This window comes from Zingiber officinale, chromosome 5B, assembly GCF_018446385.1.
Source record: "Zingiber officinale cultivar Zhangliang chromosome 5B, Zo_v1.1, whole genome shotgun sequence".
Taxonomy (NCBI): Eukaryota; Viridiplantae; Streptophyta; class Magnoliopsida; order Zingiberales; family Zingiberaceae; genus Zingiber; species Zingiber officinale.
Genome location: NC_055995.1, coordinates 114,992,714 through 115,064,802, shown reverse-complemented (window position 1 = coordinate 115,064,802; position 72,089 = coordinate 114,992,714). Strand labels below are relative to the sequence as shown.

Sequence of the window (72,089 nt, the reverse complement as noted above, 5' to 3'; positions counted from 1 at the left end):
AGAGTTTCCCAACATGATAAATAATAAACTTCTAGAAGAATTTCATGTACCTGAAAATTTTGATAATCATGATATCTTAATTAATTATGTCATGACTAGGAAAGATGAAATCAATGTGAAACCGACGTCAATGATAAATTTGCCTATGCTACAGCAGTTGTAATAATGAATGAAAATGAGGATCATGAACCAAAGTCTGTTCATGAATGTCGATGTAGAGAAAATTGGTCAAAATGGAAAAACGCAATTCAAGCAAAGTTAGATTCATTGGCAAAACGTAAAGTTTTTGGATTCGTAATACACACACACCTGAAGTTATGCAACCAGTGGGGTATAAATGAGTATTTGTGCCAAACAAAATGAAAAAATTGAAATTGTGTGATATAAGACACGATTTGTCGCATAAGATTTTTCCCAAAGACTGGGTATTGATTATAAGAAGACATATTCTCCTGTGGTAGATGCAACAACTTTTCATTATTTGCTTAATCTAGCAACAAATGAACAACTTGATATGCGTCTATTGGATGTCATGATCTTATTTACATGGTTCATTTAATACTGATATTTAAATGAGAATATCTAAAGGATTTAAATTACCCAAAGGACATGATTCTAATTCGTGAAAACTTTATTCGATTAAATTATGTAGATCTCTTTATGGTTTGAAGCAAGCTAGACGCATGAGGTGTAATTGACTTTATAAGTACCCCGTGTTGATTTTGATGTGATCAACCAAGTGAAGTTAGGTCCTGTTGTATTTGATCCTTATATCTAAGCATGTAGGAACTTAAGAGCACAAGAAGTCGAGCGAAAGACGCAGTTAGCGAGAATGATGACACAGGAAAGAGTCGACGAGCTCGGTGCGTCCGAGGGACGAGATGCTACGAAAAAGTACGCTGACGGACGAGAAGAAGTGTTGGTGCGGTTAGCACTAATGGTCTAACTCAAGTTTTGATGAATGACAAAGTAAATTAAGTTAGGTTTATTGTGATCTAACAATCTAATTAAGTGTACAGGAGAAGTCCAGATAGGTCGACGAGCTGACTGAATATCTGGCAAGAAATCCAACAAGGTTAACCGGCTGACCGGATAGCTAACACGAAGTTTAGCTAGGTCGACGGGCCGACCGGATAGCTGGCATGAAGTCCATCTAGGTCAATGGGCCAATTGGATAGCTGGCACGAAGTCCGAACAGGTCGACGGGCTGATCAGATGTCTGGCAAAGCAGTAAGTTAAAGTAAGTCACTGGAGGGGAGTGACTTGGTGAGGACGCGTTTTCCGTTTGAGGGAACTGTAAGCATCGATCCAACTTAAATCCATTTTGGAAATCTAAATTTAGATCATGACTAGATTCTAGTCTCGAGGAGACCGAATCTAATTACTACTATGTTTTCAATATATTTGTGTTAACTTTTGTTTTGCAGGGTAGTGTAATATTTATTGCCTCGGACTAATCTTTTTCTTACAGGAAAAAGCTTTTGCTGGAAAAAGTGGTTCGAGCGCCCGGAAGGGATCTAGCGTCTGGAGTTGGTTCGGGCACCCGGAACGGGTCCGGGTGCCCGGAACGGGTCCGGGCCTCCGGAATGCAAAAGTTTATCTCGTCACAAACGTGGAGCGCGCTGATTGGCTGAGCCGACGTCATGGTCCAGACGCCCAGAAAGGATCCAGGCGCCCAGAGCTACCTATGTAAGGAGTTCTTCACCTGGAGCAAATATACACAACTTCCTTCTACGATTGCTCTGTTGCGCATTGCTCCTGCGAAGCTCCTCCGACAACTTGCAACTCAATTTCATTTTCCTTGTTGTCGGTATTCTTTTCATAATCCTTATACTAAATTGTGTAATACTTTTGCAAATTATTAGTGTTTGCCCAACGAAAAGTACTCTCACGTGCGGGCCTTAGAGTAGAAGTTGACGAAAACTCCGAACCAAGTAAAATTGATTTTGTTAGCATTGTGTTTATTTTTCTATTTTCACTGCTTACTCGATAACAAATTTTTGACGATCGCTATTCACCCCCCCCCCAAGCGAACTTTATGATCCAACAAGTGGTATAAGAGCAGGTACCGCTCTGATTTGGTGCAATCACCAATCAGGCAAAAGGGGTGAGATTTTTTTTATTTTCTTATGTTTTTTCGATTTTAACTTTTTCGACATAATCCAAATTTGTATAGTTGCCTCTTTGGAAAATTCTTTTTCGTAGAAAATTAAACTAAACTAGCGCAACACCAATTCAGTCTTAATTTTTTTCTGACTTCGGTGCTTCTGACTTGCAGAAGATCAACTCCACTAACAAACCAAAAAATGTGACCTGCTTCGGATGCAATAAGAAGGGTCACTACAAGAACGAGTGCCCAAAGCTGAAAAATGACAAAAATAAAACAACTAAGAAGAAAGCACTTAAGGCAACATGGGATTAATCATCAGATGAATCGAATGCTAAAGATCAGAAGCACCGAAGCTACCTCGCACTGATGGCCCACGAATCAGAATCAGAGAACGAATCGGAAGATGGGTTTGAACTCGAATCAAGCCACGAGTCCGTACTCGTTTCTGAAGGTTTCGATGAGGTATGCCTTAATTTAAGAAAAAAGTTTTTTAAAAGTCATCACATGTTTAAATCGAAAATTAACTGAAAATGAAAATCAAAATAAAATGCTCCTTGAGGAAAACCAACAACTTAAGGAACAAATTGAAAATCCAAAACAAGTTGTAAAGCTTGAGGAGGAAAACTCAATATTAAAAATTGAAATCAATAAACTTAAAGGGCTGTTAGAAAACTTTACAGCTAGATCAAAAAACTTGGATTTAATCAATCCTCTCTATGATCAGGTAAGGTCCTACGTAGCGAGGACTTAATTTGCCCTTCTTGCCAAATCTCATCACTCCCTTCATAGGAGCAACCTTGAGAAAGACTGAATCTCCTACTTGGAATTCCAATGGCCTACGACGTGTGTCAGCATAACTCTTTTGTCTACTCTGGGCAGTCTCAATTCTCTGTCTGATCTTCTGAATAGCCTAAGTAGTCTCATCTATCAGCTCTGTCTGAATATCCAGTTCCACTTCCATTTCTTTTCTTTCACCTGCTTCTTGCCAGCAAATGGGTGATCTGCACTTCCTGTCATACAACGCCTCATAAGGTGTCATCTTGATAGTGGCCTGATAGCTATTGTTGTAGGCAAACTCAGCTAAGCATAGGTACTTGCATTAACTTCCCTTGAAATCTAGTGCACAAACTCTGAGCATATCTTCTAGAATCTGATTTACTCGCTCTGTCTGTCCATCAGTCTGAGGATGGAAGGCTATGCTGAACTTGAGTTTGGTGCCTAGTGCATTCTGAACACACTCCCAAAAGTGTGAGGTGAAGCGCCCATCTCTATCAGAAACAATAGATTTAGGAACTCCATGAAGTCTGATCACCTCCTTAACATATAGCTGTGCCAACTGCTCTATAGAGTGAGACGCCTTGATGACTAGAAAATGAGCAGACTTGGTCAATCTGTCCACTATCACCCATATCGCATCATATCCATTTGTGGTTCTTGGGAGACCCGTTATGAAGTCCATGGATATGTCTTCCCACTTCCACTCTGGGATTGGGAGAGGCTGTAGAACTCCTCCTGGTCTCTGGTGTTATGCTTTGACCCTCTGACATGTCAGGCAGGTACTGATATATTTAGCAACATCTCTTTTGAGTCCAGACCACCAGAACCTCTGTTTCACGTCTTGGTACATCTTAGTAGAACCAGGATGCATGGAGTAAGGTGTACTATGAGCTTCCTCCAGGATTTTCTTTCTCAGTTCTCATTATTGGGGACACAAAGGCGACTCCCCTGATAAAGAATTCCACTGTCTCATACTCAAAACTCCGAATTATCTTCTTCTGAAATCCCTTGCTTGATTTTCTGGATATCTGGATCTTCACTTTGATTTCTCTGTATATCCTCGAGCAGGGTTGACTCTAAGGTCAATGCAGAGAGTTGCCCATAAATAATTTCCATTCCAAAGTCTGACAACTCCTTCTGTAGTGGTAGGGCTAATGATGACAAAGACATCAGGGATGCACTGGATTTTCTGCTTAGTGCATCTGCCACTTTATTAGCTTTGCCTGGGTGGTAGAGGATTTCACAATCATAATCTTTAACCAACTCTAGCCACCTGCGTTGTCTCATGTTTAAATCTTTCTGGATGAAGAAGTACTTTAAGCTCTGATGATCTGTGAAGATTCTGCACTGAACTCCATACAAGTGGTGTCGCCAGAGTTTCAGCGCAAAGACCACAGCTGCCAGCTCAAGATCATGAGTGGGGTAGTTCTTCTCGTAGTCTTTGAGTTGCCTGGAAGCATAAGCTATAACTTTTCCTTCTTGCAAGAGTACATCTCCTAGGCCCATCTTGGAAGCATCACTGTAGATGTCAAAGTTTTTGTCACTTTCTGGAACAGTCAGAATGGGACCACTGGTCAGTCTCTTCTTCAACTCTTGGAAACTCTGCTCACATTTATCTGACCATTCAAACTTCTCTTCTTTTTTTTTCTGGTCAGGGCTGTAAGTGGAGAGGTTATTCTGGAAAAGTCCTCCACGAATTTTCTGTAGTACCCGGCTAAACCAAGGAAACTTCTGATCTCCTTGATGTTCTTGGGTCTACTCCAGTTGTTGACCGCTTCTATTTTGGCTGGATCTACTTGAATACCTTCTTTAGAAATTATGTGACCTAGAAATGCCATCTGATCTAACCAGAACTCGCACTTTAAGAATTTAGCATACAGCTGCTTCTGCTGTAGGGTCTGCAGTACTATTCTCAAGTGCGTGTCATGCTCCTCTGGGGTCCTTGAATAGACTAGAATGTCGTCGATGAATACGATGACAAATTTGTCAAGGTATTCTCTGAACACTCTGTTCATTAAGTCCATGAAGACCGCTGGTGCATTAGTCACACCAAAAGGCATGACTACAAACTCGTAGTGTCCGTATCTGGTCCTGAAAGCCGTTCTGGGTATATCCCTTTCTTTCACTTTCAGCTGATGGTACCCAGAGCGCAGGTCTATCTTTGAGAATACTGTCGCCCCTCTCAACTGATCAAATAGATCGTCGATCCTGAGAAGGGGGTACTTGTTCTTGATTGTCACTTGATTCAGAGCTCTATAATCTTTGCACATCCGCATAGATCCGTCCTTCTTCTTGACAAACAACACAGGAGCTCCCCATGGTGAATGACTAGGGTGGATGAAGCATTTGTCAAGTAGCTCCTGAAGTTGCTCTTGTTGTAGAATCAAAAAGAATTTAGATATCTCCACAATTGCATGATATTGTCCACTTTGGGCCTAGACCCTCATGGCTTTGCTCTTGGGCTCTCCCCAAAAGGTCTCATGCCAATGGAGATATCTTTTCTCTTATAAACCCATGATCTTTCCCATGTGTTTCCAATATGGGACTATGTTTGCAACCTTGCAACCCCAACAATCCCCCCCTCAAACAAAGGACCATAGGCTTCCCACGTCCGATCCTCGACCCACCAGGTCTTCCTGCCCCTCGGTCCACCCGACCTACTAGGACTTCCTTGCCTAGTCGCAACTAGGACTTCCTGCCTGGTGTCTGGTCCTCTTGATCCGAACATAGGAGCCCCCACTTTCTTTATTCGAGGTCAATATTGTACCCACATGGCTCAATCAGACCATAGCTCTTGTGCACAGTCGGCGGTTAAACCTTCTGGCAGTCCGGGCTCTGATACCACTTGTAGGACCGTTAGATTCGATAGAGGGGGGGGTGAATATCGATTCAAAAGCTTAGAGTATAAACGCAACGGAAAAGTAAAATAGACACAAATGTTTTTTTACTTCGTTCGGAGCCTGTGACGACTCCTACTCGAAGGCCCGTGGTCCTTGACCACTTTCGTTGGGCAATCACTAACAATTCGAATATAGTTACAAAAATGAACACAAGAACTGCTGGTGAAAATAAAGCAATACCGACAAGGAAATTAAGAAATCGAAGGAGCACTTTATCGGAGCTTTGTTGGCGTCGCACTGAACGTCGAGCAGCAAGACCAGCAGTAGAAGAGTTCTCAGATTGATTGTTCATCTGAAGCTCCTGCCTGGAGCTTCTTTTATATGTTACTCCGGGCGCCTGGATCCCTTCCGGGCGCCTAGAATGTGACGTAACTGCACAAACCGTGATGCTCCACATGGCGACGACTCGGCTGGATATAATTTGCCTTCCGGGCGTCCGGATCCCTTCCGAGCGCCCGGACCTCCGGGCGCCCGGACCACCTTGTTCCAGAAAACTCCCTTTTCCTGCAAAACAAAGTTAGTCCGAGGCAATATATACCCTGCAACATAGATTATTAGCACATTTATAATAGTATGAATTAGCACAAGTTAGTATGACTTAGATTCCGTCTTTCCGAGACTGGAATCTAGTCACGATCTCGACTTAGATATCCGAAATGGATCTAAGCCGGATCGACGCCTAATGTTCCCTTCCCGGGAACGCGTCCTCGCAGTCACTCCCCTCCAGTGACTTACCTCACTTACCTGCCAGACGTCCGGTCAGCCCGTCGACCCGTCTGGACTTCTCGCCAAGCGTCCGGTCAGCCCGTCGACCCGCTTGGACTTCTCGCCAGCTATCCGATCAGCCCGTCGACCTAGCTGGACTTCTCGCCAAGCGTCCGGTCAGCCCGTCGACCCGCTTGGACTTCTCGCCAGCTATCCGGTCAGCCCGTCGACCTAGCTGGACTTCGTGCCAGACATCCGGTCAGCCCGTCGACCTGTCTGGACTTCTCCTGCACACTTGATCAAAGTGTCAGACAACAACAAAACTAACTTAACCTATTTGTCATTCATCAAAACCTGGGTTAAATCGTTAGTGCTAACCGCACCAACACTAAACATAGGTGATAGTCGTTTCATTTACTTATAGCCTTATACTTGAAATTAATCTTTAACTTTCTTCTTCTCTTTCTTGGGCCCAAGCTTAGTACCATCTCATGCGCGCTCTCTAATAGAGACTGAGGTAGCGAGCCTCCAGTCCTATGAGGGTAAAGACCTCGGTCTTACCAGGGCCAAGACCTCGGAATTGGTCACCTGGATTTGTTTAACGACAACCTCGGAAGTCGGGTACTAGCCTCTTACTTTAATTTACTTGTTATCTTTTCTAACTAGACCTTGGTCTTTTTCTTACTTGTAGTTACCCATAATCCTCAAAAGGTTTAATAGGGCACATAATTATTCCACTAAAATACATGGCTATTCATCTTATTAAAATAGTAAAAATAAATAACTATATGCTTCAAATTAAAGAGCTATTAAAAGCTATCTAGCACATATATGTACATGTATCAAAACAAGAAACTAGAAACTAAATTATAATTCAATACTGCTCATGCTATTCGAATACTGCAAGTGTATCTAACAAGTAGAGAATTGCAACTAATTGAGCATGCTATAAAAATAAAGCAAGCAAATCAAACTACAAGATAAGCTTAATAGTTGTTCATGTTCAAGAAGTTCAAGAAACTAACACTACATACTTTAAATGAAGGTTGTTCTTGCCTTTCTGAGTAGCAAGAAAAATGCTAAACCCATTCTAACTAAATAAAGGGATGTTCTTGCCCTTCTGAGTAGCAAGGAAAATGCTAAACTCATCCTAACTAAATAAAGGGTTGTTCTTGCCCTTTGAGTAGCAAGGAAAATGCTAAACTCATTCTAACTAAATAAAAGGAAAACAAGTCTGAACTCTCTAAGCATGCTGCAATAAACATAAATCAAGGAAAGCAAATATGAACTCTCTAAGCATGCTATAATAGACATAAATCAAAGGAAGGTAAGTCTGAACTCTCTAAGCATGCTATAAATTAGAGCAAAGCTGTGAAATTCTAAAACTGAATTGCATGTTGAAATGCAAAGGAAACTAAGCAACTGAAATGCAAGGAAACCAAACACTGGAATGCTAGATAAGGTAGCAAAATAAGCTAACTCCGAATCCTTATAACAAGGTTGTTCTTGCCCTTAAAATAGCAACAAACGATCTATCCAACATACTAGTGTACCAAGTTGTGCATGCTCATTAAGTAGCAAGGAAAGCTAAACTGTGCATGGTTGTTCATGTTCATGGAGGTAGCAAGCAAAAATCAGAACTGCGTACTAATAATTAAGGGTTGTTTGTGCCCATTTGCACGGCCCAATGGAAGGACAAGCTTGCTGGAATTTATGGGCAGCAGGTAAACATACAAGAATACACCATTGAAGTGCTAAAGGCATGCTTAAAGAATAACTAGGTGCTAGAATTAGGGGTTGTCTAGATTATCACAATTGAAGCATATCAATCACAAAATTCAAAATTCTCATGCTAATCGAATAACAAGGAAACTAACATTGCATACTTGACTAAGGAGTTGTTCATGCTTATTAACTACACGGCTAAATCCCTAGCAACCACTCTGCACAGTGAAATCCGAAACAAAGGAGCATGCTGTAGATGGTAAGAAAAACCCTAGCATGGCAATTCGGCACAGCAACTCAACCTTAGAAATTCGGCTAGATAAACAAAGCAAAGAAAGGAAAAGCTCTAACATACAATACTACTCGGCATAGCAAAATCCGAAACAAAGGGAAACGGAAACCCTAAATTCGGAGCAACTCCTACCACAGGTGAGTAGTACTTACCCCTTGTTTGCTTGGACTTACAACCGAGAAGGAGATCTAGGGTTCGGATGAGCCCCCAACCGAAGGAGGAAGGAGGTTCTAGGTGAAGATCTCGGTGGCTCTTTGGTGTTTTCGAGCTCCCTTCGTCGAGGTAACCACGCACGGGTGAAGATCGGCCGGAAATAGCCTTTCGTCGGCGCCGGAGGGAGGAAACCCTAGCCTCTAGCTGCGATTTCGTCCGAGAAGAGGAACGGCGCCGTCAGGAGAGAAGGGTGAGGAAAGGGAATTAGGGCTCGGGAATAAGTGAGCTCCCTTTTGTAACTAGGGCTTCATTATAGCTTAACTATATTTCGATGTAGGTTTAATTAAGAAACATTCGGCTGGTCTGTTGGTTAAGCGAATCTCTGCTTAACTCGAGGTTTCCGGTTTAAACCTCGGCTTGGATATTTTTTGTCAAAACTTCTTTCGTTTTGTAAAAATATCAAACGACCTCCAAAAATTACGTAAAAATACCCTAAAAAATTCCTAAAAATCTCTAGAATATTTTAAAAGCATTTTCAAATATTTTTAAGGACATTTAGAACTCGAAATAGGGAAAGTTGGGTTGTTACAATTGGCACCTCCAAAAGTAACCTACTCGGCAGGATAATTAAGATTAGAGTAAAAAGGGACAAAAGTTTAATTTGACCTACGGTGCTGGTGAAGTTTTGGATGATAGTAGGTTAGGGAAGCTCTATCTATGCATGTCTAGAAAGATATGACTTCAACCTAGTGTATTTGACTTAGTGGAACTAACTGAAGCTACCCCTTACGGATCCTAACTAGTTAACCAAGGTTTTGTGCTAAGTTCAGTAGATGAGACCATTTGGAAAACTTTGAAGGTATGGTTACTCTAATAATGTTCAGGTGAGTCACCATAGCCCAGAATTTTATCCAAAAAATACCTGTTTGTTGAGCTCAAAGCTAAACCTGAATCTAACAAAAAGTAAAACCAAATTCTGAAATTGAACCTAACTCATCTCACAAAAATTATAGGATTCCCTGATTAGAAACACAGATCGAGTGAGATAACTAAGAAATTAAATTAAAGTTAAATTAAAAATAAAAATAAAAATAAAATTAAAATTAAAATTAAATTAAAAATTAAACTTTAAAAATAAACTAAAAATTAAATTTAACAAATTAAATTAAAAATTAAACTAAAAAAATAAATTAAAAATTAAACATAAAAACTTAAATTTAAAATTAAACTTAAAAAATTAAATTAAACTTTAAAAATAAATTAAAAATTAAACTTAAAAAATTAAATTAAAAATTAAACTAAAAAAATAAATTAAAAATTAAACTATAAAATTAAATTTAAAATATTTAATTAAAAATTAAAATAAAAAATAAATTAAAAATTAAACTTAAATAATTAAATTAAAAATTAAACTTAAACTTAAAAATAAAAAATTAAAAATAAAACTTAAAAATTAAAATTAAAAAATTAAAATTAAAAAATTAAATTAAAATTTAAACTTAAAAATTAAATTAAAAAATTTAACTTAAAATTTAACTCAAAATATAACTAATCTTAACTCCTACTTATTGTAGGAAACCAAGTGGATATTAGACAGTGATTGCTCCAAATATATGATTGGGGATCACACTAAATTTACTCAATTAACCAACAAAAGTTTAGGAATAGTTGCGTTTGGAAACAATGACAAACTCAAGATAATTAGGATAGGTAATATTGAACTCAAAACTGATTTCATTATTAAGAAAGTATTACTTGTTGAAAAACTCAAGTACAATCTTCTTAGTATAAATCAATTGTGTGATTCTAGATATAAGGTTAGATTTCTTTCTACTGAATGTTTAATTAAACACTTAGATAACCTTATTATAAGCCTAAAAGGGTTTAGAAAAGATAATATCTATGCAATTAACCTAACCTCTTCTTCACTTAAGTGTTATTTAACACAAAAAGAAGAAACCTAGTTATGGTATAGAATAATGTCACACACAAACTTCAGAAATCTAAGTAAATTAAATGGATTAGTTAGAGGATTACCAAAATTACCTAACTTAGACTCAACAATCTGTAATACTTGTCAACAAGGAAAACAAACAAAATCTACCCACAAATCAATTAATCAACTGCAAACAAATTTAATATTAGAACTATTGCACTTAGACCTATTTGATTCCCATGCGGTCAAATCTATAAATGGAAGTCTATACTGCCTAGTAGTAATAAATGACTACTCTAGGTTCACCTGGGTAAAATTCTTAAAAAATAAAGATGAAATTTTTGAAATTTTTACAAATTTTTGCAAATAAGTTGAAAATGAAAAAGACCTAAAAATTAAAAGAATTAGAAGTGACAATGGAGATGAATTTAAAAAACATAACTTTAACCAATTCTGCCTTGAAAACAGTTACCATCACAAATTTTCATGTCCTAAAACACCTCAACGAAATAGAATAATAGAAAGAAAGAACAGAACCCTACTTGAAGCCTCTAGGACAATGCTAAATGAGTAAACCTACCAAAATATTTTTGGGCAGAAGCTGTTAGCACAACTTGCTATGTACAAAATTAAATCACAGTAAATAAAACTCATAATAAAACTTTATTTGAAATATATTATAATAAACAACCTAATATTGAATACTTTAAAGTATTTGGATGTCCAGCCTACATACTAAATACAAGAGAACACCTAGGAAAATTTGCATCAAAAATAGAAAATAGGATCTTTGTAGGATACTCATTAAACAGTAGAGGTTATAGAATATACAATAAAGTTACATTAAGAATTGAAGAAACCCCAAATGTAAAATTTGAAGAGTCCAACCAAAACTTAAAACAAATCCAGATTCAACCAATTGATTTTGTTCAAAGTAATACTGGTCAAGGGGAAGCCAGTGAAAATCTAAGTCAAGAAGAAGAAGATCAACCTCAAACGAATGAACCAACAAGAACCATAAGAGTCAACCCAAATCATCCAATTGACCAAATAATTGGTGGCCTAGACCTAAGAGTTCAAACTAGGTCATCCTTTAGAAACTTAAGTCAAATATCCCTAATCTCAAAAATTGAACCCAAAATAATAGCTGAATCTTTACTTAACCTAGACTGGATCATAGCTATGCAAGAAGAGTTAACCCAATTTGAGAGAAACGAAGTCTGGGACTTAGTACCACCACCTAAAAACAAGAAGATAATAGAAATAAAATGAGTATTTAGAAACAAATTAAGTGAAAATGGAGAGATTATTAGAAACAAGGCTAGACTAATTGCTAAAGGATTTAATCAAGTAGAGGGACTTGACTATGATGAAACATATGCCCCAATAACCAGACTAGAGTCCATAAGAATGCTACTTAGCTATGCAGCCCATAAAGGCTAATAAAAGAGGAAGTTTATATAGGTCAGCCACCTAGGTTTGAAAGTTTAGATCATCCTGACCATGTATTTAAACCTTAAAAGGCCTTATATGGTCTAAAACAAGTACCTAGAGTATGATATGAAAGGTTAACCTCTTACCTAATTTCCAAAGGATTCAACCAAGGATAAATTGACCCAACTCTATTTGTCAAATCAATCAACCAAGATATTTTTATAGCTCAAGTATACGTAGATAATATAATCTTTGGGTCAACTAATTCAGACTTTTTACAAGAATTTATAACCCTAATGGAACAAGAATTTGAAATGAGCCTGGTAGGTAAACTAACTTACTTTTTAGGGTTACAAATTAAACAAACAAATGAAAACAACTACATTTATCAACAAAAATATATTAAGAAATTACTTAAAAAATTTGGAATGGAAAACACTAAAGAAATAAAGACACCTATGACAACTAACACAACCTTAGATGATGACTCAAATGGAAAATCAGTTGACCTAAAATACTATAGGAGTGTCATAGATAACCTTCTGTACTTAACTGTAAGTTGACTTGATATTTTATTTATAGTTAGTATGTGTGCTAGATACCAAACCTATGCTAAAGAATCACATTTGACTAACGTCAAAAGAATCTTTAGATATCTCAAAGGAACATCAAATGTAGGAATCTGGTATTCTAGAACACTCAATTTTGAACTCATAGGTTACTCTGACTCAGACTATGCTGGTTGTAAACTGGACCATAAAAATACAAGTGGTGGGTGTCAGCTACTTGACCCATCACTTGTCAGCTGATTTAGTAGGAAGCAATACTGTGTTGTCTTATCTACTACTAAGGCAGAATATATAGCTATAGGAGAATGTGTTGCCTAGTTATTATGGATGATGCACACTTTAAAATACTTTAATTTAAACTTTACAAATACAAAAGTACTAATTGATAATGTCAGTTCAATTTATTTAATCAAAAATCCTATGCATCATTCAAGAACTAAACACATCGAAATTAGACATCACTTTATCAGGGATCACGTCACTAAAGGTAACATTGAACTCAAATACATTGAGTCCAAATCAAACATAGCTGATATATTCACTAAACCCCTCCCTGAAAGTGAATTTAGTAACTTGCATCGATAATTAGGAATGTGCTTAATAGACTAGAACTCTTAATTTCAAAATTGTTTTCAAAAAAAATCTTTAACAATTCTAGGGTAAACTTTTTTATTTTTTATTCTCAAAACTTCCCTTATTTTTATAATTTTCAAAATTATTTTTAGCCTTAGTCTAGATCAAACCCTTAGAAAGCATGCTCCTATAGGTCTAGAACTTGAGCATCTCACCAACACCCTAGGACTACCTTGTTTGTATATTGTTAAACTTAGAAAGGGGTGAGATTCAAAGGCAGATTGCCTAGACTTAATATTCTTATATCAGTGCATCAATACAAGTCTGGGCATTAAAAACTAAACTAATAGTAATCAGGTTAAGTTTTTCAGCTTAATTAAACACTAACTGGATAAATTAACTTAACCTGACTAACCAAGTGACTACTATCTTCTGATAGTTAGTAAGTAACAAATAGTTAGAAAGTTAAAGATACTTTTTAGTTATTTATTTTGAATTAATGTCAGGTTCAGGGGGAGGATTAATAACTTTAAATATTTAAAATATTTTTAAAAAATGCTTCATTTTTTTTTGGCATTTTCAAAGTTGTAAAATTTTAACCTTACAAACTTCAAAAGTGTTTTAAAAGATGATTTTTAAAGAATTAGTTTGACAACTATTTATTTTTTTTAAATATCGATTTAAAACGGCAGTTTTGAAAACTTCAGTTTTACCATTTCATTCATTTTTGAAAACATTCCTTATATCTTTTTCAAAGTTTTAATTTTTGGTTTCTCAAATTATTTTCAAAATATTTCTTGTTCTTATTTTCAAAATTTTCAATTTTTTTTCTAACCTTAAAGTTATTTATGTAAAAACCTTTTCTTTTGAAAACCTTATGAAAAATTAGTAAATTCTAAAAATAATTTCAAATTTTCTAATATTTAAAGTTATCAAGTTTTTTGGAAAGCTTATATTTTGAAAACTTAGTAGATTTTAAAAGTTAATTAACTTAAAGCTTATTTCGACTTTTATCACTTTATAAGATATCTTCAAAAATTTCTTCAAGTTAATTAACTTATTTTCTAAGTTAAACTCCCCAAGTAATCCTGAAAATTTTGCTATTGTCAAATTTTTTTTACTTACTTAGCAAATTTTTCATGACTTGTCTACTTTTATTTTTTTTATGAATGTCAAAGGGGGAGGGTTAGGTGATTTAAGTTAGCAAAATACCAAAGATATAACATTAAAACAAGACTAACATAAAAACCATATCATTTTTGCATATTATTTTTTTCCCTAACTTAGCTTATCATTGCATCAAAAAGGGGAAGATTGTTGGTGCAGTTAGCACTAACGGTCTAACTCAAGTTTTGATGAATGACAAAGTAAGTTAAGTTAGGTTTGTTGTGATCTAAAGATCTAACTAAGTGTGCAGGAGAAGTCCAAATAGGTCGATGGGCTGACTGGATATCTGGCAAGAAATCCAGCTAGGTCGACGAGCTGACCGGATAGCTAGCACGAAGTTCAGATAGGTCGACGGGCTGACCAGATGTCTGGCAAAGTGGTAAGTTAATGTAAGTCACTGGAGGGGAGTGACTTGGTGAGGACGCATTCTCCGTTTGAGGGAACTGTAGGCGTCGATCCAACTTAAATTCATTTTGAAAATCTAAGTTGAGATTGTGACTAGATTCTGGTCTCGAGGAGACAAAATCTAATTGTTGGAGCAATCTGGGTACCCTAGGTTTTGATGTTTAGGTAAAAATTTAAGTTAGATTTATTGTTGTATTTGATATGCATTGTGAGTGTGTAGGATATAGGTAAAAAAAGGAAAGTCCAAGTATGATCTTGGCAAAGGAGGAAAGTCCAAAGATGAGTCTTGGCGGTGTAAGTCCAAACATGTAGTCTTGGAAACATAAGTCCAAGTGTGACTTGGCAATGGATGAAGTCCCGGAGGCACGACCTATTGGCAAAGGAAGATCCAACAATAATGACAAGGTCGATGGAAGCTCCAAAAGGCAAGACATGAAGGATGGGAAAACATCCGAGGGACGCAAGGCTGATGGAGGAGGCTAGAAGGCTAGGTCTAGGTTGGTCGGGCGAGAATGAGTGCTGAGTGAATGTACTCGGGGGTTAAATCCTAGGATTAGGGTTTTACTGTAGCAGTACTGTAGCAGTACTGTAGCAGTCAACTGATGTTTTCATCAATCAACTGGTAGCCGACAGTTGGCTTGTAATGGTCCAATTTCACTTAGGACTAGTCGACTGGTGATGGGAAACACAGCTAGGTGTTTCCTCTCGAGCTCTGTTTAATAGAACTCGGGATGCTTGGCCAAGATTGAAAAAATTAGTGGTGGTTAACCCTAATTAGAGTCTCTAAGTGCCCAAGTGATCAAGTGTGCTTGTACGAGGTTGTGGCGAGGTTTCTCCACCAACAAGGAGCTACATGAGCTAGCTGAAAGTTCTCCGGGGAATCATCCACCGATGGATCGAGATCATCCACCTTATGGACAGCCATGGAGTAGGAACTTTATCTCCGAACCACGTTAAATCAATGTGTTAGGTTTGCTTTCTATTATTAGTATTTGTTTTTGTATTCTGCTGTGCGTACTAACTATTGTAGGAAGCGACGTTTTGGGTGAGACCCTATTCACCCCCCCCCCCCCCCATTTAGCAGATGTCAAGGTCCCAACAAGTGGTATTAGAGCGAGGTTAGATCTTGTTGGACTAATTGCCAAGATAGCGGCTAGAGGAAGAAGATGGAGTCGGAGAGACCTCTCGAATGGGATATCTGAATCCCACCTCCATACGAGTGCGAGGACTCTGACTATTGGAGGAAGTGCATGGAGATGTGGTTCCAAATGAATTGGAACCAATGGATTATGTTGGAGGAACCATTTAAAGCTCCAACGGATAAAAAGGAAAAGCGTCTCCGACCTTGATATTGGACCGAGGAGCAAAGGAAGCAATAGGAGACGGACAAGGAGGTAACTAGAATTTTAGTTAATTTATTACCTCCTAATGTGATATTGAATGTAGGTGAATACGAGAATGTAAGCAAACTTTGGAAAAAGGTAATTGCACTTCATGAGAGTTCTACACAAATCCAAGAAGAGGAGGAGCCGAAGGAGAGAGGCACATTGGTCCAAGAAGAGAAGGACCAATTGGATATTGACACGGGTTCAACATCCGAGGAGGAGAAGGAAGATGAGGAGGTATCTGTTAGGATCTTGGATGGCTAGAGGGGGGTGAATAGCCTCTTCAAAAGCTAAAACTTAAAGATAAAACTCACACGAGTGGTTAGCGCAGCGGAAAACAAGTTAAGAACAGAATAAGAATAAGAGAAGAAACAAAGCAAACCACAGTGACTCAAGTGTTTACGAGGTTCGGGGATAACTTGCCCCTACTCCTCGGTGTCCGTAAGGTGGACAAGCCGATCTTCGGTAGATCAACCCCGGTGAACACCCGGCTATGAACTTTCTCCTTCTCGGTGGAGTGACCTCTCAACAAAATCTCAACAGGTATGTAGAATATAGCACAAGACTTACTGAGCTTGGTGACTTAGGAGAATGAAAATTAAGCTTACAGTCACGCGAAGGTCAGTGAAACAGAGAGCAAGTCGAGACAGCCGCTTCTCAGCCCCGAGCGTCAAAGCTTTTGCACCGATCGACAGAGGTTTTTTTTCTTCCAAAAAAAGCTTCTTCTTAACCCTCTCTTCAACCAGCCTTTTATGTCTCTGCCATCTCTGCCTTTTGCCCGCAACGGATCCCTGCCAAACTGCAGCAAATCTCTGCATCCAGCCATAGCATCGCCAATCACGCTTCTTTCTCATCTGATCATCTGAGCTCACACCAATGGAATTCTGGTCTTCACTGGTGTCTCTGAGCTCCACCCAATCACCATGAGTTGAGCTGATCGATGCCAGATCACCGCCAGATCGCAGCCACGACTTTGCTGCTTTAACAGGTTTACAGTGGAACATAGCAAAAGTCTCTCTGGTATCCTCTACTAATGAAGCTCAATTTGAAATCAACCAATTGCAAATTACCAGTAACCTGCACCTCAAAATCTTGCAGCAGATGGTTAGAAATATTTAGGCAAAAGCAACTTTGAATCAGAAAGAATCAGAGAAAGTGCATGCAAAACAGACTATAGTATGGATCGGTCTGCAGACCGATCCATACGTTCAAATCTCTTTTTCGATCGTTACTGATCGGTCTGCGGACCGATCAGGAACTAACCTGATCGGTCCTCAGACCGATCAGATGTCGCGCGCACAAGCCTGATCGGTCTCCGGACCGATCAGGCATCAATCTGACCGGTCCCGAGACCGGTCAGTATCGATACAGTAGCATACTGAGTATTCGCAGTATGCTACTGAGTTCTCACTGATCGGTCGGCGGACCGATCAGTAACAACACAGTATGCTACTGAGTGTTTACTGATCGGTCCGTAGACCGATCAGGGCACACTTAGTGTCACTGGATCGGTCTGCCGACCGATCACCCGTGCCACTTGTGCCACTGGATCGGTCATCAGACCGATCCAAGGCTGTGATTTAAGAGGCAAGCTTCCAAGCTTGCTACCCTTAATCCTGACAGTCCAGAGACCGAGCTACCGAGCTCTTCTCCGACTATACATGCCAAGTTTCCATACTTGACTTTTCAATACCGTATGTCCGATCACCCTTGATCCATCTCGATTTTCCCTTCACTCACCAGACTTTCCAATTGCCTGGTTTCACTCACCAGACTTTCCAATTGCCTGGTTTCACTCACCAGACTTTCCAATTGCTGGCTTCACTCACCAGACTTTCCAATTGCCCGCTTCACTCACGTGACTTCTCCACTGCGGCTTCACTCACGGGACTTCTCCAATTGCCTGGCTTCACTCACCAGGACTTCTCCCGTGCCAAGCTCCTTGCTCGGACTTTTCCCAATCAGATTAATCAGGTCAACCAAGTCAACCCTGATTTGTCTGAGTTAATTCAATATCTGATTGAAACTTAAATCAGTGTCAACATCAAAACAACATCCAGGTCAGACTGTATCAACAATCTCCCCCTTTTTGTTGTTTGACAACACGATTTAAGTTTAGATCAGAAATGCTTTCATATCCATAATTTTAGGGAAATCGGGACCTCCCCCTAAGACGGATATATCTCAAATATCTTCTCCCCCTTTTTCATATTGAGTTTACAATTCGTCTCTAAACTTCAAATACTCTCTCCCCCTTTGTCAAACACCGAAAAGGTATATATAAAAAAAAAAAAATATGAGGACTGACAAACACCTTCCCCTTAAACCCATATCATAATCCACAAAAAGAAGTAAGATATGATAGAACTCAAGCAATGTCATATACATAGCATGAAAAAGATATCATAGGAGTACAAAACGCATGAAAATAAACATAATGTCTAAAATAGCAACCATCCAGGACAGGCAATCAACATCGTATCTAGAACAAAGTAGCACAATCAACAATCAATCACATAATCAAAATCAACTCGCATCCTCATCATGAGGAGCAGTGTCATCAGCAACAGGATAAGAGAATCCCTGAGGGGGCACGCCGCTGCCTGAAGATGGATCGTCTGTAGAAGGCTGAGGTGGTGGGTGGCTGGCCATCCATCCCATAAACGCCTGATGAGTAGCCAGCTGATGTCTCTGTAGGGTCTCAAAGCGTCGGTCAATGTGGAGACGTAGACCAACGAACTCAGCAGCCACCATCTCCTCGTGGCGATCAAATCGGTCCTCCAACTCCGCGATCTGCCAGCGCAGATCAGGGTCCGCCTCGCCAATGTCAGCAGGAGGAGCAGCTGCAACCTGTCGTGGTAACTCACCTAAAGCTCTCCCATCCTTCCACTGAACCTCCCCATTTCGCCCTATGATTCCAGACTTGGAAAATGCTCGTTTCCCAAGTCGGCAATCCTGCCTGATCATTTTGATTATTCTACCCTTAGAGACATCAACTCAAGGGTCTCAAGCCAATCAGTAATTATATGCCCATAAGGCATATAAATAGTGAAGCCGCTAGGCTGAGAATATGATATGATCGAGGAGTAGATGCTTGACATGATATCAAAATCGAGACGCCGACGCAAACCATAAAGCATAAGACAATGATATGGTCGGATCTCAGATAGTGGTTTAGATGTGATAGGTAGAAGACAGTTCGTGACAATTTTAAAAAGAATGTAGTCTTGAGGAGATAATCTCAAGGCTGCAAAAGTAGGGAAGTCAACATCTAGCTCATCTAGCCCTAGTCTAGGCTGTCTGAAGAAGTACTCATAGATTTCGTCAGATGAGATATCAAACGGTGGAGGTAACTCTTCTGGTAAGTCAGGAAATATCGAAAAGACATCACCGGAACACCTCCGACAATCGAGATACTCAAAGAAAGATGAGATACTGAAATCAAGAGTCCGCCTAGCAACTCTTGTTTTAAAACCTTGATCATTAGTCTCATGAAGGTTATTATAGAACTCAGAGACCAAGTCATAGTTGATATCCCGTTCCAAGTAGACTAGAGTATCGAGTTTGTAGTATGCTAAGATTTCGGACACTTGTGGGCAAAATTCGTCCATGAATTTTCTATCCACGGACCTACAAGGGAGTAATTTGAATGTCCTTTGTTGAAAAGCTTCCTCAGTCCGGCGGTTTGGGAATCTACTGGAACTAGCCGGTTGGGGTCGGGAAGAAGCAGCAGGAGTTTTGGATTTGGATGTCTTGGTTGGTTCCTTAGAGGTTCCCTCACCATCAGTGGGTTTCTTCCTAAGGGGACACAATGGGGTGAAATGGGGAGCACCGGAGCCACCGACAATTAAGAACCGAGACAACAAAACAACAAATTCAGTGAGAAACATAATGCTGCCAAATTCTAGAAAGGTAAGAAGTTACCTTGGTGCCATTTGAACCTTAGTATAGGGCGAGTGCTGGAGCTTCGGCGTGCAAAGAGAAGAGAAGGAGTGAACTGGTGGGAAGAGTCGGCTAGGGTTCGTGTGAATGAGGGAAAGAAGAATCGGGGGTTTTAAGGGTTAAGATGGGTGTACAGTGAAGAAAAGATCGGACGGTTGTCCGATCAGAAGGTTTCGGAAGCCCACAGATCGGTCACCAGACCGATCAGGGAACCTCCTGATCGGTCAGTAGACCGATCAGGGAGTGCGAAGCTGATCGATCCTCGGACCGATCAGGGAACTACCTGATCGGTCCGTAGACCGATCAGAGATCGATCAGTAAGCCCAAGTTACAGACTTAACCAATGGAACCACTGATCGGTCTATGGACCGATCAGAAGAACCCTATGCGTATCAGATTATCCTGATCGGTCCCTGGACCGATCAGTGAGCCGCACAAACATACCCTGATCGGTCCCTGGACCGATCAGATTACAGACAGTAAGGTTGGGAAGTTTTTGGATCGGTCTGTCGACCGATCCATCTTCTCCTGATCGGGCTGTAGCCCGATCAGTGTCTGATACTGAAATTTTCAGTGATTTCAGTAACCGAAATCCTTAGATATGTTTGATAGGTCGTAGAAGTTTCTCCAGTAAAACTGTCAAACTCAATATCTAGAACCCTGAGAATCTACAATCATAACTATGTCCTAACGATGGGCTCTTATGGTGTGAATTTGTTTATAATTTGAGACTTTCATATTCGACTACAAACACTGAGATTTCAGACAAGTTTCAAGTTTGTCAAAATAGACAACTTGTCCTAATTTGCAATCAAGGCATGAAAGCTGAAATTCTTGATTCTTGTTATGTTTAGTTTCAAGTTTGTCAAAATATATCCAATTTGTTATTATTTCCTTTAATAACCTAGCGTTTTATCAATCAAGGTCATGACATGAACCAAGCAACAATACCAATCAACACATCAACCATCAACCATGATTAGAGAATTTCTAGGCAAATGTCCAACCAAGATTCCTTGGTTGGAATATATGAGTAAGATCTAGGAACCAAATACACATGAATTGTGTAATGGTGTTCCCCAAACTCAATTAATGTCTCTTCAACCTAAATATTCAAGGGATGCATGATACATTTTGAATAATTTGGTTGATCCTAGCATCTCACCCCATTTCTAGCAAACAAAAACATTTTGTTAAACCTTATAGTGTATGTGAGATGTTCCCAAGTTGCCCAAATTTTTGTCCCAATTACTCTTGTCATTTTAATAGTCCTTATTGATTATGGTGAAACTCTAATGACCTAAGGAGCCAAACACATTCCCAACTCCCTCCTTAAATGACTAAATTCATTTTCCGGAAGGGGTTTGGTGAAAATATCAGCTAGGTTTGACTTTGACTCAACATATGTGAGTGCAATGTCTCCCCTAGCTACATGATCTCTTATGAAGTGATGACGCACTTCAATGTGTTTAGTCCTCGAATGATGGACTGGATTTTTAGTTAGGTTGATCGTGCTAATGTTGTCACATAGCACTTGTACACCCTTATAAGAAAGTCCATAATCCTCTAGGGTGTGTATCATCCACAACAATTGTGATACACTCTCTCCCATGGCAATATATTCAGCCTCGGTCGTGGAGAGAGCAACACAATGTTGCTTCCGACTTGACCAACTAACTAAAGATGACCCTAAAAATTGGCAACCCCCACTCGTACTTTTCCGATCCAATTTGCACCCAGCATAATCGGAATCGGTATAACCTATCAAGTCAAAAGACTCGGTACGAGGATACCAAAGACCTACTCTTATTGTGCCCTTAAGATATCTCAAAATTCTTTTAACTGCAATTAAATGAGATTCCTTTGCACACTTGATACCTAGCGTACATGCCCACAGCAAAAAGTATATCCGGTCTCTGGTGTGAGATATAGAAGACTACCGATCATGCTTCTATATTGCGTTAGATCAACTGGTTTTCCACTCATCATTGTCAAGGCGAGTGTTTGTCGCCATTGGAGTGGACACTTCCTTAGAGTCACTCATATTGAATTTTCTGAGCATCTCTTGAGTGTATTTTGCTTGATGGACATAAATATCATCTCTAGTTTGTTTGATTTCGAGTCCAAGGAAGAAAGTCAATTCTCCCACTAGACTCATCTCAAACTCACTCTCCATGTGAGTGATGAACTCATTTAAATAGCCCTTGTTGTTTGAGCCACAAATTATGTCATCGACATATACTTGGGCTACAAAAATATTTTCACCATCTCTACGTAGAAATAGTGTTGGGTCTATTTGTCCTCTAACAAAGCCCTTCTCTAGTAGATATGTTGACAACCTTTCGTACCAAGCTCGTGGTGCTTGTTTAAGCCCATAAAGTGCTTTCTTGAGCTTGTACACGTGATTTGGAGATTCGGTATTCACAAATCCCGGTGGTTGTTCAACATAAACTTCTTCCTTAATGAGACCATTTAAGAAGGCCGATTTTACATCCATTTGATAGAGCTTGAAACCTCTATGTGCAGCAAAAGCTAGCATTAAGCGAATGGACTCTAATCGGGCCACTGGAGCATATGTCTCATCATAATCAAGGCCTTCAACTTGACTATAGCCCTTGGCTACAAGTCTTGCCTTGTTTCTAACTACATCTCCCTTTTGGTTCAATTTGTTCTTGAAGACCCATTTGGTTCCAATAATGGTGGTCTTCTTAGGTCTGGGAACCAAGTCCCATACTTGGCTCCTTTCAAATTGACCTAATTCGTCTTGCATAGCTATGATCCACTCAGGATCATGCAATGCCTCATCAATTAATCTAGGTTCAATTTCTGAGATCAAAGCGACCTCATTGGACTCATTTCTAAAGAATGACCTAGTCCTAACCCCTTGATGGATGTCTCCCACAATCTGGTCTTGGGGGTGACTAGTGTCTAACCTAGACTGCCTTGGTGCTGATGGTGCCTCATGAGTGGTCTCACTTGGCACAGACAAGGACTCAATATCAGGCAATGGATCCACCTGAGTTCTTTGTTGTCCTTGCTCATCATTATCAGAGTCAATTTCGACTCTTTCGATGTTTTGGTCATTCAAACTTAGCCTTCTAAGTTTGAATTGAATTTGTTCTACATCCCTTGATTGATCATTTAAATTAGGGATTTCTTCAAAAGCTACATCAGAGGACTCTTCAATCAATTTAGTCCTACTGTTGTAGACTCGATAGGCTTTGCTGGTGAGTGAATACCCGACCAGTATCCCTTCATCAGCCTTAGCCGTGAACTTCCCAAGATGATCCTTTGTGTTTAAGATAAACACCTTACAACCAAACACCCTAAGATGTTTAATTGTAGGTGGTTTCCCAAACCAAAGTTCATGAGGGGTCTTTCCTAAAAATCTGTGTATTAGGACTCGATTTTGCACATAGCAAGCTGTACTCACAGCTTCGGCCCATAAGTAGCTCGGCAAAGAGTACTCATTGAGCATGCTTCGTGCAGCTTCCTGTAGGACTCGGTTCTTTCTCTCCACAACCCCATTTTGCTGTGGGGTCCTCGGAGTAGAGAACTCATGTCTATAACCCTTCTCTTGACAAAACTCTAAAAACCTATGGTTTTGGAATTCACCACCATGATCACTCCTGATGGTTTTAATTGTGGTTGATTTTTCATTTTCCGTTCTTCTACAAAAAGAAATGAAAATATCTATGGTTTGGTCCTTATGTTTCAAAAAGAAGGTCCAAGTATATCTAGTGAAATCATCAATAATCACAAGACAATATCTACTTCCATTCAAAGATATTACACTACTGCAATCAAATAGGTCCATGTGCAATAAGTCTAACGGAGTAGAAGTACTTACAATGCTTTTACCTTTATGAACCGCTTTTGTTTGCTTACCCTTTTGACATGCATCACATAGTTTGTTCTTTTGATATTTGATGCTTGGTAAGCCTCGCACTAATCCTTTGTTTGCTAGCTTCCGGATGTTCTTCATGTTTACATGTGCCAACCTTCTATGCCATAGCCAAGACTCTTCTTCTTTTGACATGAAACACTTAATCAAAGCATTAGTAGCACTTTTAAATGATACTTGATAAATATTGTCTACCCTTGTGCCTACTAGTACTGTGTCAAGTGTGTCAATGTGTTTAACCAAACATTGACTTGAATGAAATTCAATTGTGTAACCGTATCACACAATTGACCGACACTTAGGAGATTAAAAGTCATTCCCTTGACTAGAAGGACATTCTTGATATGAAGACATTCGGATATATGAATGTCTCCAACTCCTATTACCTTAAGACTACCATTGTTACCAAAGGACACATTACCTCTACTTTTGTTTTGAAGAGAAGCAAATAGAGATTTGTCCCCGGTCATGTGCTTGGAGCATCCACTATCAACAAACCAAGTTGATAGGTGCTCCCCCTCGATCAATGCCTACAAGATACGAAAGATAGATGTTTTAGGTACCCAAATCTTGGGACCTAATGCATCTACAAGAAGTGACCTAGGAACCCATGCTTTGGTCATACCCTTCCTAGTTCCATGAACCCTAGAATCATTTGATCTATGGTATTGGGTCCTAGACACTAATGAGATAAAACTCGATTCTTTGGGTTGATAACCTATCCCGGCTTTGTTGTAGACTGCCCTTTGGGCATTTAAGATCATGTCTAATGTCTTAGAGCTAGTTGAGAATTTCTCAAGCATTTTCTTGAGCTTCTCAACCTCACTCTTCAAAGCCTTGTTCTCATCTTCAAGAAGCTCTAGATGGAGGTCATCAACCTCATCTTCCCTAAGAGCCTTTAGCATTTCTACTTCTTCTTTTAACAATTTATTTTCTGTTTTCGACTTTTTAAGCAATGTAGATAAATGAGTAATAGTCTTATAACATTTTTCTACATGAGAAGAGGTTACCTCTTCATCATCCGAGGATGATGAGGCCGCGTTTGAAGCATCACTTGAGTTGCCATCGCTTCCGGAGTCCTCCCTTGCCATGAGTGCTAAATGGCGAGTGCTCTTCTCCTTCTTCTCTTCTTCCTCGGATGAGCTTGAAGATGACTCATCCCAAGTGGCCTTAAGGGCCTTCTTCTTTTTGCTTCTTTCTTCTTTCTTCTTGGCTCGTTCTTCCTTCTTCTTGGCTCGTTCTTCCTTCTTGAGCTTAGGACACTCACTTCGGTAGTGCCCTTTCTTACTACATTCATAGCACGTAACGTTAGATTTATCAATGTTCGGATCATTAGGTTTACCTTTGTATCTTCGGCTTCTTCTCATGATCCTCCTCACGAAATTCGCCATTTCGCTTGATGACGATGATTCGCCTTCGTCATCGGACTCGGAGGAAGAGGTGGATGAGGAGATCTCCTTTTCTTTCTTCTTTTCCTTCTTTCTTCTCCCATCCTTGCTCCTTTCTCCTGCAACAAGAGCAATACCTTTCTCCTTTTGGCCTTTGTTAGCAAGTTCATGTAATTCCATTTCACAGAAAAATTCATCTAACTTGACAATTGAAAGATCCTTGGATACCTTGTAGGCATCTACCATAGATGACCACAAGGCATTCCTAGGAAAAGCTTTAAGTGCATACCTTACAAGATCGCGGTTTTCTACATTTTCATCTATGGAATGGAGACCGTTAATGATCTCTTTAAACCTACCATGAAGTTCACTTACATTCTCATTTTCCTTCATGGTGAGGTTCTGGAGTTGGTTGAGGAACAAGTCTCTCTTGGCAATTCGAGAGTCCCGAGTTCCTTCTTGAAGCTCAATGAGCTTGTTCCATAGATCTCTTGCACTAGTAAAAGGACCTACCTTGACTAGTTGGTCCTTGGCGATTCCACATTGCAAGGTGACCATGGCCTTGGCATCGGCTTGTGCTTTGCGGAGTTGTTCGGTAGACCACCTTGACGATTCGAGCTCCTTACCTTCCTCATCTCTTGGTGGTGTGTAGCCTTCCTTGACTGAGAACCACATGGCAATGTCCGTCTTTAGGTAATACTCCATGCGTCCCTTCCAGTACTGGAAATCTGCCCCTTCAAAGTAAGGTGGTCGATTTGTGCTAAAACCTTCCCTCATGGCCATCTCTTTGCTCTTAGGTTGTTAAGCCGGATGAAGAGCTCCAAGCTCTGATACCACTTGTTAGGATCTTGGATGGCTAGAGGGGGGTGAATAGCCTCTTCAAAAGCTAAAACTTAAAGATAAAACTCACACGAGTGGTTAGCGCAGCGGAAAACAAGTTAAGAACAGAATAAGAATAAGAGAAGAAACAAAGCAAACCACAGTGACTCAAGTGTTTACGAGGTTCGGGGATAACTTGCCCCTACTCCTCGGTGTCCGTAAGGTGGACAAGCCGATCTTCGGTAGATCAACCCCGGTGAACACCCGGCTATGAACTTTCTCCTTCTCGGTGGAGTGACCTCTCAACAAAATCTCAACAGGTATGTAGAATATAGCACAAGACTTACTGAGCTTGGTGACTTAGGAGAATGAAAATTAAGCTTACAGTCACGCGAAGGTCAGTGAAACAGAGAGCAAGTCGAGACAGCCGCTTCTCAGCCCCGAGCGTCAAAGCTTTTGCACCGATCGACAGAGGTTTTTTTTTCTTCCAAAAAAAACTTCTACTTAACCCTCTCTTCAACCAGCCTTTTATGTCTCTGCCATCTCTGCCTTTCGCCCGCAACGGATCCCTGCCAAACTGCAGCAAATCTCTGCATCCAGCCATAGCATCGCCAATCACGCTTCTTTCTCATCTGATCATCTGAGCTCACACCAATGGAATTCTGGTCTTCACTGGTGTCTCTGAGCTCCACCCAATCACCATGAGTTGAGCTGATCGATGCCAGATCACCGCCAGATCGCAGCCACGACTTTTAATAGGTTTACAGTGGAACATAGCAAAAGTCTCTCTGGTATCCTCTACTAATGAAGCTCAATTTGAAATCAACCAATTGCAAATTACCAGTAACCTGCACCTCAAAATCTTGCAGCAGATGGTTAGAAATATTTAGGCAAAAGCAACTTTGAATCAGAAAGAATCAGAGAAAGTGCATGCAAAACAGACTATAGTATGGATCGGTCTGCAGACCGATCCATACGTTCAAATCTCTTTTTCGATCGTTACTGATCGGTCTGCGGACCGATCAGGAACTAACCTGATCGGTCCTCGGACCGATCAGCAGCCCTGATCGGTCTCGGACCGATCAGATCAATCGACCGGTCCCGAGACCGGTCAGTATCGATACAGTAGCATACTGAGTATTCGCATAGGAGTCTCTCGATCGGTCGGCGGACCGATCTACTGACACACATGCGAACAGTGGCTAGATCGGTCTGCAGACCGATCCAGCTGCTCACTGATCGGTCGGCCGACGATCACCCGTGCCACTTGTGCCACTGGATCGGTCATCAGACCGATCCAAGGCTGTGATTTAAGAGGCAAGCTTCCAAGCTTGCTACCCTTAATCCTGACAGTCCAGAGACCGAGCTACCGAGCTCTTCTCCGACTATACATGCCAAGTTTCCATACTTGGACTTCCCAATACCAGATGTCCGATCACCCTTGATCCATTTGGATTTTCCCTTGCCTGGCTTCACTCACCAGGACTTTCCAATTGCCTGGTTTCACTCACCAGGACTTTCCAATTGCCTGGCTTCACTCACCAGGACTTTCCAATTGCCTGGCTTCACTCACCAGGACTTCTCCAATTGCCTGGCTTCACTCACCAGGACTTCTCCCGTGCCAAGCTCCTTGCTCGGACTTTTCCCAATCAGATTAATCAGGTCAACCAAGTCAACCCTGATTTGTCTGAGTTAATTCAATATCTGATTGAAACTTAAATCAGTGTCAACATCAAAACAACATCCAGGTCAGACTGTATCAACAGTATCATCCCCATCTTCAAGGGAGGAAAAAGTGGAACCATCCACATCTTCAAGTGAAGAAGAAGAGCAATCCAAGGAAGAGGAGATCTTGGAGGCTCAACCCTCCACCTCAAATACCAAGAAGAGTGCAAATGATCACATCAAATGCTTTGAGTGTGATAAGATGTGTCACTACAAGAGTAGGTGTCCTTCGCTCAAGAAGGTAAAGGAGGTAATCCCAAAATCAAGTAAAGTTACTTTAAGAACTAATGTGGGTTGTAGGGATGGAGTCATGGAGAAGAAGCATATTCGATGCTTCACATGTGATGAGTGGGGTCACTACCACACAAAGTGCCCAAGAAAAGGAGAGCTCAAGAAATTGGCGCACTTAAAGAAGTGGGAGAAGAAGAGAGCTTCAAGGGTAAGGGAGGTAAACCCTAACTTGAATTCAAGTTCAAATTCAAATTCCTCCATGCATGTTAGAAATAATATGAATTATTTTCCCATGCATATTTATGGTTTTAGATATAATGATAGGAATAGGGTTAATGTAGGTGATAACCCTAGGAAATCATTTTCAAATGATAGACCTAAAAGGAAACAACCTATCTTGCCTAAGGAGAAGAAGGTGGTTGAAAACCTAGGCATTAATCCCAATAAGGGGAGACACATGCCTAGGAAGGGTAGGTCAAGGAATGTCCATGATGGACATGTTGATTCTAGGGTTAGAACCCTAGAATGGGAAAATCAAGCCTTGAAGGCAAAGCTTGAGGAAATGGAGAAAGTCCTAGAGAGGTTCATTATTGGACCTAAAAGACTTAACATGTATTTGGGTGGTAAAAGATCCAAAAATATTAAATTGGGTCCCTCCAAGACTAAAAGGAGGTCAAGTGCTAAGGTGACACATGACATTGGTAAGGGAGAAGTGACCCAGGACAAGGGAAAGTCATCCAAGGCCAATAAGAAGGAATATACTAGGGTGGCATATAATTACGACAAGAATAAGGCGTCCAAGGTTAAGGACAAGAAGAAATTAACCAAAGACAAGATGTCTAAAGTTAAGAAGGTGAGTTTTGTAGGCCAAGTATCACCTGAGGTGCACCGAAGTGGCCTAGCCATAGTGGATTAGTCACCTAGAGAGGTGGCTAAGACTAAGAGCTCTAGGGAGAGCTCAAAGAGTCTTTGGAATATATGGTAAATGAATCTCAAGTGAACCATGCTTGGGACTCAAAATGAGTCATCAAATATGTCAAAGTGGTTTAGAGATAGACTTAAGTCTCAAATCCAAGAAATTGACACAATTGGGTTGAGTATCATGCATGAAAATATGAAAAAGGTTTCATATTGCATGAAAATTAGATTTGGATGTATATATGCCTTATAAATTAATGTTAGGGATGCATTATGGTTTTGTATGGGCAGATACATAAAAAAGAAGCCAAAACTAGGACTTTAGGTCAAGGTTCAATTGAATCATTTAGCTAGTTTTGAATTTTATGTTAATCTTAGGATCTATGATAAATATATTTTTATATATATTTTTCCCAAGTAGACATGGATAAAATAGATCTCTCCATAAAATTTGAGATTTTTTTGGAGGTCTGTAGAATTTCTGGTGCATTTCTGAAGTTGGGTCAGAAAGGCTAATTTTTGTAAAAATAGAGTACCAGTCAACTGGTAACAGTAATTTTGAGCATGAATGTCTCTGTAAGCTCATTTTGACAATGGTAGTCGACTGGAACTTATGGCAGACGACTAATATGGTCTGAAAATATTTTTCAGTATTAGAAAATGACCAAAAGAGTGGTGAACAGGTATGTAATCTTATGGGGGATTAATACATGATGTTTATGGTCATTCGAGATCAAAGTCCAATATTAGGATATTGTTGGAGCTCTTTTTTATGTATGACAAAGGAGGAGAAGTTTATCTTTGCAAGAAATCCTAGCTCAAGGGGAAGTTTAGGTAAAGGGGGAGCCTAGGGATTTAGGTTCCATTATTTATGTATCAGTTGATTTGCATATTTATTTGCATATGTATTACTATATTGTTTCCCTAACTTAAACGGGTTGTCAGACATCAAAAAGGGGGAGATTGTTGGAGCAATCTGGGTATCTTAGATTTTGATATTTGGGCAAAGGTTTAAGTTAGGTTTATTGTTGTATTTGATATGCATTGTGAGTGTGCAGGATATAGGTGTTGGACCGCTAGGCCGGCTAGAAGGGGGGTTAAATAGCCTGCAAAAACAAAAGCACAACCCTTCTCGATCTTTCAATAAAACACTTGCATAAATTATAACTTAAATAAAAAAAAGGTAGAAAGGACGAGGCACACCGAAATTTACTTGGTTACAACCGGGGAAGTTGTTAATCCAAGGAAAATATAGCACTAAAATACTCCTTCAGGCGGAGAAGCCTCGTACAACGTTGAAGCACAAAACAGAGAAGCTAATCTAGAAATTGAGCGTACAAGTGTTGAAAGTGAATTGCTTGGAATGAATAATAAGCTTCTGGACCAAGACTATATTTATAGCCTTGGTCGGGGCGCCCCGAAAGGGTTCCGGGCGTCCTGGGGGGGATAAAACTTTATCCCCCAACGTTCAGATCACGATTGACGCGATCCGGTCAAAAGTCCACTTCCGAGCGCCCGGACTGGTTCCGGGAGCCCGGACCGTCCAGGCGGACCACTTAAGTCAACCAGGTTGACTTTCTGGTCCAGGCCTTCTACTCCAGTGCTGCTCGCTTCGGTCTGGGTCTTCCACTCCAGTTCCTCTTGCTTAGGTGATCTCTGCCATCCGGAATAGGGCTCACCGAACCCAACTTCCGATCTTCTCGAGCGGGCTTCCACTATGGCTTCTCGTCCCTCGGAATCATTACGTGTTTCCTTCTCGTCCGCCAGCGTACTCATCCGCAGTCTTCGTCCCTCGATCGCACCCCGTGCCAACCTTCTCGCTAGCTGCGTCTCTTGCTCCCCGAGCATTCTTCCGCTCCGGCTTCTTGTCCCTCGGAACCACCCACACGCTTCCTTCTCGTCCGCCGGTGTACTCTTCCGCAGCGCCTCGTCCCTCGAATGCACCGCATGCCGTCCTTCTCGCTAGCTGTGTCTTCCGCTCGACTACCTGTGCTCTTAAGTTCCTGCACACTTAGACACAAGGTTAAAAACACACAGGACCTAACTTAACTTGTTGATCACACCAAAACAACCTTGGGGTTCCAACAATCTCCCCCTTTTTGATGTAAGCAACCTAAGTTAAGCTAAGGTAAAAATAGATATAAAAATAAACTAACTAAATTTATAATTAAGTGCAAAATGATAGAATAATTTGTCTACCTCCCCCTAGACTTATACTTTTCATTCTCCCCCTTTGATCACATAAAAAATATGGGGTTGCAAGAAAAATCTAAGGGTTAAAAAAATTTCTAACTTTCTTAACAAAAATTCTAAGTTGAATAAATTCTAAGCTAGAGAATTTGCAATAATTTTCAGCAAAAAAAAATATTCTAAGTTAAACAATTTCTAAGTAAAACTTTAGTTAAGAAAATTTTCTAAGGAAAAACTCTAAGTATAAAAAAAATTTCTAAGTAAAGCTTTAAGTAAGAGAATTTTTTTTAAAAAAAAAAACCTGACCTAGGAAATTTTGCAAAAATATTTTTGAAAATTTTCTAAGTAAAGATTTTAAGCAGAAATTTCTAAGTTCAAAAAAAAACTTTTAACTTTTAAGTAAAAGTTTTACGCACAAAAAAAAATTCTAAGTAAAAAAAAAATGAAAATTTTAAAAATGTTTAAAAGACCTTTTTTTAAAAAGCATTATTAAATTTCCACCTTAATGTTTTATCAGAAAGTTAATTAAACATTTTATTTCAATATTTCGACTTCCAGATCGTAGCAAGGTACTAGGCCTTCTTGGTTATTGGAACAACAACCACTTCCTTAAACAAAGCCTCATAAAGAAATTTTAATATCTAATTTTCTCGCTGGAAGCTCTAAATCTAATTAGTTTAAGTTCAAGTCAGACAAGACTTTGGAATCCAATATAGGTTTTAGCCTACTGAATTGACTAAAAATTTCTTAGGGGCATACCTTCTTGAAATATTTCTAATTTGTCCCAAGTGATATCTAAAATACCAATTTAAATTATTAAATCTTCTAAAATTTGTATTAGATGAGTATGCATGGTTTTTCAAGTTTTCTACTTGAATTTTCATATTTACATTTTCTGATTTTAATTTTTATTTTCTAATTTTGATTTGTCTAAATCTTCTAGAGGGCAAGATTTAGCTAGTATTACTTTTAAATTTTTATTTTCTTTTTCTAATTTGCAGCAATCTTTTGTTAACAATTTAACGAATTTAAAGAGTTTATTGGGAGGAATATATCGTACCTGACTTACCTTGTCGATCTCGTTATCCATGTCTCCCCCTGAATTATTGCTTTCTTTCGATGTAGCTCCCCCTTCATCGATGCTCTCGATGCTCATTTCGGAAGAGCTTGAATCGCAGTCGTCGTCTTGATGACTCGCCATTAATGCGAGCCTGGAGAACACCTTGACTTCCGATTCGGATGACGTATCGTCCCACGTCATTTTTAGGACCTTGCACTTTTGGACATGCTTCTTACCTTTATCCTTGTCCTTGTTCTTTAACTTGGGGCAGTTGTCCTTGACGTGCCCTTCTTTGTCGCAGTGGTAGCAGTGGATCATCCTCTTCATTTTACCCTGCGGATGGTTAGAGGTTCTAGATTTACAAAGTTTTTTAAACCGTCTTACCATCATTATCATTTCCTCATCGTCGAGAGAAGACTTCGACTCAGGTTCGTCTCTCGATGCTTTGAGGGCGACGTTGTGTTTGGGCTCCTTCAAACCTGCACATCTTGATTCGTGCACTTCAAATGTCGAGAATAATTCTTCTAATGTAATTTTTTCTAAATCTTTTGAAATATACACGACATCTACTAGTGATGCCCATTTTGAATTTCTCGGAAAAGAATTTAACGCGTACCTTAGCGAATCTCGGTTACTTACCTTTTCTCCGAGATTCGACAGTCCGGTGATGATTTCTTTAATTCTTGAGTGCAGATGCACAATTGTCTCGTCTTCCCCAAGTCGTAGGTTGGTGAGCTGATTACGAAGTAGATCCCGTCTAGCGAGCTTGGCTTCGGACGTTCCTTCGTGCAGCTCAAGGAACTTCTCCCAAAGCTCCTTTGCCGAGTCGTAGTTCCCGATCCAGTTGACTTCTTGTAGTGGGAGAACGCTTAGCAGATGGTACTCTGCTTTGTCATTCGCCACATAGTCGGTCTGCTCCTTTTTCGTCCATTGATATTTTTCTTTGCCCTCTGGAGCTACAAAACCAAATTCCATTATTAGAATTAAATCAAAATCTGTTGTAAAGAATACCTACATTCGCTTTTTCCAGGTAGCGAAATCCCCTTCAAACTTTGGTGGGTAGATGCTCGGTCCGGCCATCGTCTTTACTTCGATTGGCGGTTAGTCCTCCTGAAGCGTCTTGGCTCTAATACCACTTTGTTGGACCGCTGGGCCGGCTAGAAGGGGGGTTAAATAGCCTGCAAAAACAAAAGCACAACCCTTCTCGATCTTTCAACAGAACACTTGCATAAATTATAACTTAAATAGAAAAAACAGAAGGGACGAGGCACATCAGGATTTACTTGGTTACAACCAGGGAGGTTGTTAATCCAAGGAATGTAGCACTAAAATATTCCTTCAGGCAGAGAAGCCTCGTACAACGTTGAAGCGTAAAACAGAGAAGTTAATCTAGAAATTGAGCGTACAAGTGTTGAAAGTGAATTGCTTGGAATGAATAATAAGCTTCTGGACCAATGCTATATTTATAGCCTTGGTCGGGACGCCCCGAAGGGGTTCCGGGCGTCCTGGGGGGGGATAAAACTTTATCCCCCAACGTTCAAATCGCGATTGGCACGATCCGGTCAAAAGTCCACTTCCAGGCACCCGGAATGGTTTCGGACGCTCGGACCACTTAAGTCAACCAGGTTGACTTTCTGGTCCGGGCCTTCTGCTCTAGTGCTGCTCGCCTCGGTCCAGGTCTTCCACTCTGGCTCTGCTTGCTTGGGTGATCTCTGCCATCCGGAATAGGGCTCACCCGAACCCAACTTCCAGTCTTCTCGAGCGGGCTTCTGCTCCGGCTTCTCGTCCCTCGGAATCGTCGCGTGTTTCCTTCTCGTCCGCCAGCGTACTCATCCACAGTCTTCGTCCCTCGGTCGTACCTCGTGCCGACCTTCTTGCTAGCTGCGTCTCTTACTCCCCGAGTATTCTTCCGCTCCAGCTTCTCGTCTCTCATAACCACCGCACGCTTCCATCTCGTCCGCTAGTGTACTCTTCCGCAGCGCATCGTCCCTTAGACGCACCGCGTGCCGTCCTTCTCGCTAGCTGCGTCTTCCGCTCGACTACCTATGTTCCTAAGCTCCTGAACACTTAGACACAATGTTAAAAACACACAGGGCCTAACTTAACTTGTTGATCATACCAAAACAACCTTGGGGTTCCAACAACAGGTACAATAAAGAAAGTCCAAGTGTGATCTTGGTAAAGGAGGAAAGTCCAAGGATGAGTCTTAGCGGTGTAAGTCCAAGCATGTAGTCTTGGCAATATAAGTCCAAGTGTGACTTGGCAATGGATGAAGTGTCAAAGGCGCGACCTCTTGGCAAAGGAAGACCCGACAACAATGACAAGGCCGATGGAAGCTCCAAAAGGCAAGACATGATGGATGGGGAAGCATCCGAGGGACGCAAGCCTGATGGAGGAGGCTAGAAGGCTAGGTCTAGGTTGGTCGAGTGAGGACGAGTGCTGAGTGAATGTACTCGGGGGTTAAATTCTAGGATTAGGATTTATTGTAGCAGTACTATAGCAGACGATTGGTGTTTTCATCAGTCAACTGGTAGCTGACCGTTGGTTTGTAATGGTCAAATTTCACTTAGGACCAGTTGACTGGTGGCGGAAAACACAGCTAGGTGTTTCCTCCCGAGCTCTATTTAATAGAGCTCGGGGTGCTTGGCCAAAGTTAACAAAATTAATGGTGGTTAACCCTAATTAGAGTCTCCAAGTGCCCAAGTGATCTAGCGTGCTTGTACAAGGTTGTGGCGAAGTTTCTCCATCCACTAGGAGCTACGCGAGCTAACTGGAATTTCTCCGGGGAATCATCCTCCGACGGATCGAGATCGTTCACCTTACGTATAGCCGTGGAGTACGAGCTTTATCTCTGAACCATGTCAAATCAATGTGTTAGGTTTGCTTTCTATTGTTAGTATTTGTTTTTGTATTCCGCTGTGTGTACTAACCATTGTAGGAAGGGACGTTTTGAGTGAGACACTATTCACCCCCCTTCATTTAGCGGGCGTCAAGGTCCCAACACTAATTACTACTCCATTTTCATTATATCTGTACTAACTGTTGTTTTGCAAGGTAGTATAATGTTTATTGCCTCGGACTAATCATTTTCTTACAGGACAAAGCTTTTGCTGGAAAAAGTGGTCCTGGCACTCGGAAGGGATCCGGGCGCCTAGAATGCAAAAGTTTATCTTGTCATAAACATGGAGCACACTGATTGGCTAAGCCGACGTCATGGTCCAGGCGCCCGGAAGGGATCCAAGCGCCCGGAGCTACCTATATAAGGAGCCCTCCATCTGGAGCAAATATACAAAACTTCCTTCTACGATTGCTCTATTACGTACTGCTCCTACGACGCTGCGAAGCTCCTCCAACAACCTGCAACTCAATTTCATTTTCCTTGTTGTTGATATTCTTTTCATAATTCTTGTACTAAATTGTGTAATACTTTTACAAATTATTAGTGATTGCCCAACAAAATCATTCTCACATGCGGGCCTTGGAGTAGGAGTCGACGAAGGCTCCGAACCAAGTAAAATTGATTTTGTTAGCATTGTGTTTATTTTTCTATTTCCGCTGCTTACTTGATAACAAATTTTTGACGATCGATATTCAGCCCCCTCTAGCGAACTTTATGATCCAATAGGAAGCGTGCGGTGTTTTCAAGGGATGAGAAGCTAGAACGGAAGATTGCTCGAGGAGAAGGTTGGAAGATGGGTTCAGGTGAGCCCAATTCTTGATTGCCAGATCACCCAAGCGACCAGAGAAATCGTCAGACAGTCAGCACAAGGTTGATTGATCCGAGTGCCCAGACCATCTAGGTGCCCGGACCGTTTTGGGCGCTTAAACCATCTGGGCACTCGGACAAGATGGTCTGGGTGCCCAAAGGGCGCTTCGTCGCTGTAGATCAATTTTTGGGTTCATGTCATCAACGGTCCGGACGTCCAAAGAGGGTCTGGGTGCTCGAAAGTGGATAAAACTTTATAGTTTGGCCGTTGAGTAACCGTTGCATGAAGATATAGTTTTGCCACACTAAGGGCACTCGGAGAGGGTCCGGACGCCCGGACCGCGCCACATTAGCAAACTGTCACTTTGACCAGTGAGCCTATAAAAGGAGCCCTGGTGCACTTCATTTGACACCACTTTCTATATTTGAATTCTTTCACTTTGTTCTTCATTTGCCTGTATGTTCAACATTTTGTACGAGGCTTCTCCGCCTCTGACTTGTGTCAAAGAAGGAGTTAATTAGTTGAGTTTTATTTGTCTTGGATTAGCAACATCCCCGATTGCAAACCAAGTAAATCTTTCTGTCTAGTACTTCTTTTATGCATTTTAGTAAAGTGTTTATTTTAATTAACACTGTAAGTTTTGAGAAAAGTATACTTATTTTTTTTTAGGAAAGTTCACCCCCTTATTGTCGGCCGCACGAGACCTACAATTGGTATCAGAGCTCAATCGCTTCAAAATGACTAACCGCCCACCGAAGCACAAAAGATGATGGTCGGAACAAGTATCCACCTGCCTAAGTTTGAGGGAGACTTCGCCTACTGGAAGAAGAAAATGGAGGTATACTTCAAAATAAATTTTGATATTTTTCTAATTTTAAAAAATAGTTTTGTAGTACCTATCAACAATAACGACATTATAAAGAAAGAGGACAACTAAACAAAGAAGGAACAAGCTAAATTTGTGGCCAATGAAAAAGTAAAATTTCATCTGCTGAGTGTGCTGCCACCATAAGGGGTCAGCAGGATCAGAATCTACAAGTTTGTAAAAGATCTCTGGTAAAAATTCCTAGAGCTTCACGAAAGATCCTTCAAAGCCAAGCTCGCAAGAAGAGATCTACTTCGGAACCAATTGACAAATCTTCGACTGAAGGAAGATGAAACGGTCCCTCAACTGCACGCCAAGCTAAAGGAGCTAATCACCGAACTCATGAATCTTGGAGAAAAGGTAACCAACTGAGATTCGCTAAGGTATGCACTTAATGCTTTTCCAAGAACACCAGAATGGTCAACCTTAGTAGATGCATACTACATCTCTAGGGACTTAGAGGTAAGTAATCTAGAAAAATTATTTTCTACCTTTGAAATTCATGAATCTAGATATGCAGAACTAAAGAAGGAGCTGAATCAGAACATTGCCTTAAAGGTAAACATGGACAAACCAGATTCTAAAACTTCCATCGACGAAAATAAAGTAGCACTAATGGTAAGAAACCTTAGTAAATTTCTTAAAACTAACAAATTTCATAAGTCACGGGCAAAGAAACACCTTCGAAGTAAAATGAGGTTGATGCTACAATTGTCAAGAAGAAGTATATCAAGGACAACTGCCCTAAACTAAAAATGAAGGAAAAAGAAAAAGACAAAGGACCAAGATGAACAAAACACAAGAACTTAAAAGGTACGTGGGATGAATCATCATCCTTTGAGTCTGAGATCGAGGCATATGCCAAACTAGCACTAGTGACGAACCATCAGAGGGATGAAAAAAGTACATTAGAGATGAGTATCCATGAGGAGGGAGCATCATCAAAAGAAAGTATCGACGAAGGAGGAGTGTCATCAGAAGAAAGCATCAATGAAGAAGGAGTTGTTGGGACACTTCGGAGCTAGAGGGGGGTGAATAGCTTCTCGTGTTTCGTCGATGATGATGTTACAACGGATAAAACTCGACGCAAAATCTCCCCAATGCTAACAAGAGGATTTACTTAGCATCCACCTCAAAAAGAGATGATTAATCCAAGGATTCGACCCTCACTCACATATCTACTAAGAATACACTCCTTCTTGGAAACACTCCAAAGGTAGAAAAACCTCGTACAAGACTCTCAATACAACAAGAAGAAAAAAGAAGCAAATACTAGGAAAATCTTACAAGATTTATACAAATGAAACCCTAACTAGCTTCTTCTTCTTGTTTGGAAATGCCTCTTGACCTTGGAAGTATATCAACACTTGTTTCCAAGAAGCTTCAAGAATTGGCGAGCTCGATGAAGAGAGTGGAGAAGAAAACCTGTGAGTAATGTTGAGAACTGTGCTCAAAAAATCCTTTTCTAGGGTTATCGTTAGCGCCTTAATCAATAAAATTCCCTTAATCGATTACCACGTTAGCAATCTACATAAACGACTATATCTTCAACCTTAATTGACTACCCTAGTCAATTAGGCATTGTTGAATCAGTTAGCCAGATCAATTCAGCAACATTCTGTTCAATTGCGAGAAATAGCTTAAGCGATCAACCTGATCGCTTAAGCTTCGAATAGAAATATTCTATTTGAACCAAAAGGCACCGTAAACGATTACCCTAATCGCTTACGGTGTCCTAATCGATTACTCAAATCGATTACGCATGTTTTCTTGTGATTCTGAGCTTAAGCGATTAGCCTAATCGCTTAAGCTATGGTAATCGATTAGCCTAATCGATTATCGAATCCTAACTATCAAACCTAGGTCTAGGGTTCCCTTACCCAACATCCGGTCAACCTTGACCTATTGGGACTCCTCATTGCTTAACATCTGGTCAACTTTGACCTGCTGGGACTTTTTCACCAAGTGTCTGGTCAATCCTTTGACCCACTTAGACTTTTCTTCTTGCGTCAAGTGTTCGATCAACCTTGACCCACTTGGACTTACTATCTCATGCCAAGTGTTCGGTCAACCTTGACCCACTTGGACTTCCCAACGCCAGATGTCCGGTCAACCTTGACCCATCTGGACCTTCACATGCCTGGCTTCACTCACCAAGATTTTTCTTCTGCCTAACTTAATTCACTATGGTTTTCACCTGGTTTCACTTACCATGACTTTCTTTCTGCCTAGCTTCACTCATTAGGGCTTTCACCTGGCTTCACTCATCAGGACTTTCCTTCTGCCTAGCTTCACTCACTAGGGCTTTCACCTGGCTTCACTCACCAGGATTTTCCATCTACCTAGCTTCACTCACTAGGGCTTTCACCTGGCTTCACTCACCAGGATTTTCCATCTTCCTAGATTAGGGCTTTCACCTGGCTTCACTCACCAGGATTTTTCATCTTCCTAGATTAGGGCTTTCACCTGGCTTCACTCACCAGGACTTTCAACACCAAGTGTCCGGTCAACACTGACCCGCCTAGATTTTCATCTTCTGCCAACCTTCTCGTTGGACTTGCCCTTGCCTAACCTCCAGTTAGGACTTTTCAATCAAGTATTTGGTCAACCTTGACCTACTTAACCAATCTCCACACATGGACAATTACAACTACAATCTCCATATATTGTCAAATATCGAAACTCAAACATCAAGACTCAAACTTGAGCCAACTCAATCTTAGTCAACCTGCTCAACCTTGACCCAGGGGGTATTGCATCAACAGAAGTATCAGAGCACGAGGTAAGTAAGGTACGTGCTTTATATTCTGAACAATCATACAATTTATTAAAATGCTTACTAGAAATATGGTTAAGCTAGAAAAAGAAAATGCAAAGTTAAAGTTAACATTAACAAATGCATTAAGACTAAAAGATTTTGATAATTTGAAAATTTAAAAGAATAATTAGAAAAATTAAACTAGGATGATGCATGCTCACATGTTCAACAGGTTAAAAATTATCAAGAACTAAATTAGTATTTTAGATATCATAAGAATTATATTAGAAAATTATCATGAAAATATGTTCCTAAAAAAAATATGATTAATCTAGTAGATATAAATCTATACCGGGCTCCAAAATCATGCTTAGGTTAAATTTTCATGCATGTTCTAATTTTTATTTACATTAATATTTTCATTACATGTTTAAAATTATGTATTTAATAAATTGTTTCATAACCTTTCTCTTCGAAATTAATTAAATAATATTTTTTCAAGAAAAAATATTTTATTACTTATCTGTAGGAAAATTTTTAAACTTTTTTTATCGCTGTATTATTTTTTATGAATTTTTTTAACAAAAAATTATATTTGTAAAATTAAAATTATTTTGTATAGTTTTTTTAAAAAATTTATTTTTTTATGATAAAACATCATGTTCTCTGTTAAAAGAAATTTTGTCAAAAAAATTCGACTGTTATCTAATTTTCTATGATTTTTTTATTAAAATGCTAATTTTAATATTAAAATTTCTCAAACATTTAATTTTTGAAAATTTATTTTTTTCTATAGAAATACTTACTATATTACATTCTCAAAAAAATTTCAAGATTTTTCGAGCTTAAAAACTATTTTTAAACATTTTGTTAAAAAAATTATCTCTCTATATAAAATAATTCATTACTGCTAAATATAATTTTCTTTATTAGTGAAAATTATATCACTATTTTGGAGAAGTATGTTTAGCTGTGACAAAATTTTCAAAATATTTTAATAATTAAAAATATTTCTTCCAAAATTAGTTTATAAATCGCAAAAATTCATATTTCCGAAATATAAACTTCATAATTTTCCTTTTTGTCATTATTTTTTTATCCCTTAGAATTTATTTCAAATATATTTTTAGAGTGTACACTTATTTTTAATGCAATCAAAGGAGGAGAATTATAGATTAAGTTTAGGGGAGGTATATTTTTTTTTTTTGCATTGTATAAATGCTTATTAATTGAAATTATTTCCATGTTACTTTACTGTTTTTTATTTTGTTTAACCCTAACTTAACTTGGATTAATCATATAAAAAAGGGAGAGATTGTAAGTACCCTGTGTTAGTTTTGATGTGATTAATCAAGTCAAGTTAGGTTCTATTGTGTTTGATCCTTGTGTCTAAGTGTACAGAAACTTAGAAGCAAAAAAAATCGAGCGAAAGACGTAACTAGCGAAAAGGATAACACGAGAAAGAGTAGACGGGCTCAGTACGTTCGAGGGACGAGGTGTTATGGAAGAGTACGCTGGCGAACGAGAAGGAAGCGAGCAGTATTTCCGAGCAATGAGAAGCCGGAGCGAAAGATTGCTCGAGGAGAAGGTCGAAAGATGGGTTCAGATGAGCCCAATTCCGAATGATCGAGATCACCCAAGCAACCGGAGATGACGCCGGATAGTCAGCACAAGGCTGACTGATCTGGGCACCCAGATCGTCCGAGCGCTCGAACCACTAGGGTGCCCGAAGGATGCCTCGTCGCTGTGGATCAACTTTTGGATTCACGTCAACAACAGTCCAAGTGCCCGGAGATGGTTTGGGCACCCGGACCGCGCCATGTCAACAAATGGTCACTTTGACCAGTAAGCCTATAAAAGGAGCCCTAGTGCCCTTCATTTGACACAATACTTTCTGTATTCGAATTCTTTCACTCTGTTCTTCATTTGTCTATGCGTTCAACGTTCTATACGAGACATCTCTGCTAACGACTTATGTCGAAGAAAGAGTTGATTAGTTGAGTTTCATTTGCCTTAGATTAGAAACCTCCCCAGTTACAAATCAAGTAAATCTATTTGTTTCGTACTTCTTTTATGAATTTTAGTTTATTTTAGTAAAGTGTTTGTCTTAATTAAAGTTATAAATTTCGAGAAAGGTATACTTATTTTTTTAGGACAATTCATCTCTCTCTTGCCAGTCACACGAGACCTATAGACTTGGTGAACATTTGATAAAACAAGGTTATATGTATGATCTCATTTGTCCATATGTTTTCATTAAAAGATTTGAATCTAAATTTGCTATCATTGTTGTTTATGTTGATGATTTAAATTTCATTGGAACTCCTGAAGAGATTGAAAGAGTTGTTACTGAAGCAAAAATTTGAAATGAAAGACCTTATAAAGACAATTTTGCCTAGATTTACAAATGAAACGCTTAGAAAATGATACCTTTTTATATCAGTCAGCTTATACAACCAAAGTATTTAAAAGGTTTTATATAGATAAAGCTGCTACTTCTAATCATGCTAAATTATTGGCGATTTATGAAACAAGTCAAGAGAGGTTGAGATCTGTTATCCATCATATTCGAGGAACAAGTGGCATGCCCTAAACAAAGAAGTACCTACTGTGTTTTTCGAAGATAATACTACATGTATTACTCAATTGAAGGAAGGATACATCAAAATTCTTTTTCACTCATAAGCTTCAAAAGAACGGAAAAATTAGTGTTCAACAAATTCGTTTGAGTGACAATTTGACAGACTTGTTTACAAAATCACTACCAACTTTAACATTTGAAAAGCTTATTCATAAGATTGAAATGCTATAATTGAAAGATGTCAAGTGACATATGCTCAGAAGGGGGAAGTTACACACTATACTTTTCCTTGACCAATTTTTTCCATTGGGTTTTTTTTATAAGGTTTTTAACGTGGCAGTGTTACATGTCAAAGATGAACATTCATGAGAAGTGTTATGAATAATATATTTTAGTAGATGTCCATATTATTCACATATTAGTGTTACAAGATATGATCTTTATTATCTCATTATCCTCCATTACTCTCTCATTACAATACTCATAGTTATAGAGTCTTGTAACCTACAATGTGGGAGATGAAAGGTGTATGCATGAAACCAATAAATAGTGACTTATGTGAAAGAAATACGTGATGACAATAAAAAAACAAAGTAAGTGAATTCTCGCTCTCTAAATTATTCTCTACTTTACCGTATAGTATGTTATGTAGCTTTATAACAGACCTCTTGTTTTCTGTTTCTTTTTTTTTTCTTTTTTTAGCTCCCCTAATCGCACATCTGGCCTCTTTTAATTGTAAAATTGAAAGGGCTTCTAAATAGTCCTGGATAAGAGAATTATTTGTATATTTTAACTATTTTTACAAAAAAAAATATTATCATTTAATCTCTAGCATTTTTTAGAAATATTAAAAGAATATTTGTTATAATTCATCATTATATATTATTTTATTCCCTCTCTTAATACTGATCAAATGTGCAGAGTACATTAAAAAGTGAAATTAATTATTATTATTATTATTATTATTATTATTATTATTATTATTAGTTCAATAATAACTTTTACCCTTATATAATTTTATTATTAAATAAATTATTATTATGCAAGTTATAAGTTTTATCCGTTGTTTTTATAAATTTAATATTAAATAAATAAAATAAGTAATTACGAGAGTTAAAAAATAATAATAAATTTAATAAGTTAAAGATAAAATAGTTTCATATCAAATAATTCAAGATAAATAAATTATAAAATTAATTTTAATAGAAACATAGAATAGTGTCTCATACAAAATAAATAGATTAAAAAATTAGTTTAAACAAAAAAATACCATTAATATTACTAAAATATTAAAAATATATTAAATAAAAAATTATAATTAAAAAATTTTTAAAAAAAAACTAATGAACCCCCAAATAATCAGGAGGCCACGTGCCGGTTACAGATTGGGCCATTCAATTGGGGTCGATATAGGTAACCGACCGACCTATTAACTCGGTTACGGGTCTAGTCTAAGATGAAGGCCAGTTTTGGGGAATTAGTTTGATAATTTTATGAACTAACAGGGGCAAAATGAAACATTTTCGTTTAAAAATGGACAACTTCTCTTCTCCACGGAACTAGAACAACCGACAGAGAAGCAACCTCCTCCTTCGTCTTCTTCTTGCTCCTCCTCCGCCACCGCCAATTGCCATGGAGAGAAACGGGAAGAATCACGGAATGGTGCGCGTCACTTCCATCGCCAAGCCAGCGTCCAAGGCCGCGGCCGCGCCGCCCATCGCCAAGGCGACCGCGAAGCCCACCAACCACCCCAAGTTCACCGGGAAGATCTGCCGGGGCGCCCGGGGCAAGGAATCGCGGTCGATTCCCGAGTCCAAGTCCAGAGACAAAGCCAAGGGCGCCCGGAAGCTCAAATCTCTCGATGTCCTCCTCAACCACCGCCTCGTCGCCTGGAGGCTTGTCGATGCAGGCGCCGTCGCCGACGACGACGGCGAAGAAGGTCGCCGCCACCACTTATCCGCCACAGAAATGGTCGAGAAGCTGTACGCTAATTGCAATACCTTCCATGAATCATTGACCATGGAAGAAGAAGAAGAAGAAGAAGAAGAGCGTGACGTTGAAGAAGAGAAAGAATCCAACGGCGGAGATGAAGAAAGGGACGAGACTCACGGTGATGCGGTTGCCGGCGTCTCGTGGGAATTCGCTGAAGGAGAAGAGTGGTTTCTGGTGGAGGTGTGACGTCATCTCTTCGTCATGCGAAGGTTGAAGAATTGATGAACAGGGAGATATCTTAAATTAATATGCATTTGTGTGAATAAACAAAACTTATGATTGTGAATAAAAACTAAGATAAATTTGAATTCATGTTCTCTCATTTGATTCTTGATGATTGTGAACTAGCCAAGATTCATTGTTTCTCAAAGGAAGGATGTTTCTTTAATATAAAAATGACACATAATATCTCTAACATAATAGCTAAAGATCTATATGAATTATAACGATCATCGCACTAGAAAAATCCAATTCTTTCCAATTTACTTAGTGGATGAAATATAAGACCAAACCGTCCATCTCAGGATTAATCAACTCGCAAGAACTAGATATCTAGTGGTGTAATCGAACCGAACCGAGCCAAACTTTTGGATGTTTGAGTTTAGCTCGTTTATAATCGAGCTGAGCTCGAGCTTTATTTAACGAATATATTCATAGCTCACGAGCTCATTCGAGCTTTTACCGAGCCTAAACGAGCTTAATAAATATAAATTATAAATTTAAATATTCATTAAAAACTAAATTATATATTTTAAAAAATTATAATATTCTTGTTAAAATTTATAATTTTATTCTAATAAATAAATTTAATATATTTTTCCATGTGTTTTCACAAGTAAATGTAAAATCTATAAATTTAATATCAAAACTATTATTTTTTGTATTTAAAAATTAATTTATGAACTTAACGAACATGTTCACGAACTAACAAGTCGAATATTATGAAACTTGAGTTTGATTTGTTTATCTTAACGAACCTCATTAAACGAGCTCAAACGATCTTTTATCGAATCGAACTTCGAATAGCTCACGAACGGCTTGACTCATTTACACTCCTATAGATATCCGATTACATAACGATCATGTAAAAATATTTGAGAATAAAAGTAGAGCTTATAGCCATTGTCACTAAAGATATTCTTGCTATTTTGGTGAAAAGAGAAGAAAAAATTTTGACAAGGTCTGATATGAACAATGTTCCTCAAGATGCCAGTAATGCTTAAGGCATTGAACAATTGAATATTACAATACAAGAAGCTGCTGTAACTATGGCAGACAAAAACCTTGGGTGTTTTAGCATCGGTAGATCGATGTACCGTGTACGCCTTGCCCAGTCAGTCATGCTTGAATGCAAGCCTCTACTTCAATGTACAGGTTTCCCGGTTGCATTCGGCAGGTAGCATCTGAATTCTGCTGCTCCTTGAGACCGAGGGTATTCGGTAACTGAAGGACTATTTGTCGGATGGCTGAGATGATGCGATCTCTAGTAGTCTATTAGGGCAACTTCAGTTTCAGATAATGGGGCTGCAAGGAGGAATAGACACTTTCAAATAATTGTTGAAAAGCTACTTGATAAATGTTGAGATTATAATGACAGGAGGTAATATAAGAAAGAGAAGAAAACACAAATTCGCCTACGAAATTTCTAGATATCACTACCACTCTCAGCACGCTAAACTGGGTAAAAATATAGCAAAACATATAATATGCATAAATTCAGTGGGAGAAGTGTGTACCGAGCAAGTCCTCGTATGCATCCTGGAAGAATGATGAATCCATAAGAAATGGAGGCGAGTAAACTTGATCCAGAGAATCATTGATGTCGAGAAGAGGGTTTTTCAAGTTAACAATGGGTGACTGGGTTAAGCTTTGCAGAGATGTGTGACCATGGATTCCAAGTGAATTGTCGGATAAAGTGGCATGAGAATCTAGTTGGCTGTCAGTTTTTAGTGGATGTCTGTAACTGCTGGGAACATGAATTTCTGGTGGTGGAAAGACTCCTCGTTTGTTTTCAATAGGAGAGGCATCTACTTCTACTAGAGAAGCTCCTGTAGACATAGGCAAGAAGTAGTGTTGAGAACCATGATCGTTGCTTCTATCTTTTCGCAATTTTGAGTTGTTTGCCAGTCCTGACAGTGCTGATTCACGAACAGAACGTCTAATACTCCGAACATCATTATTGCCATTCTCTGTACAAGGGGAAAAAGATATCCAGCTGTAATTAAAGTGATTCTCGAAAAGAAATAAAATATGTTGAAAAATTCCACATCGGTTAATATGTTTGAGAGAGACTAGAGTAGGAAACGAAATCTTTCAACTGACCATCTGCATGATCATGTGCAATCTGTGGTGTCACTGATGTGACCGTGGGGAAATATTCCTGGACGGATTCAGGAGCACTTGACTGCTTTGCTGTGTGCATGCTTTTTGCCGACGAATTTGGGGCCACACTGATCAAATGAGGGAGTTTCAAAACAGAACTGGTGGAAACTTTCTCAGACTGAATGGAAGAGAGTCTAGAATTCAAGTCATCAATTTCGTCATTAGCAACGCCCTGATCAATGTTTAAGAAAAAAAGTATTACGAGGGAAAAAAAGAAATAAAAACAAATGATAAGAATTTAAGATACTCAGACAAGCTTACTAATTCAAGAAGTAAAGCTTTGTTCTTACTTGAGGCACTTGGGACTGCGTGCTTAAAGTTGACCTTGCACTAAACCCGTCCATTGTAGTTGAAGAAATATTTACTTCTTCAGTAAGCTCTGCAATGGATTTCTGCATCGATGGAATTGCCTCTTTTAGTTGACTAACTAGTCCCTGCACCAAAACAAAAGGTTAAATCTATATACAACTATAAGTAAGTTGGAAATTTATTTTCCTTAAAAAGAAAAATTATCAGTTATAGAAAGAAAGAAAAGTTATTGGGCTGCAAGGAAACTCCCTTGTCCAGGGATCTCTTGTCTGACCATGGAAAATGGTGTGTGAACTAACCAGGATGTGCATAGGAAGCAGCCTTGAACATTTCTTTACAAAGGATTCAAATAGAAAACTCTCTTGTCCAAAAAGATTTCTCAAAATTACAACTCATGCAAGAAGTGGAACAACACAATGTTATCCACAATTAGTAACTGCAAAGTTCTTAGAGCCTATTTTATCTTGTTAATTAGGCCTACCATTCTAGCCCAGAGATTCAGCCCCTTGGTTGCACCATTGCCCTTGATAGATCAAGGATCAACTAAGGCTCACAAGAAATAGTCATAGTGGGCAAGAATGATAATGTAGACAACCTCATACTGTATGAGAGAGTTCATTAATCTGATCCCTATGCTGCAACAATCAACTAAAGGATATCCAATAAGTGGCTTTTTCACCAGTGTCACCAAATCCCATTTCATATTTTTCAAGACGTAGGACAATCAAAATTCTTATTTTCTGTAGTCCTAGTATAAATTTCTTGCACAGCGCCAGAGGCTTAACAGCGACTTTTCAAACTTAATGCTAACAGAATCCACTTATAATTTCATATACATTTAAAAATGTGACAAAAGCTATGAGTAGTTATTTGGTTGTATTGTAAAAATAATTGTTCAAAAGAATGATGACGAGGACCATGAATGCATGTTGATAGGTTATTATACTGCCTCTTCTGTGTTAAAGATGCCAGAAAGGCACCATTGAGGTCCCTTTAAGTGCACTTGTGCAAAACCTTCAGGGTTCAGTTCAGATATGCATCCAATGTACAATCTACTTCAATTTCAAAAGATTTATCATGAATTAGGACTGGAACACTTCTTTGATCAATCATGGAAAAGCAGTGGAATTCGTAAAGCTTTCACATAGAATTTAGAAAGCAACTAGATAATAGTTGTGAAGAGGAACATGGCACTGAATACTTCGTTTAGCTGAAAAAACGAGCAAAAAAACAATCTAGAAGTCACAAGACACTGTATGCTGAACTGGTGAAATTATTTTTATGAAAGCAAAAAATAATTGGAAAATATATGATATTGTGTAACCAAAATAGTGAAATGCAGTGAAGTTCGAGTGGAAAAACAAAAAGGAGAGCGAGGAGTGAAGGAAGAAAAGTTGGGGGTCCAACAAAAATTTGTGCAAAGAGGGGCTATAACAACCATAGAAACTTAGAAGAATTAGTTATTTCTAATTAAGACAGTTTCAGCACAAAATAACAAATTCAGTAGATAAGAAATAATTTACACAAAACATAGCCATATTTTGGATGTCTAGTTGTAACAAAAGATGATTACGCTCACCTAAGCACCTCTCACAACCCAGTTATGTGAAGGAAGGTAAATTACGGGGTTAGTTTATAGCCGACCGCCAAATGTCTAGGGGGTGGGAGGAATTTTTCCCCAAGCGTATGTGTTTGTCGAGAATCGATCCATATCTCATTGTAGTAAATCTGTCACCCTCTAGCCAACTCAACACCCAGTGGGGGGCATATTTTTGGTGTCTAGTGAACCATATGAAGATAATTCTCTCCTTGACAGAAGATATCACAAATTATGCACCTATGTTTAATAAATCATAGCCTCAATGTTGGATTCCAAATTGGTTAACAACTTCAAACTAATCATATTTTCTCTAAAAAAAAATGAAAATACACAATCATTTTCACTTAAGGTCCATTTCATTTTAACTTTTTCACATCCTTGAGTAAATTGTTTTCGGAGTTGAAGAAAGTGTTTATGTTTTTTTTTTTCATTTGGTTGTGCATATGGAATGAATTCTAACTACTTTCTAGTCATTGATCAATGAAAATGCAGATGTGGCCAACATGGCTCAACTTGACCTAGCCCCTATTTTTTTTTACTTTATACATGTGTTGATATTAAATTATATTTTAGAAAAATGCTATTATAATAATGTAATTGTTTGGATTAAAATATGTCTGTCCATTTTAATATGTATTTGTTTTTTGAGCTTGTGCTAAGTGTGACCAGTTTTTTATTTTCATCATGATATTAAATAATCTTATATTTTTTTACTTTTGTACTCAATTTTGAATTTCAATCTAGTGCCAGCTATCGATGGCCATCCGAACCAAGATCATTTCGGTTCCAACCTATCATCAGGGTTTAATGTTTCCTATAGTTTATCTGGCTCCTTTTGCAAGCACATGGACCAATAACAATTGTTTTCCCAATGTCTTATGCTTGTCTATCTTGAATCTCAATACTGCTACACTTAGATGTCATTAAAGAAGAGCTTCCCAAGCAGTGAGAAAATTTTCATTTATAAAAATTAGTTGAATGACCATGCATGTTTACTATGAGATTCTGAACATAAAATATAAGAAAAAGCAAACAAATGGCGATAAACAGTGAAACTATTCTGTTCTCTCCAAGGGATGAGAACAAATCAAATACTTGATACTGCCCGAACCCAAACCCTTATGAAAAACTGGCGCAAACTCATCTTGAATTTTATTCTTCTACTCCATCCTACACAAGAATGATAAATTATCACCCATATCCACAATTACCCAGGAATTGTAATATAGCAATCTTATGAGCGCTCACAAATTTTTTCAATTACAAACCTGACTGAAAAGGGTCGAGTGAAGACCATATAAAGTATTATGTGTTGTTGTTCCTTATCTCATAGTATTCCTAAGAGTCATAATCCTCACGCAAGGCAAGAATTCTCAAGGGATGAGTGGATATATGTTTACATATCACTCATTGCCTGTAGGATTGACATGACTTATGAATCTTGACTGTAAAATTACAGTATGAATCAATGCAGTGAGTGGGTAAAGCATACTTGCACAACATGCCCACTGCTCACAGAACCTATCCCAAATCATTCAGACTTGTCTAGGTGAATCAATTAAACAAGAATATTGCCAAATTGCACAAGACTCGGATCCAATTAAAAAAAGGAGATATGTTTTCCCAAATTGATATTATCTTTTCAGTTTGTCCACAATTTGTTTACCAGATTTTCTGTGTTCACTAAATGCCTAGTGGTAAATTTCCTCATATTATAGAGATTATAAATTTATATCATACTACTTTGGAGATCCACAATCAAGATTGTAGAAGAAAAAAAAAAATAGCACTAAATGTAACCTTACTTGTATGCTAACTAGATGTTGGTGATGTTCAGCAAGAGTTGCTGCCATTGACATGCCATGACCACTGGTACTACTATTAGATGAAGTCTGAAGTAGCTCTGGGCCCTCTCCATCATTAGCCTTGACCTGCCATAGAATAAGTTAACAAAATTACGAGTTGGTATAGGCAAGATATATCAGTAGCAGAGTTGGTTTAAATCATTATATCATTTATAGTTCTAATTTCATGGACAACACTTGGCTCCAAAGCTGAAGTCCGTAATTAATGAGTGTGCTGTAGTTGTTTCCACAAGTTACAACTTATATCATAATTTCAATCTCAAGTATTAGCAGTTTCCCTCTCAGAGGCAAACAATGCACAAACAAACAACAGAATTTTGGCCTGTCCAAAATAATTAAAATGCAGATAGCATAGTCTTTTGTTTTTACGGGTAGGCTAAAATTTTTGTTTGAAAGACAGTGCACTGGACAAGTTGAGAGATCTCGATTTAATCATCAGTAATATAATAAGTAACTGGGAAAACTTTGTTTATGAACAAAGATTTTGTGGCATTGTCAATAGTAAAAAAATTTCAGTAGATTTTCAAGAAATAGGATTAGCAGGTGTATATATCCCATATAAAATATTTATCCATCTTGATTTATACAATTTGTTCGTTATGTACTACATGAAATTCTTATTTAACCTTCATGAATATATTACAGAATATCTAACAAATATATATTCCCACAACACTTGCTTAAAATGAATAAACTTACCAGATGAAGAGAATGTTTATGAATACGTTGTAAAGCATGAGTCCACCGTCTAAAAACTTCAGCAACATCAACTGTTGGTGGAGCTACACCTTTATCGACCATCTTCGAGAGAGTGTTAATTTTACCTTGGCAATGAAGTGAATCCATATGTTCCCTAATACCTCCATGTGAAGAAACCTCATCAGAAGAAACGGACATGGCATCTGAAGATGGAATATGTGAACTTTGATCCGTAGCTGCAAGCAAAGCTGAGCCGGAGATTCGATATCTAGCAAAACAAAGCAAACATAATAAGCCAACAAAGTAGAGATATAGTCAAAAACACACAGATTCACCTATGTTCACGAAGGGCAATCAAATCCTCGATTGGGCCAGAAGCTAAAATTTCATGTTGGCCTGCACATTGAAGAAACATTTCTTCAAGATTGGCAAAGCAATTGGGTGAAGCTGGAAAATTTTGAGCATAAACTTAAATTACTACATCTATTAGCATATCAAGACAAACATTGATTAAGAGAAAAAACACAAAATAATAATCATTACCATATTCGATGGTCAGGGTAAAATTTCTCTAAGAGCTCAAGTGATCATCATAATCGAAGGAATGTGGTGATGCAAATAGAGGTAGACTATTTTAAATAAACCAAATCAAGGTCTAAATTGTAATTTTATTTCTATTTAGTCAAAAATAGAATTGTTTACTCTACTTATATTATTTTCAGTACACCAAGTCTATTTTGCTCAAATCATGATAAGACAAAGTAATTTAAAAAAAAAAAACTTATAAAAGAAGAGACACTGCATAAGTAAGGTTCATGTACCTCAGTAGATAATCTTGGAAGAGAGAAGAGGATATTTGGAGATTATACAAAAATCAAATAAAATTAAATTTTAGACTGAACTGATTATTCTATTGGTCATTTTTTATATTTCCTTTATTTTTTGCATAACTTTGAAAATGCATAACAATTTTAATATTCTACTTAGCTATCTAGTGGAATTTCAAAAAAAAAACACACACACACACATATTAGCTCCTCATAGCAACAACTAGTGGTATCTAGTTCATTAGAAGGGGCTTTCGAGCATCAACAATGCTTGGATTAGGAGGATGAGCTTTGAAACCTTCCCCCCCCCCCCCCCCCCCCAAGTTACTTGAAGAAATAGTGCGACGATAAATCACTTCATCTATAGCGGCACTCCCACTTTCTACTTACCTAAGGCATCATTGATCTCTTAACCTCCTCACTCGATGGGATTGAGTTCTTCTCAGTGGGGAATGATACAGATTAAGAATTGAATTGATGAGTTGTCTTTAGTAATTCAACTCTGATTTGGCAATCAACTGTCAGTGATTGATATATTCCTAGTTTGTCGAGTTATTTCCTATTTTGTAGCGTAACAAATCTATAAAAAGTGTCTTGTCTCTTTATACAGTAGTTAACTTTGAATAATAAGAATTCTAATTCTCCTGTGTGTGAGGCTTGTGTTCATCCCAATGCTGCATTAGAACACCTCCCATCTTTCTCCTCGAGAACTTCCAAAAGCAGAGGTCAGTTTATTTGCCTTGATCTTATCCACCTCTGCAAGCACTAAATCATTCACCCGGAGCTCTCTTCCTCTAAAAAGCATGAGCAAGACTCCGTTCCAGATAAAGATCTATAAGTTCGAACGGCCCTGGTCCCAACTCCTATCATTATAAAAAGATTCACGCGCAAAAATTGAAAAAAATATGCCAAATTGAAGCGATTTCTCTCCGATTCAACCAATTATCCAGTATCCCAACCAATTACTACCTATTAATCAAGAATTTTCCCTAATTTGACCTTGATTAATCAAGATTTCACAAACTTGAGGGGTGTACAATTTCTCACTCAGAATCAAATCAGCATTAGCAAATCATGAACCAACTCGGCAGATCCACATCGGGATTGGTCAATCCTACCCACTATGGTACAAATAGCAAAGGAGTAATAAATTTTCATGTTCATTTCTGTACTTACTCCTTCGAGCTAATAATGATTCCCATAGACGAGTAGCTTTGGCAATCAAGTGTGAATTCTGACCAAGAGAGCTGGAAATGTGATCATCAAAGGACTCCCCTTCCACTTTAGCTTTGTTTAGCATGTCCTGCAGTTTTTCCAACTCTTGTTGCAAATAGGCCTGATAAAGCAATAGGTTTTAGAAGGTAATATCAGTAATTGTATACAGAAAAACCCAATAAATTTAGGATGTAACTCAAATTGTAGTATTATCTGGAAGGTATCCTCTACCTCTTCTGCACAAAGGCTACGAAATTCTGCTGTCATTTCATGGGCTAAATTTGACCAAGCAGATTGTCTATGAACAGCAGCATTTGCTTTTTCCATAAATTTCCTTCTCTCAAGAGCTATTCTAGCCTGCCAATAGAATTTTAGTCATTTAGTAACCAAGTTAACCACAAATAATCAAATCTTTTAAGTTTTAACTATATCAGGTGTTTTAAAACATCACAAGTTTAAAAGGGATACCTAGATTTAAAACCCAAAAAACAAAAGGCAAGAGGAATAATTCTGTTTGTTAGAAAATATATGGTTTCAAGGGTAAGAACTTCACTAGCTCACGTCTGACTTAATTAGACATTTTATAGGACTGTTCTAGTATCACTATAACTTTTGAATATTGCAATTAAAAGTCTCATCACATTAAAAATACATCTTCGACATAGATTGGACAATAGATACACAATCTTCTAACATTCAGGAAATAGAAATAAATTAACATCTAGAATTCCCTTAGTTGCCAGAGTAATTCAACGTGACAATTCATGGAATTACCTTAGTCACTTGAAGCAATGCAGCAGCATTTTGATAAGAAGCTTCTGTCAATACTGGAGGCAGAGAATTAGAAGATATATCATCAGCAAATGTCCGCTGATGAACTTCTCGCAGAGCATGCACAGAAAGTTGCCAAAGAAGCTCCACGAATCTGCATTTAAGAATGAAATAATGCTATAAACATCATATAGATTCCATTATTTAGCAAAGAAGTCATGTGAAGAAATGTGATTCAGTCTGGTTACTGTGACACAATTAAACTAAATTATAAGTAAACGAATAAAAACACACGGCTTGCCATCTTGTGCAGCAGAGAAAAAAATAAGATAAATTTGAAGTAACATAAGAAAGCAAGAGAACAAAATCTACTTGAGATTCCAAGTTGTATTGGTGATATATGGATTGACAGAATTGTCATAAAGTTATGTAAATTGTATTAAATTTAGAATGCTATGTTTCACTAACACATCCAATGTAGATCATGATCCCAAAAGAATAAAGTGAAAGCTCTTTATTCAGATGCTCCTACATTACATATAGCCATGCTATGTCTATGGACTAAAATAAGTTTTGCTTTTATACTGAAACCCTGTGAACATAAATATTAAGTCCATCATTTTGTTGTCATATACCACTAAACATCAGGTTATGTATTTGAATCATTTACGCTGCAGGAAGGGAAAAAAAATGGTAGAAAGAAAAGAAGCAGAGAGAAAGGTATTAAGGGATCCAAAAGTTCTTCATTTCATTGCAGAGAATATATATATAGTTATTTAAAGCTTTTGAAAAAAATAAAAGATTTGGATAATGATTCTTCCCTCATATGAGTCCTTCCAACATGATGCAAACAAACAATTATTATATGTTTCTTTCCCTTCAAGGAAACAATATGAGAGAAATGCTCTATCAGTTCTGTTCTTCCATATTTATGTCTCCTATTTTTTTATACCTAGTATCAAGGAAATATTCTTGGCCTTCCCTTCCCTCATAGGAAACACGACCTCAGTGTTGATCATTTTTGTTGGTGCAATCATGTCCCAAGTGGTTAAGTTGACCAGCTTGTAGGTTTACGCTTTGAATTTGATATGTATGTCAAATGTGAGATGTGGGAACTTGATAGGGAGGTGTTCCAACAGGTGTCGAGAGGAAAAAAAAGATTGTTGATGCAAGAATGATTCAAGTTGTCAAGGTCAACCAGGTGTCAAGTAAAGAAAAAATCTAAAAGGTACTTGGCAGAGAAGTTAAGGGGTGATTGGTGAACCTTAGCAGATGGAGAAGTTCAATATCTATTGGTAGAAGGAAGAGTTTAAGAGAACCTAGGCAGACGAGGAAGTTTAACAAGCATTGACAGATGAAGAAGTCCAATAGGCCCGTTGACAAAAGGAAAAGTCCAAGAACACCTTGGCAGATGGAGATGATCAACAAGAGCTGGCGAGATGCTCAACCGCTACAAATGCCAAGGAGGAAAACCAGAAGGAAGGGTGAGCAAAAGTTCGGTTAAACTTAATTAACCGATCGAACCCACCAAATTTAAAAGTTCGGTTCAGTTATTTCATAAATTCAGTTTTTTTATTAAAAAATATTGGTTAATTCAATTCGATCTCAGTTTTAAAACTCTTAATCAGTTAAACCGATTTATTTCATTCCCTTTTTGCAACCATCACAATTGTCAAGGATTTGAATGAGGGATAGTATCCAACTTCTAATTTTGCATGATCTTCAATGACACCACATTCTCAAAGTTGCCACTTGCAATGATAAGCAAGCACACATTCTCAAAGTCACCAACTTAAAAGTTAAAATCGGATATAAATGTATACCTGTTGAAAAGTTCAGTTAATATGGTCAAAAACTAAATTAACCGATGTTTTATCGGTTCGGTTTTTGTTAGAAAGTTTGGTCGGTTCGGTTAGTTCGAACAAATTTTGGTTGGTTCGGTTTCGGTTAAATTGGCTCGGTTTTGAACTGATTGCTCAGCCTTAACCAAAGTGAGGCCTCTTGGCAGAAAAGTCTTGGAGTCAAGGCCTCTTGACAACTAAAAGTCACGAAGGCTCGTTGACAAAGGGAGTCTAATAACACCTTGGCAAATGGAGATGACCAACAAGAGTTGACATGATGCTCGAGCGCAACATGTGGCAATGATGAGAAGAAGTCGTTAAGGTGAGAGATTGCCCCCGTAGAAGAAAACTTGGAGGCAAGAGATTGCCCACTTGGTTGACGTAAGAAAACTTGGAAGTGAGGCCTCTTGGCATGTGAAACATTATGAGGCATTGTAATCTTAGATTTATGAGCAAGTTTTGCCTAGGAATGTGTTCAGCTAAGGTACAAGGTTATTTTGGGTCAAAATTGACTACATGAGATTAATCTTGAGTAGATTTCATGGACTAATAAGGTTTTCAGCAACTAAATAGCTGAGTCAACTAAGTAATCGACTGACAACGTATTGCTTGCTATTTTGAGTTCAATAAACTAAAGAGCATTAAATAGACCAATCAAAATAAACAGTTTCTGTTGAGTTTTAAAATAAGACCATTCGAGTGGATTTTATCCACTTGAGTCGATTGAATGGTGTTGAGTTAACTCAAACAGATTTATGTTGATTAAAAGATCTTTGAATGACGAGTCTACCAAGGGTTGGGTAATGGATAGATTTTAGAATACTAGTTTATTGAATGGATTTCAATCAACTGGAGGCATTCAAAGCAGTATCCGTTGGAGCCTTGCCTATATAAGCTTTGGAAATTTCTTTATTTGAAAACCAATGTACGAAAATACTATAATTCTTTTGTGACATTCAAGTAAAAGAGAGACAACTTCCAAGGGCTTCGGAACAAGGAAAGGTTCATCTTCTACATCCCTTCGATAACTTCTTATGTACTCTTTCAAATTCATATTTTTTTTTAAAAAAAAAGTATTATATAAGAGGTTTCTTTACCTCATTACCTCCAAAGGAGAAGATTTGATAGGGGATTTCGAAGGAGTCACTCATCCAATGAGTTAATAGGTCATGTAATAGGACTACGGTGTCCGAACCACGTTAAATGCCTTGAGTTTAAAAATAGTGTTGCTTGTTCTATTCGTGTTTGTTTATTTATTTCCACTATATAACTTTTATCTTGACTAACACGAGTGCTAATAAATGCTTAAGCCTTGGATTTGCAAGAGCAATCAAAAAAGTTTATTTTAATCACAGATTTGCACCTATTTATCCCCTCTAGTCGTGCCACTGGGCCTGACAATGTTTATATTGTCTCAACAATATATTATCCGTATAAAGTTATCCACTTATTGTACACAAGTCATTTAGATATTTACAATAATGCAATGAACTCAACAATGGCAAGATTTAAATAGCACAATGAAATCTTTTATTAACCCATTGACAGAAACTTCTATAATAGGTTAATTTTAGAAAATTTATCATTACTTCCAATGCAATATGTTCTGGAGTCTACCTGCTTGTGGGACCTACAAATGTATCTTATGTATGTTACCAGTGTTTTCAAAATTGGACCAAACTAGCTAGTTGAACCGAGTTGAACCGGTTACAATGAACCAGAAGTCAAAATGAAGTTTAAGCATCTAATAGACACAAGTAACAATGTGCTTTTATTGCATTCATTTAGACAACCAGTAAACAAAAAAAATGCAATAGAGTATAACTAAGATAATATAATGCATATGTTTCTTTTGTCTTCATTTAAACTATTCCATTCCTACTTCCTGCCCTCGAAATAGACACTGCATAAGTTTGCTAATTATTTCAAAAAACATAACAAATTTTGGACAGAAGATGAAGGAAAACCTAATTTCTAGGTTCCAGAATCAAGAGAAGAAGAAGAAAAATGCTTGTGCAAGATAGAAAACGCAGATTGACCTTGGCCCGCAGCAAGTTGCGAGAGAAGAAACCCTAGAATTACTCCGAGGCAGCACGCCTTGCGACTCTAGCTCACTGATTATCCCTTGCACAATCTACGACGGAAACAGAACAACAGAATTGAGCAAAACAAGCTATACAAGGAGGAGAAAACTAACATCGCCAGGGAACACAAACCTTCCGGAAATCTCGAGATTGGGCGGAATCGAAGATAGGCCATACCCTATCAAATTCCTAGAAAAAACGCACCAGATCCGCGTCAGATTTAAGCAATTGGGGGGACAATCGCAACAATCCGAATGCATTCGAAACTGTTACCTTGGCAGAGCCTCGGAGGGCGCAGAGGAGGAAGTAGAGGAGCTGCTCGCCCAACTTGGGATTGGAGTGGCGGAAATGCCCCGCGAAGGGGCCGCCGCCGGCCTGACCGACACCAAGGACGGAGGGATCGAGGCCGAGGAGGAGGCAATTGGTGTACATGGCGCTCTCGAGCTCCGCCTCCCGCTCCTTCTCTCGATCCGTCGACATCTCTCCGATCTCCGATCCCCTCTCTGCTACGCTCGCTGGCTGCTTCCGTTCCCGATATAATCCCTCGATCGATCTTCCAGTCTGAGCCTCTCTTTTATCTCTTTCACGTATGACCTCGACCGGTGGCCCCCGTTGGGGACGGCATGGAGCGGGTACTTTGAGTATGGGGACCACCACCCAGCGTAGACATACCGAAGATGGAAATCGAATTAGTTACACGTGTTTTTTAAAAAAGAAATAAAATGAATACACAAGGCGAGGTGGGAGGCGTGGTGTTACGGGAGGTTATTGCTTGTTACTCATTATCAATGTTTTGTAAAATTGATTTGACAAGGTTTGTAAAATTAAAAATCTTAATAAAAAAATTTTATGATTACGTAGGTGGCGTTTGAGATTTTTTAATTAAGAGTAGATTTAAAAAATTAAATTTATTTTTTTCTTTTAAATGGAGCCCATAATTAATTATAAGATACTATCATTTTTTAAAAATGACTAAAAACTAAATTATTGTAGGGAACATTTAATTATAATGTTTTATTTTATGAATGGTTAGTAATAATTAAAGTGGTATTTTTTTCTTTTAAAAATAAATATATTCAAAAAAATTAATATATAAATATATATATGATAATAATTAAATTAAAATTCATAAATTAATTAAATATTAAATAAAAATAAAAATTAAATTAAATTAAAATCATGAATTTATTAATTATAAATAAATTAAATTAAAGATGATAATTAATTAAAATAGTAAATAAAAATTATATAAACATATTAAAAAATAATAATAAATAAAGATACATGATTTGTAACGTAAGATTATAAAATAAATTATATGAAAAAAATTTTTATTAGAGAGAGAATAGTATATTTTTATATTTATAATGTGACATTAATATAGCACATTAGGAACTATAAAAAAATATTGGTCCGTTTTTAGTGGGCCAAACCTTGATACATTGTAATTATTGGAGGAATTCAATGGTCTTCATTTATTAAATAAGTGGGGGCCATTAAATTCCTCTAATCATTACCCCTAATTTAAAGGTGGACCAGGATAGATGGGGCTAAAGGATCCCGTATCATATGAAGAGTTTTAAGTATTATTTGGGAGGAGTTGAGGAATGGTAAATAAAAGTAAGAGAATTTTAAACTTTGAAAATGAGCCCGTTACAGTAAAAGAAAAGAACTTTAATTTTTTTTTATCTAAGAAGGAAAATTTTCTTAACCAAAATATTTTTTTTTTCAATCTTATCTCTATCGATAAAATCAAATCAATAAATAACTTTAAAATAAAAATATATTGATAATTTTATATATTTAATCATCATTTTCTTCCCTTCCTCCTAAACATAATAAATCATGTTACATCTAATTAACCAAATTTAAGAATGAAAATACTTTTATAATTTTATATATTTAACCATGGTTCTTCCACTTTCCTAATACATCGCCTTTCCTAACCCATGTTTAAGAATTAAGGAGTTATTTTTTTATCATAAACAATAATGTAATTTTAATCAATTGTTAACATAGCAATTGAATCATTAAAAAAAAATAAAATTTTTTATTTATGTTAAAAAGACAATGCTGTTCATCAATTTATCTAAATTTTGATTTTGACCGAAATTAACAAATAAATTTAAAAAACTCAGAATGACATAAAAATAAATCATATACATTTGTTTAATTTTTCTAATTATATTCATATTCTTAAATATTAATTTAATATAATATATTAAAATTACTAATTTTTAATATAAATGAGTTTTTTTTTAAATCTATGTATTTTAAAAAAATAATCTGAATTGGTTGCTATAATTAATTGGGATAAAGTAAAATGTATATAAGATAGTTGAGTTTAATAACTTTAAAGGCAGGGTACATCATTTAAATATTTCAAAAAGTTTAGTTTACGTGGGTCCGATAAAAAACGATAAATCAATTCTTACCCAATTAATTATCAAAATATTTAATTCATTTATTTAAACACAAAAGCACCCCTTCTCTCTCTATTTTTGGAAAAAAAATTACACAGATGTTTTAGGTGAAATATACACGAGCTACTCTGAATATAAAATTTAAGATAAATTTTATATTTTATGTAAAAAAAATTTATATCACTTATCTATGTATTTTTTAAATTTAAATTTTATAAATAATATTTTAAATTTTTAGAATGAAAATTTATTCTTTAAATATTAAAATATTATTTAATTTATAAGAGAAAAAAATAAAAGAATATATTAGATAATTATGTAAAAGCCAAAATGCTCACTCCAGCGCACCGGTTAACCACTAAATAAAAGAATGTATTATATAATCAAAGGTAAATATTAGGAAAGAGAAAAAATAATTAAAAAATAAAATATTCGAAGAGAGAAAAAATATTATAAAAATAAAAATAATAAAAAATTTAGGAGAATTGTCCTAGTTGGTGGCAAAAAGATGAATATATTCGCCCCAGTGCCCCCGTTAATCTATCTCAAGGTCAATACGGATGAGATAAATCACGGATGGCTACTGACCTTTGGAATAGTGACTAGTACATAAGAGAGACATTTACCTTGGTTTTACCAAGATTTGAACTTCAGACTTCATTGATGATAATACTTCATGTACTAATCACTAGATCCATCCGAGAGGACAGGAAAATTACCCTAATGTACAGTGGAAAGTAGGATTTATCTTAAATATTAGAAATATTATTTAGAAACTGATGCCGCTCTCTTTTACACGGTTAAAAGAGAAGAATTAAAACTAATTTGCGATGCTACCTTTGGTTGCGTTCGGAAATATAAAGCGGTTCTCTCCGCGGACTATCCTCAGGTGTTCGTGAAGGTTCGCTCGTTTCTTTCCTTTCGCACTCGCAGCCCTAATTTCTCCATCGTATTCTCCCATCTCAGCTGGAAGCATAGATCTCGATGGATGCACAGCAAGCCAAGGTCGTCTTCTCCTCCTCCTCTATCTAGATCTTTCGTCGCAACGCTTTCTTTTTTCTGATTTTGCTTCTGTTTCTTCTTTTCTGGATGCTGTTGTTTTTGCAAAATTGGTTTTGCACGAATAAAACACGAATTTTCGGTTGCTGTAGACGAAGAAGGAAACTTGTTGTAATGAAAATATCTGATGATTATTGGACAAGTAGATCTTTGTGGGGATTAATTAGGATGCTTGCATTGATGTGGTGTGCATTGACGTCTTAGTGTGATTTTTTGTCGACTGTGCTTTTGATATAGTGCATAATTCCCCAAAATAAATTCAGGCCAAGCTTTTAGCTGTCGAGAAGGAACTTGGTCATGCAGTTCGTGTTTTTACAAACACTGCGAGTTTTGCAAACCCAGGCGAAATTTCTTCTTCATCTACAGGTTACTTGCATTTTTTGTTTCCTTTTACTGTTTGGTACCATGTGTTGCTATACATGAATCATGAGTGCAACAAGAGCTCGTTAAAGATTCTTGTTCATTAACATTGTGAAAGCTTTTGTTAACATTTTATAATCTCTTTAATTTAACTGTAAGAATCTACTAAGCAGATTTCTGTTTTTACAAATTGTATAATAACTGCTAATCAATTTTATTTTCAGAGGAACCTGATGAATTTTATGAATTTACCCCTGATGACTATTACCGGATCATGTCAGATAGAATTGGAGGTAGTCTTCATGGTTGTTTATGTGACATGAATTTGGATCTTAATCTGTTTTACATTCTTATTTTTCATGGAACAATTGTTTTTTATCCATTCTTTTTACATAACAAGTCTAAATATTGGAACAGAGTAACGTTAACAAACTATAGAGCCAATTTTTCTTTCCAACCTTGTATTTTGAATAAATTGATAGCTATGGCGCTTCTTTTTAATTAATACTCTCTTATGTTTCTCTGCTAACTCTACAGCACAGTCACAAATACTAAAGACCCGCAAAATGAGAGAGGCAGAGAAAGCAACCCGCAGAGCAAAAGTAACCAAGGTAATGGAATGACTATGCTGGCTTTTTGTTTGACGTTCTTTAATTTTCTTATTAGTTGAACCAGGAATTTTTTAACTCATATTTCCTATTCGCTAGTAATTATAGCTCTTATGCGATTTAACTTATCTACCTAGAGAGATCAGATTTTTTATGTTCTCCTGTGTTCTTTTATTTGGTATAGTATTCTCTTCTATCTGAAAGTCACTTATAAATAGCCTTTCTCAACCAAAGATGAACTTAGATGGATCAATAGAAAGATATTGAAGAAAGGAAGTTGAAATTAGTTGTAGAGATGCTTGGATATGCTTATTGGATAATGAAAAAAAAAAAGTGTAATTGCTGAGCTTCTTGAAGATGTCAGTGAAAGAGCTGGAAGTAGAGTGGAAACAATGTATAAAAATGAAATCTTATTATTGAATTATGAGTTCATAATATAATAATAATAGTATTAATAACATCATAATAATACTTGCCACCCTACCAAGTACACACCATATCCAAGCTCATCCTGAGCAACAAAATCAGTGTGCATCCATCAAAATCTTGTTGCTTCTTAGCTAAGTTTCATGCTTCCTCATTGGCTCATTGTTTCTTGCCTTGTCCATCCCTATTTCTACTCATTTTATCTGTAGTTTTTGTTGATTCCTTTTTGTTCCAATTTCCTTATGTCACCATGGTCTTTTCTTTGGATCTCTTGTTGATGATGACTTACTAATAATGACTATTGTGCATGAGGACTCTACTTATAACACTAAACCTAAAGTACTCATGTACAACAAAACCAACTAGTTAATGCTAAATTAACCTAATACTATTACATTCCCCTTTTAAGTTAGAAAATAGATACTATCTGTGTCCAACTTGTTACATAAACTAGAAAGTACAATAAGGTTAAAAAAAAGGGTAGCCTGGTGCACGAAACTCCCGCCATGTAGGGTCCCGGGAAAGGATCCATTGTACGCAGTCTTACCCTATTTTTTGCAAAAAGTTGTTTCTAGGATTCGAACCGATGACCTTTGGGTCACAAAGCAACAATTTTACCGTTGCGCCAAGGCTCCCCTTCTTGCATGTAATAACATAAGGTTGATGTAATAAAATATGATACTTGCGTGTACGCAAAATAAAACTTAAGGAACTAACAAAGCACATAGTCAATAATCCCTTTGGCCTCAGATTATCCCACCAACAAAGAGTGGAAAGAAAGAGAGGATAAAAATTAGAGACATTAGGAACAAATCTGATGGGTTGATTGCTCCTGAAGCGATGCCAAATAACACACAAAATACCCATACGGAAAAGGAAAGGAGTTGAGGTGTTGATAGAAAGACGGATAACTTAACCCTTTGTTGGAAGTAGAAAATTGAGAACAATATGTTTTCTTTGTTTAGGTCATCGTTGTGAAAATCATAGCTCGATTTTTTGGTATAAGTAGCAAAATGAGAATATGATGGTTTGTTCCAAATCATAACTGATGATAGAAAGCATAGCTCGACCCTTTGCTAGGAATAGCAAACTCAGACAGTAATTCTTGCTGTTCAACTCTTCAATGGTTGTTTAGGTAGCACATAAACAACAAAGAAATATAATAAGGTAGATCAAAATATGAAAGCAGACGTGGGAAGGAATACCGCAAAGATGAAAGATAATATTGCAAGGAGGTTCTACATAGCAGAAGACCTTAGAAAGAGAAGATGCTCATGTAGAGGGATCACCTCACATAGAAAACACTAGAGATGTTTGTGCTAGGTGTTGCTGCAAGTGGAAGAGACCTTGCGTGCAAGGACGTAGAGAATGGGTTGTGTGAGAGATACACATGTGGAGAAGGTGGCAGATTAGTGTGTAGTGGTGGAATCTCGAGGAGAGAAGCTCCTAGGAAATGTACGTGCATGGAGAAGGTTCTTGCCAAAAGAGAAGATGTTGCATGCTGGAGGAGATCCCCCTGAGGTTATCGCATTTGATGCTGTCTCTGGGTGGCATGCTTGGAGCAGAAGACAAAGGATGAGGGACGGCAAGAACAGAGGTCGCACGCATGTAGCAGAAGACAAAACATCTTTTCATGCATATGAATACAGGGATGGATGCAGGAATTAAGAGTCCATCAATGGCTCAATTACTTTATTAAATAAGCTTAATTACTATGGCGACTTGTTCTTCCCATTATTGGTATTTGGCCGAAGATGAGAAACAAAGTAAACCAAAAGACCAAAAGATAAACCAAACAAAATAGCAGGAACTACTGCTGGTTTGCTTGAATTGGCCAAGGGAAAAGAAAAATAAATGACAAAACAACTACAAGGATGAAAGGAAAAGAGAACGGAAGTCTTAACCTCTTTTTCCGATGGTCTCGACTAACTCTGACAACAAGAAAAGGCAAAACAAGAGCTGCTCTTGTTGAAGAGGAAGAAGGCCTAGGGTTGTTGTTGGTTGGCTGGAAAACAACAAAAGGAAGGGAACGAGGGTTACTACTCTTGAGAAGTGGAAGAAGAAAAGAGAGCTGTTGGAGAAAGAGAAGAGAAAGACAATTAAGCTACAGTTAGTAAGAAAAAAATAGAGAGAAGGAAGGAGAAGATATAAAGAAGAAGCCAACACGTGGAGGCTTGTGTGTGAGGCAGTTGGAGTGAGATTGCATACATGGAAGAGAATAAAAAGAAAATAGAGGAGAGAATAAGTTTTCTCAAAAATTTGCTAACTCGTTTTAAATTGATTGAACTGGTTTAATCCAATTAAACTTGGTTCGGCCATAACTTGGCCAAATCAACCCTGGTTTAGACCAACATGCTCCTTATCTTCATGCCTACTCGATGGATTTTGTTTGACCTAGTCCAATTTTAATTTAGCACCTTCATTTTGTGTTCGATGATTCGGTTTGTTTATTTATTTATTTTGTTAAAAAATCTAATACTTAATTAAACTTATATAGATAATAATAATAATAAAAAAAAATGCTGGGCTATATAACCCATACGTGGCTCCGTCTCTATCTAAATATATCTTTGCAATTTCCAGCATCTTTTCTTGCTGATGAATGTTTCTTTGCAATTTCCTACTATCCTTTCCTCTCTTTTTCTGTGTTGCCCTGGTATTATATAGCTCTGTTTTCCAATTTTTGCTACTAATTAACTTGCATTTAGCTTATGTTTTTTTTTATCTGTCATTTTGTTGAAGTAACTATGGTAAAAAGTAAAAAAAAAAAAAAACTAAATAAAAAATATGGAGCTAAATAAATCAAATAAATAGAAAAGGTAAAATCTTCTTACAATCGTATGAAAAGGAACTCGTTACTGCACAAAAACCTTATTTTCTCCTATTGGATTTTCCTTTTGTGATTACCTAAGAATAGTTTTGAATTCTTCTTTCAGGCTGTTATCAGGGTTCGTTTCCCTGATAAGTATGTTCTTGAGGCAAAATTTCAACCATCGGAGACACTCCAAAGTTTGATGGATCTTTTGAAGAAAGTAGTTGCTCGCCCTGATCTACCATTCTATATATGTAAGCCATCTTTTTGAAGCATAAATAAGGTCCTATATAAGATATGAATGCTAGATTTCTCAACAATTTGTTTGTTTTGTGCAATTCACTGTGGTCTATCCAACTTTAGCTATTCCATTCAATTGATTCTGGGAGAATTTTTTTGGATAAAGGACGGTATTTTCCATTCGACCAGCTAGGCAAGCACACACTAGCTGATTGGACATAGCCTACAAGTAGAAGCTTTTAGACCCTCATTCATTCACATTATATAGTATGGTTGGAGAGATAAGGTTGTCAAACTAACCACTTCTAGCAAAAGCTTGAGAATTTGTCATGGCAATTGTAGATGGAATTTCAAGTTTTGTCAAAGTTAGATAATCCATGAAACTTCTCAGTAAGTTGTACCTTTCTTTTTCTTTGACTTTGTTGTTCTTCAAACAGATGCTTTCTGTGGGTTTCCTCATGTTAATCCATTACATCATGCGATTCTTGTTGGATCAAATTCCTTAATATTGCGACAAGAAAGTTTTTTTTCATACTCCATCTTCAGATGAGATATCTACTGGCCATATATACAGTGTTGATACATGCTGAGTTTTCCATAGTTTGTTGAATACGAAGGCCAAAAAGGTTTGGCCTTTGCAAATAGGAACATGTCATTTGGCTTTGCTTGTGCCAAGAACTTAGTCGTTATCCTCAAATTTCTCCTTAGGTTTGCTAGTACGGCAAGTGTGGATTTGCTTTCCCTAACATTTCATCCCACAAACATTGCCCCTCTTTACATAAAAACTTATTAGGCTTTGTTTCCTGGATGAGAACAAGGTTTTACGGGATAACATGGTTGACATTATTGACAATGTCGGTATAAGTATCAAAAGTTCTTGAAATTTAGATATCAACCTAACGAATCCGTGAGATTTGAATTGGTAAAACAATGTTTTTAAAAGTAATAATAATAATATGAAATTATGATTTAAAACTAATTTAATAAAATTGATTGAATTGAATTTTGATAGTAAAATAATTTAATTCTGATTATATATTGAATTTTAATTCTATTGTAAAACGGATAAACTTTGATTTTGAAATTGATTAAACTTTAATTTTATTCTGATTTTAAATTGATTATTCAAATTTGATTTTAAATTAATTTAATTATGATTTAAAATTGATTAAATATAATTCTAATCTTAAAACATTAATAATGATTTAAAATTGATTATTTTTAATTTTGACTTTAAATTAACTTAATTGAGATTTAAAAATGACTAAATTTATTTCCTAGTTTTAAGTTAATTTAATTATGATTTAAAATTAATTGAATTGATTAAACTTTATTCTGACTTGAAGTTGATTTAATTCTTAGTTTAAAATTAAAATACATTTGAATTATTAAATTAAATAGATTAATTAAATTTAAATCTGATTCAAATCAATTTAAATTAAGTTGATTCAAAACATTAATTAATTAAATTAATTAGACTCGTTAAATGTAAATCTGATTCAAATTAATTTACATTATTTACATTGATTCAAAATATATTATTGAATTTAATTTAATAAAATTAATTAAATTACTCTAATGAAATCAATTAAAAATAATCTAAATAACTTTTGTAATTAAATTTAATAAATTTTAGTTATTTAAATAAAATAAGTATGTTTAAACTAATTTAACTAATATTTTAAAGCTTTAATTAATAACTAATTAATTATTAAACTATTAAATGATCAGTTATTAATAAGTAATTAATTAAATACATTTACCTCTTCTCCTCAGTCCCAACTCCCTAATGAACAAACGAGCAAACACTTCTCCTTCTCTGTAAGAATGCCCAAGAACTACAGACAATTGATGTCATGAAACCGAAGGCTTGTCATTGGCTTTTCCTCACAACTGCAAATAGTCACACTCCCGTCTCTCCTCCTCGCTCTGATTCCGGCAGTAAATTAATGTCACTATTCTACTTGCTGGCAATTGCATCTTAAGTTCTTCTCCAAAATCAATTTCCCCCCTTTCTACACTAGATTCAGATGGATTGGTGATGGATCTGAGTGGTAGAGAGGTTGAGCAATTTAGTTGACTTATTTACACCTAATTATCATCAAATTTCTCTTGACTACTCAACCTTTTATAGATTCTCAGCATGTTGTCTGAGAAATCTCTAGGAATCAAATTGACCAATTCTGATCTTGATCCAACTCAGCCTATCCGTATTAGGATCCACTGAGTCTCCCAACCATGCTCAAAGACAACTTTGTTAGAACTGATGAACAAACATGTGGTTCTTCTGCATTATTGATTTTTGGACTAATGAGCAAGTAATGGTACTTTAGTTTTTATCCATACAAGAGGAAAATAATCTTAATGATTAATTTGCTTCAGATACGACTCCTCCAAAGGAACGTGTTAAAGATACATCAAAGGATTTCTACTCGGCTGGCTTTGCTCCAGGAGCTATTGTCTATTTCTCTTACGATCTTCCAAAAGGTTTGCCTTTGTCACTTAAATGGGTTTTTAGCTAATTAATTGTTGGATCTGATGAACAACAAAGAAAAAGAAAAAAAAAAATATTGGCTCTTATATGCCATGCCTTATTTGCTTAAAGCTAAAGTTTAGTAACCAGGATGAAGGAATTTCATATAGAATTGTTAATGAAAACCAGGCTAATAAGTGGTAGTTGTTTCAGCGTGTACAATTCAAGGTGCTGAGTACAGGTAGGAGTAGGTTCTTTTTAAGTGCTGTAGTCTGTTTATTTTTCACATGCTATATGTGTTTTCTCTTTACTGAATTAAGAATAACTAAATTAAAAAAAAATAGTATCCTTCTATTCATAATTCCTTTCTTCTCTTCTCTCTACTCCATTTTGTCAATTTTAGTCTTCCAACTCGCTTCCAGTTATGAAAAACATTAAAAATGCCAAATTAGACATGGATTGCATCAATACTAACATTGATATAATAATCCGTTCATACAACAATTCATAGCATGATCTTTATAACTCAAATTGTGAAAAAGACAACCTTAGCCTTAAGAAATTATTTTAGAAACTTATTCTACAGAACAATAAATAAATATCCGAATTATTCACCTCCACTTATGTGTTCCTATAACTACATGCCTTCATATTCTTTATGGCCTAAAACTGGTGAGAAAATGACAACTTTGCTATATAGCTTTGAAAGAATGAAGAATCTAAAGACAAAAGGGGGCACGATCGAATGAAGTATAGAAGTTAGAACATAAAACAAGAGGATATTGATAACATTGTATACCCTATTAATTACTTGAACAATTTTTATGCACTAAATTATGCGCAAGGAATGGCAACATAATATTTATTGTCAATATGAAACCAACAGAAAACTGTGCTGCAACTAGAACATTACAAAGAAGATGAAATTTGATCAAAAAGGGAAGGAAAAGATCCTATACCTCAACTCAAGCTTTTGGTATAGGAAATGTGCAGTTGGAAATTTTTCTGGTGAAGAACTGCAGTAGGCATTGGATATGTGAAAGATCGTGTGTTACGGGATAAAATAAAATTGTGTGTGTGAAAGCAAATTATCATTCATCAGTCAGGTCCTTGGTCCGCTTGATTTGGACAGACCGAATTTATAGTTAAATTTGAAATTTTTTGTCCTTCCACTTATCCTTCTCGATTGATCCATCCTTCCAACCAAACAAGCGAAAGAATGGACATATACTTCCTTTCATCTATTACTAATCTGTTAAAATCAAGTTAAAGAACAGTTCTTTTAGTTGTATCAATAATCATTATATCTTGTAATCATATTTTGCCATCTAGATACACTAATTATAGAATAGTGAGCATCGACACATCAATTATCTACTGAGACTAGTTGATTTTTTTGCAACAGATTTGGAGTCTGATGATTCAAAGGAAGGACCTTATCTTCGTGATGATATCCTATCTTTGAATGGTTTGGATCTGCCTATCGATCGAGTTGATCCTGCTCATCCTGAAGAAGAGCTAAAGGGAGTGCAGATTCCATCTTCTGCTCCTGATCCTAAGCCACCTGCTAAGAAACCAGCCAAGCCTAAATGGCTTAAGCTGTAAATGGTCCTCAGGTGATTGCGCTTGAGCTTAAATGTGAATCTTTTCCTTTGGTCATTTTGATGCAATTCCATCCAAATCGGGAGTTGGTTGTGTTTCGTAAACGACCTGAGAAGTTGGTGGAATTTGTAAAGATGGTTATAACTCCAGGGTAGTTCATTAACTTGTACATCCTTCTGATATCATATGCCTCAGAACTCCACTCATTTTCTAATACTAAAACCAACAGTGGAAGACTTTAAGATAACATTGATCAACTAAAAAACCAAACCTAGTCTTAAATGATAAACCCTGGAAAAAACAATGGTTACAGGCAAAAATCTAGTATTCAAGATTTAATGCAAAACTAAAGCATCAACATTTTAGCTTGAGAACCTAGTGGCAACACAAGGGATCAATATCTGGAAACTATTGTGTTTTATTGTCACAAAGTACAAAGCACATTTTTTGTTAAGTGCTCCTTGAGGTATCATCACAACTAGTTTAATATGTTAGTGGGTTGTGCATGGCATCATACGGCTTGGGTTTGCTTATGCTCAGCCAAACATGGCCTGAAACATGGCCTGTGTTTAACTTGGTCGGATCTCAGCCTAGTCATTGGCTCGAGGATAGTTGAACCATGTCCAACTAGACTCACTTGGCTCAATTTCTATAAAAAAATAAGAATTAATATTTTCTTCTTCCCCTTTTGAAAGAGGTGGAAGGAATTTTCTGTAGTTGAGTATGTGGGAGGAAATATATGACCAGGCTAGACATTGTGTTGTGCCTAGCCTGGCCCGACCTGCGGGGTCTCTGTGCCCAACTTAATCTTATTTGGGGCTTGGACCAGATAGTACACTGCAGCTTGTACAATCCTATTGCAAACTTTATACTAAATCTTAGGCGAGTAATATGGGTTGGTTCGTGTCAGCTCCTTCATATGCCTGGGCCCATCGAGCCGATGACCAAAATCATTTATCGACAAGGTATAGTGTGATATCATATTAGTTCAACCTTCACTCATGGCATCTGGTGAAACATCATGTTCTCTGGGTGAGTGATAGCTCCTCTTTTCAGTCTGGTGGAAACAAAGTGCACCCCAAGGTGTCTGACAGATACTTCAAACATCTCCTTTTCTTTCTTTGTTTTTTCTTTACCCCCCATTTTCAATATTTGATTTTTGTAGATTCTTCCTGGTTACAGCTACGAGTTTGGTGATCTATTCTCAAAGTCTTTGCAGCTCAAGCATCTATGAGATCAAAAAAGCAGGGAGACAAAGATAAGAAGAAGATGATAAAAGAGATCTCCGTAGTTAGGCAAAGAGATTGTTCATTGCTCACTGAATTGTGGCAGGCCATGGCCTGCATGCCATGTGCTCCTTTGAGCTCTAAGTTTGGACTCAGGACCATGAATTATCTCTTCTTTTCTTCCTTGCATGGTACATCATCTTCTCATATCTGTATCTTCTTCTCGGTCTAATTCGACAGCTACAACAGCTTTATTCATGCTGGCAAAGAAATTGAACATTGAGCTAAACTGAGATTGACCTTGTAGAATCAATCTCCGCATACTCTGTAAGTTGAGGGAACTATGCCTCTTGATTATCCATGGTCGATAATGTTGCTGAACCTTTCAATTCTCTTGTTGAGTGACACCAATTCTCGGGTTACTTGCAAGGTGGGTAATGGGTTGCACATTTAGCCTTGATGCATGACTAAGTTGGCCGGGAGACCACATGCAAGTGCATCTAGCACAGAACCCAACTGGCCTAGCTCAAGACAACACAATATATTAAGAGATAATTATGGACTTCTATGAGTCGATTGCTACAACAGCAATTGTGAGTTTTTCCTTTTTCACCTTCAACATGTTCTAAATTTTTTTCTATAAAGTCCTTAGTTCACCTTGCTACAATACAAATTCTCTTTGCGAAATAGAATAATACCCAACATATTATTTTGAACTTTCCTATCTTGTGTTTTGTGCTTGTCATCTTGTTCTATTGGAAGAAATTATTCTTGCGGGCATATAAAATGTTTGTCATAGTACTTATGCCACAAGCCATAAAGGTTTTGTAGAGTTACTACACATGAAGGAGATTACGCTTCTGGTACATTCATTTACATAGGGCAATTTCAAATGGTAGATTCAAGCATATATCTTATTGCCAGTGATCAAGCAAGTGTTTTTTTTTATCGATATCAACAAACAGTGTTGTAACATTGGTAGGCGATGGCGGAATGGTCTGTGCCTAGGTGGTTGCACTTTTTTATACTTTTTTTTATACATAATAGTAATAAAAA

General features: G+C 37.4%; 3 protein-coding genes across 7 annotated transcripts; 2 read left to right on the top strand and 1 right to left on the bottom strand.

Moving 5' to 3' along the window:
- The first annotated feature begins 43,785 nt into the window (after nucleotides 1-43,785).
- On the top strand, nucleotides 43,786-44,502 carry LOC121987749. Its single transcript, XM_042541483.1, has one exon. It carries the CDS (start codon nucleotides 43,852-43,854, stop codon nucleotides 44,395-44,397), a length of 546 nt encoding a protein of 181 aa, XP_042397417.1. The 5' UTR covers nucleotides 43,786-43,851; the 3' UTR covers nucleotides 44,398-44,502.
- Nucleotides 44,503-45,304: 802 nt separating this feature from the next.
- On the bottom strand, nucleotides 45,305-58,383 carry LOC121985436 (AUGMIN subunit 6-like). The gene is made up of 13 exons (XM_042538895.1): nucleotides 58,078-58,383; nucleotides 57,937-57,993; nucleotides 57,760-57,854; nucleotides 53,883-54,033; nucleotides 53,340-53,465; nucleotides 53,070-53,229; nucleotides 51,402-51,462; nucleotides 51,067-51,334; nucleotides 50,308-50,433; nucleotides 46,884-47,027; nucleotides 46,534-46,765; nucleotides 45,948-46,400; nucleotides 45,305-45,735 (listed from the first exon to the last, which is right to left on the bottom strand). Exons 1-13 carry the CDS (start codon nucleotides 58,282-58,284, stop codon nucleotides 45,695-45,697), a joined length of 2,121 nt encoding a protein of 706 aa, XP_042394829.1. The 5' UTR covers nucleotides 58,285-58,383; the 3' UTR covers nucleotides 45,305-45,694.
- Nucleotides 58,384-61,005: 2,622 nt separating this feature from the next.
- LOC121985435 (plant UBX domain-containing protein 1-like) lies at nucleotides 61,006-71,422 on the top strand. 5 transcript variants are annotated; one of them, XR_006113183.1, is made up of 9 exons: nucleotides 61,039-61,232; nucleotides 61,550-61,652; nucleotides 61,871-61,939; nucleotides 62,184-62,257; nucleotides 65,617-65,746; nucleotides 68,115-68,219; nucleotides 69,611-69,821; nucleotides 70,718-70,890; nucleotides 70,973-71,422. XR_006113183.1 is itself a non-coding variant. In XM_042538890.1 (8 exons), exons 2-8 carry the CDS (start codon nucleotides 61,212-61,214, stop codon nucleotides 69,808-69,810), a joined length of 702 nt encoding a protein of 233 aa, XP_042394824.1. In that variant the 5' UTR covers nucleotides 61,006-61,116; nucleotides 61,194-61,211; the 3' UTR covers nucleotides 69,811-70,021. The 5 variants fall into 5 exon arrangements, 4 of the variants coding, with proteins under 4 accessions (XP_042394824.1, XP_042394827.1, XP_042394826.1 ...); XM_042538890.1 differs by lacking the exons at nucleotides 70,718-70,890; nucleotides 70,973-71,422 and having other exon boundaries at nucleotides 61,006-61,116; nucleotides 61,194-61,232; nucleotides 69,611-70,021; XM_042538893.1 differs by lacking the exon at nucleotides 70,718-70,890 and having other exon boundaries at nucleotides 71,027-71,422.
- The last annotated feature ends 667 nt before the right edge of the window (nucleotides 71,423-72,089 follow it).

Excerpts from the sequence above, each read along its gene's own strand:
- LOC121985436 (XM_042538895.1), bottom strand. The coding sequence starts at position 58,284 with ATGTCGACGGATCGAGAGAAGGAGCGGGAGGCGGAGCTCGAGAGCGCC. Across the intron at positions 51,463-53,069 it reads ATCATTATTAGCTCGAAGGA|GCCAACATGAAATTTTAGCT; the intron begins GTAAGTACAGAA and ends TTCAATGTGCAG. Across the intron at positions 51,335-51,401 it reads ATTGCCCTTCGTGAACATAG|ATATCGAATCTCCGGCTCAG; the intron begins GTGAATCTGTGT and ends TTGTTTTGCTAG.
- LOC121987749 (XM_042541483.1), top strand. The coding sequence starts at position 43,852 with ATGGAGAGAAACGGGAAGAATCACGGAATGGTGCGCGTCACTTCCATC.
- LOC121985435 (XM_042538893.1), top strand. The coding sequence starts at position 61,212 with ATGGATGCACAGCAAGCCAAG. Across the intron at positions 61,653-61,870 it reads AATTTCTTCTTCATCTACAG|AGGAACCTGATGAATTTTAT; the intron begins GTTACTTGCATT and ends TTTTATTTTCAG. Across the intron at positions 65,747-68,114 it reads TGATCTACCATTCTATATAT|ATACGACTCCTCCAAAGGAA; the intron begins GTAAGCCATCTT and ends AATTTGCTTCAG.